Source organism: Bactrocera tryoni, chromosome 3 (assembly GCF_016617805.1).
Source record: "Bactrocera tryoni isolate S06 chromosome 3, CSIRO_BtryS06_freeze2, whole genome shotgun sequence".
Classification (NCBI taxonomy): Eukaryota; Metazoa; Arthropoda; class Insecta; order Diptera; family Tephritidae; genus Bactrocera; species Bactrocera tryoni.
In genome coordinates this window covers 27,647,697-27,707,382 of record NC_052501.1, presented here as the reverse complement: position 1 = coordinate 27,707,382, position 59,686 = coordinate 27,647,697, and the positions used below count along the sequence as shown (strand labels likewise).

The 59,686-nt window shown below is 37.9% G+C and overlaps 4 protein-coding genes across 4 annotated transcripts; 2 read left to right on the top strand and 2 right to left on the bottom strand.

The window, feature by feature from the left end:
• Nucleotides 1–2,788: 2,788 nt before the first annotated feature.
• On the top strand, nt 2,789–9,743 carry LOC120772030 (protein PTHB1). The gene is made up of 10 exons (XM_040100400.1): nt 2,789–3,280; nt 3,348–3,716; nt 3,788–3,895; nt 3,965–4,098; nt 6,133–6,800; nt 6,864–7,129; nt 7,197–7,422; nt 7,531–7,697; nt 8,915–9,044; nt 9,125–9,743. Exons 1-10 carry the CDS (start codon nt 3,000–3,002, stop codon nt 9,635–9,637), a joined length of 2,862 nt encoding a protein of 953 aa, XP_039956334.1. The 5' UTR covers nt 2,789–2,999; the 3' UTR covers nt 9,638–9,743.
• Nucleotides 9,744–15,246: 5,503 nt separating this feature from the next.
• LOC120770035 (antigen 5 like allergen Cul n 1-like) lies at nt 15,247–18,770 on the top strand. The gene is made up of 3 exons (XM_040097150.1): nt 15,247–15,396; nt 17,978–18,372; nt 18,437–18,770. The coding sequence occupies exons 1-3, from the start codon at nt 15,247–15,249 to the stop codon at nt 18,690–18,692; spliced, it is 801 nt and encodes a 266-aa protein (XP_039953084.1). The 3' UTR covers nt 18,693–18,770.
• Nucleotides 18,771–25,181: 6,411 nt separating this feature from the next.
• LOC120772426 (antigen 5 like allergen Cul n 1-like) lies at nt 25,182–27,993 on the bottom strand. Its single transcript, XM_040101037.1, has 3 exons — nt 27,847–27,993; nt 25,521–25,912; nt 25,182–25,459 (listed from the first exon to the last, which is right to left on the bottom strand). Exons 1-3 carry the CDS (start codon nt 27,988–27,990, stop codon nt 25,201–25,203), a joined length of 795 nt encoding a protein of 264 aa, XP_039956971.1. The 5' UTR covers nt 27,991–27,993; the 3' UTR covers nt 25,182–25,200.
• A 9,883-nt stretch (nt 27,994–37,876) lies between these two features.
• Nucleotides 37,877–44,923, bottom strand: LOC120772252 (antigen 5 like allergen Cul n 1-like). The gene is made up of 4 exons (XM_040100755.1): nt 44,732–44,923; nt 41,039–41,188; nt 39,452–39,696; nt 37,877–38,152 (listed from the first exon to the last, which is right to left on the bottom strand). The coding sequence occupies exons 1-4, from the start codon at nt 44,906–44,908 to the stop codon at nt 37,900–37,902; spliced, it is 825 nt and encodes a 274-aa protein (XP_039956689.1). The 5' UTR covers nt 44,909–44,923; the 3' UTR covers nt 37,877–37,899.
• Nucleotides 44,924–59,686: the final 14,763 nt, after the last annotated feature.

The window sequence follows — 59,686 nt, the reverse complement described above, 5'->3', positions numbered from 1 at the left end:
TTGGTGCAGTTGCCTTGCCATTTTTATACGCTGAACAAGACATATAAACTTTGACACGAAGGTAGTTACACACAAAAGGAAATGTCGGCGATCCTTTAAAGTATATATTGTATATAAAGGGTGAAGCATTTCGAGATTCCCTACTTTTTTAAAGAAAAAACAAAGAAACTTCATAATTAATGAGGAAAGAGCATTCTTTGGCATTTATCTTTAAAATGCCCCAAGTCGTTCCATACGTCAGTCCGAGTTGCTGCGAACGTTTCTCCACTGCGTGCTGGACGTGGTCTATTCGGTCAAATATTATCCATTAATGAATGCTGAGTCTCAAGATAAGTGATGGTGTTGCGAATAGTACGCTAAGTAGGTCGATTTTGTTGACCATAAAATAAATGAATCCCACGAAAAAATTCTTTACAGAATGTGAATTTTCGTGATAAGGTAAATATATACATACTTGTTTTTAAACAGAAAAAATTGTAACTTTGGCGCCACCGACGCCAAAATATTAGTCTTGTAAAATAAGAAAATTTTCCATACAAGGACTTTATTCCGTTTGTATGCCAGCTCTATGCTTTAGTCGGCCGGTTCTGATAAATGATCATCGATCAAACGGAATGGACACGGATTTTTATCCGGCCAAGGACTGTCAACTCGGCAGAATTCTGCCGCTACAACAACAACAACATAAATGATCATCTTATTTGCAGTCTGGAAGTTTACAGATCGATATCGCAAAAACTGAGAGACTTGTTATATAGGCGATCTAATCCTGTTTCGATCGGTGAGTTTTAGGTTAACTTGTCATCAATCGCATCCTCTTGAGCTGTGCTGGTATTGTCTCCGGCTCGGAGGTATTTTTCTGCTGCGTTTGTTAGAAGGGTCTTTCCAAACTCCACCTCGGTTAAGTGTAATAAATGCAATAGATGGAGTCATGTTGAGACCTGTTCAGGGGTCCTATTCTGTATCTCGATTCGCAAATGTGTTCTATTCGAAATTTGTGTCCATTTTATCATTATGCGAAAGTTGTACCACCCTGTGCCAGAATAAATACGTACAATTTTCGTTTTTGCTTTCTACAACTCAAAAGCTAACGAATATTTTATTCGAAAATTGGCTTGAAAATCCGAAAATCGAGTTGCAGAATATAAAAAATCCGAATTCGAGTAAATTTTTTTTCGAATCGAGTTACAGAATAGGCCCCCAGGCCTTCAGACACACATGGAGTGGACCACAAGTTACGTGGCCGTTTGCTGTCAACGCACTACTGCGACACTAGCTTTTACGCCTCCAGCCGAGTGGCTTCTACGGCCCACCAGAGCTCAAACAGGCAGCATGACTCCCGATCACCGTACGCCGCACGGATATGGTCGCTAGTATGCAGTGAAATGTAGATGAGGAAGCTTCAGGTGTGTCAGAATACTGCACTCCGGGCGTTAACAAGAGCCGTTAGCTATGTAACGCCCTAAATGCTGGTACGACGGAGCTAGTATTGTTCACTCATAGAACTCCACTCAAACAAATAACGCTTTTCGCACTGCTAAACTTCAACAGAGCAACAGGGGACAACGAGTGAGGGTATTTTAGTAGCGGTGGTTTCACAATGCCTCTACCTACCTACTTACCTGGCATAGATTATAGCCCAAGGCACTCCTACAATCTCGAAAGTATCGGATCACTATCTACCACATCTTTTATAACTTCTAAAAAATATAAAAGAGCGTCGCGCTAAAATATAACAGATTCTTTCTGATCCTTGTAATTTGGCAGGTAAGAATTAGTTTGAATACCTCCAACTGCTGAAAGCAGAAATCCAAGCTTTGTTTTCAATCGCTAGATTTCGTCCAAATCGGAACTGGAGCACACAAAGCATCGCTTGATAGAGTATAACGGGTTTTTTCAATAGGAACGCTACAAAAGAAGACCGATATTTTATGATATTCTTTTCAAGATATTCGACCCAACAACTAGTCGAAATTATAAAAATTTACTACCGAAATTCGGAGTCAGTGGAATCAACTTTAAAAGCGCTACGTCCAATTTGTGGTCGTTACAATCATCCATAACCGTCAGATCAAGAATTGAGCATTTAGTAGAAAAGTTTTAATCCACAGGCACAGTACAAAATGTTCCCATGACAGTGAGGCAAAGAAGTGCCCGTAGTGTCGAGAATATTGCTGCCGCCAACGCATCAATTGAAAAAGACCCAAATCAGTCAAGCGTTGGTCATCTCTGTGTCGTCGTTGTGGGAAATTACAAGACCAAATTGACGCCAGAGCTGAAGCCACTTGACCACCAGAACCTTCGAATGATCGTGAATTTGGCTGAGCAACAACTTGAAAATGATCCGGATTTTCATCGAAAAATCATTTTCAACGATGAGGCTCATTACTGGCTGCATGGCTTCGTCAATAAGCAAAATATGCATTATTGGTCAGGCAGCAATCCATAAGTACTCCAAGAGTCACGATGGCATCCCTAAAAACTACGGTTTAGTTTATGGGCCAGCGGCGTCATTGGGCCTTACTTCTTCCGTGATGATATGGATCAGGACAATATGTGTTTCCAACAGGACGGCGCCACAAGAAACACAGCGAACGTGTTATCTATCTTAAGCCATCAAGACTATGGTCATACTTCTGCATACCTTTCGCCGAGGGACGCTTCTGAGAAGATATCTGATTCTAAGAGGCTTATTTACAAACTTTCTTCGTAATTTATTTAAAGAGCATTTCGACAAAGAAATTAAAAATGAACTACATACGTATATTCATGAAATGTTTCTTCTTATATTGCATACGACACATCACCCCCTAAACCAGACCAGCACATAAATGCCGGTCGCTGTTAACTCCAACAGCTGACGTCAGTTTGCCATAGCAACACACCTACGACGACGTAAACAAATCAACAAATGCCAGGCAATTTTCACAAGCTCAGCACATCCACTCGGACAGCTGTGACAGTTCACAACGCGTTATGCAAAACCAGTCAAGAACATCATGTCGCTCTTCAACGTTTGCAACTGGTGGCACACACAGTGCTCCGATCTGGAGGAGAACTACGACGTGGCCAGTTTGCTGTGCGCCCGCTTCGGACTCGATGACAGTGAAAAGGATTATGTGGTGGTCGGTTCGCATAGCGGCAATTTGAGCATTTTCAATCCGCGTCTGGAACAAAATCGACGCATCGAAGATGGCAATGCCTTTCGGCCGACCGATTTGTTGTTGGAGGTGAACTTAAAGCAGCCCATATTGGGCATATATGCGGGACGTTTCAGTGGGTGAGTGTCGTCACATTGAACAGATGCTTGAATTTTTGAATCTTTATGCGTTCTCTTATCTAAACAGTGGTCAAATGGCCGATGAGAAGCAGAATCAACTGGCCGTGCTGCATCCACGTTCGGTAGTCATATACAAGCTAAACGCGATTGGTGGCGTTGCTGAACATGGCGCGCAATTGCGTCTACAATCCTTAGCCGACTATAAGCTGAAGCGTGGCGCTTTAGCTTTAACGAAAGGCTCGTTTGGACGTGTCAAAGGACGTGAGTTCTTCTGCATTACACACTTGGATGGCACATTGACCTTTCACGAACAGGATGGCATTTTGTATGAGTGTCAATTGCCGGGCAATCGTGCGTTGCCAGTACCGGTGGTCTATTGTGAACGCACCGACAGTTTCTTTCGTTTTACAGCCGGTTGGAATTTAGAGTGCTTTACGTTAGTATAACTGTATATAGTGTTTGAGATAAGTTTTTGCATTTATTTTTTTTTCAAATCTCATTCCACAGCTATCAAGATCTTTCCCACTCCTCGCTCAATCGTGCCGAGTTCAAGCCGTCGTGGTCGGTGTGTATTGGTGAGGGTATTGTGGATATGTGTGTGGTACAGGCGAAGTCGTAAGTAATTGTAACGGCGCTCTATTACTAAGTATATAATATTGTAATTTTATTTTTCTAATTTAAAAGCAACTCCGCTTCGATTATGGTTTTGGGCGAGCGCAATTTTATTTCTCTAACTGATGATGGTCTTGTAGACTTCATACTGAAGTTGGATTATACACCAAGTTGCTTTTACTCGTTTGTCGTCGGCTATTACTGGGGTAATATATTATTTTGAAAATGATTTTACTTTTGCAGGGACAATCGTAAATATGTAGGGGTTGAAATAGTGGAGAAAATTGTAGCTGATTTGCGTGGTAGTCTATCTACCTTAGAATAATTTAGTATGTATAAAACTTCAGTAGATGATTCTTAGCTCAGGAATGCACTCCCAGTTCAGAGTATACATATGTATACATGAGGTAACAGGTTGCTGGTTTTAGCGCTCAGCCAAATATACTCAACTGCCTGGACAAGAGAATATGTGCTTAAGAGTTCTGTCGGACATTTTAAAAGTTATATGGTACTCTGACCTAAACTACAACTCAAAGTGTACAAAGAAAGAAGTTGTTATAGACTTTTTGTTGCTAAGAAAATATATCAATAATAGAGCTGGACAGTATAAATAATTATGAGAAAGCTCTCTGCTGCTGAGAGAGATTTTAAGACTCTAATGAAGTGTATCATCTATAGAGTCATAGTTTTCTCTTATGTCACCTGTCAAATAGCAGATATTGTCGTTAAATTGTTAACATATTACGGATTTATTCGTGGGAATATATTTAGCTAGAGCTTGTGCCTTCCTTGCTCATGTAGTGACCGAAACATTCTCCAGAAGATCTTCAGAAAGAGTTGGCTGTCAGTGGACTTTCAATACGGCAAGGGCCAGAGAAGAAGTTTCATTGTACCACCTCTTCGTCCAATTCTGAAAAGTGTGATCTCGTTAAATACTTATATCTATATACAGATGAGAACACAAAACAGCCACAAGAGAATTTTGGAAGTTCGTAAAATGAAGTTGTTCGAGATAGCAATCACTCCAAAGATATCAACTGAACATGTCATCTTATCATTCATCAATATTTGGCTATCAGAAAGCTCTGTGTAAAGTGGGTGCCGCACGAGCTCACTTTTCACCAAAAACAACGACGAGTTGATTCGGAGCACTGTCTGGAGTTGTTGAAGCGTAATAAACCCGAGTTTTGCGTTGATATGTGGCAGCGGAATCTAGTACTACAAATAACAAATAACCATATTTCGGGCCCCCGCGAAGTCGATCAATCTCAACCCATTTGGGCATGTTTCATCATGGATGCTGAATTTACCGACCGTTGTGCCAAATATACTTTCTGGTCAAGCACGATTTTGCCATCATTGATCTGCTCGTTTCATTCCTTATCTCGTCCATCGCACTTCTTGGACAGATGGGCAGCGACTCCTTCCCAATTGAGCGACCGAGCGTTCCAGGTGCATGAACTGAAATCGTAATCCTTAATACATTTGCAGTGGACTTTATCAAAAGGGGAGTCTGTCATCCGAAGCTGTTGTGTCCTTTTCATTGGAGGTTTTTTTTTTACACGGCAGTTCTCAAACGAATCGTGTTCACACTTTAGCTTGCCTTCAAACAGGGAGCTGCCAGTCATCTGTATTTACTGCACATGCTGAACCCACTCCAAAGCGTGAAAAGACGCAATAGTCGGCTGGCAAGGTTATGGCGTCTGTATTTTGAGATGTGGATGAAATAATTTTGATTGATTACCTTGAAAAAAGAAGGACCATCAATAGCGATAACGACATAACGTTATTGCACCGTTTGAAGAACGAAATCATTGAAAATGCTTTTGAAGAACAACTCAGTGAAAACGATGGTAAAAATCGATTAATTGGACTTCGAATTGGTTCCGCATCCACCGTATTCTGTAGATCGGACCCCCAGCGACTATGTTTTATACTATTTTCGTCGAAAGAAGAAGTGATCGGTGAAACTGGGTTCTAGACATATTGTACTGCAAAAATGGTATCGAAAATAATGAGAGGATCGCTATAATCAGTTTATCAACCTTGAAGGGAACCGGGGACTTTCCAATTGACCTGTTATGCATGTCTACATAGATAGGCTACAATTTTTATTAAAGTACCTTATTGACATTACGACCTTTTCGTAGGATTGAACTACTAACAATATCTAAACACTCAGTCCTAAAAAAATATTAATATTTATTTTATATATTATGTTAATTCCTTTCGCTTCAAAGAGCCCGGTGCACGTCTAATAACCGCTATCGCTTCCGACACGGGAAAACTCTTCATTTACGAGGGTGCTAACATCATTTGGGCTGCTCAATACAAAGACGACCCACCCGTCGCAATACAACGTTCCAATTTGTATGGATTACCTGGCGGTATTGTGGCACTCGGTGCCACAGGTCAATTGCGTATTGGCTATCTCGGCTCCGAACCATTTGTCTTCAAGGTGCCATCGGTCAATATGGAAGATCTGAGCTTTACCGAGGCGCATAAGGAGCTGCAACAGTTGGAGGAGGAAATCAAAGCGGCGGTCGATGTGACAGACCTGGAAGATATAGACAAACGTGCCGCTGAAGATGTGCGCGTACAGTTCACCATCAACACGGAGACTAGTGAAGATGCAGACGTACTGCTACTGGATGTACCAGCGCATGTAGCAGTTAAGGAGCTGCCCGCCTGTACGGGCATACTAAAGTTGAGATGCAAGATCGATTTGGCTGAGTTACAAGTTGTTTTCAACACAGCTGAGGGTGTACGTTGTAGCCAGGATACGCTTACATATGTGGACATGACGGCCGATCGGGTGGAGACATTGGAATTGGAGTTCTATGTGGACGATCTATTGCATGTGCATACGGCGCGTGTAGACGTGGTCGTTTCGTTCATTAGCGTCAAAGTGAGTAACAGTTTTGGTTGTAAGTGTATATTTAATTTTAAACTTTAACCCTCTCTACCTCAGGGTATACCACGCGTCTTGCAGCAGTCCGCCTATTTACCGTTGAGCATGTTCTATAAAACGCGCCAGCCACAGAAGTCCGCTGGCATAAAACTAACTTACAATATTATGTCGAATTCGTTGACACCCAAATTATCTACATTCTTTCCTGAATTCGTGACCTCGGAAAGCGATTCGCATGCGTTGGGTCTGCTTCTGCTCTGCCCTGGTGACGAGAAATGCGAGGAAATTGTGACTATTGTTCTAGCGAAGAACTCAAACCGTATAAGGTGAATATGCTCGCTGAATCTTTAAGGTCTACATATTTATTCCTTGCTTACTCTCTTTATCTAACAGAATACAATCAGATACTTTGGAAGCATTGCCAATGATATTGGAACGTATAATGCGAGTAGCTTTAGAGCATGCTCAAGACTCTATACCTTCGAAAGGAAAGCGCGTCAAAAATGCCATAAATTCCAAGGTGAAAACACTCATGGCCAATCCAGTGTTGCCCATTCATGCAATTTTAAGTAAAATTGATCTGCATCGTGAGACACAAGAGAATATACGCAAGCAAACGGTAAATCTCAACGAATAGTTTTAAGTGTCCGTAAAACGTACCTCAAGCTCTTCTAAAGTTTTCTTTATATGGCTTTGTGACTTTCCACCCTACTTTTCCTATTTACAGCTGGAGCTGGATAAACTTTTGCAGCAATTTAAGACTCTGCAACGTAAGCTGCAAGATCAGCCTGAAGATGAGTCGAAAGAAACCTTGGTCATGCAAATAGAGGAGAACTACGATCACTTGATTGCGGAAGGTGATAAGCTAATGGAAATACGAAAGTTGGAAAAGATGTGAGTACAGAAAGGATCTGTTTTACAGAAGATCGGAAAATTGGTGAATGTAGAGAATCTAAGTATCCTATTACTTCTATGGAAAACGGTCCCGTATTCCTCCTCTTGGTCATCTTTATTTCGTAGTTCTTTCTGCTGTTGTTGCAGTGTATTCATTTTATTCTAATTGGCCTCCGCTTCCAGCCGCTATCTCCGTACGTTATACGTTGTAACAGTTGCTCTTTATGAACCCTGTGGCTATTTATGCAAGCAGAAAGGCCACGCATGGGTTGACACAAGTCCATATGGGAGTTTATGTTCAGAGCCGGGTTCAATGCATGAATCCGGAGCTCGTCTCAACTGAACCTATACGACCAAAGAAATTATGGCGGCGTACATTGAACGTATTTGAAGATCTACCAGGACGGAAATGAGAACAATATTATGCTGCAAGCCATTTCGGTACGATGTCACTCTTACCTACTGAGGTGATAGAATATTGGAGTCACCAGCCCTTTGTCAAACTACTTCGTTTCGGGTTTCCAGTTCACCATAATCAGAATCTTACTGGCCTCGATTCTGATGGGCGCCTCGTCAGGGTATCTGTCGACTTCTGTGCACGTTTGGTGCTGACCGCTGTATTGTTCCCTCGTCGCTTTGTTGCCTCCGACTCGTGGGTAGGTTCTCCATCGGAGCAATCCCGTTGGGGGTTCTCGATGCTTATTTACACTACTTTCCTGCAGTTATTGGTCAGGCCTACGTATTACTATTCGCAGCTAACCTACTTAGCTTAGGTCGTCCACTATCCGCCAGCTGTGTCCCCGGTAGTAGCCCGAGCTAAGCAATACCTTATCTTTAGATTGGATCGCATTCAATGATATTTTAGTAGTGATATGAAACACGGAAAGCTGGCTCGGCTCCCATTTATTCATTCTGCCCACTCAATGAAGATAAGCTTTGTCTTTGTTTTATAAAAAAAGAGTACGCTTTTTTCCGGTATTGACCTAATTTCAGATTTAAATGGTAGACTACATTGGTACTCAGAGGTTTCAGAATAATTTTCAGAATTATGCTTGATTGGCAGGTTTCCTTTTACAATCTTTAGCGCCGTTCTCGGACTTACGAATCCAACCAATTTTATTCCAATGATCGCGATTGTAAATATATTTAGAACAATGGTCCGAAATCCTTCTTCGAAAGTCTTTTTTCTTTACATCCTTCGTTTCTCCTCTTTCCAGACAACGTTGTGATCTCACTTGCGCAATTTCCGTGGCCACCTCACTCATTGGCGCCCTACGCATGGAGGAGAAATTAGTGAATGTTATTTGCTCTGTACTTTGTACGCCGATCGAGGATTGGACGGAGCTGGTAAGTTAATCTGGATATACTATAATATCTTAACCTAAAAATCCTTTCGTACTTTCTTTGTCACCGTTTTTCTTTGTAAGAGTTGGGAGGAATCAATGTCACCCGGCATCGATATGCTCTATCATTATGGTCCCCTGAATCGTGTGAAGAATAGCGAGGGCATAAATGCTATCGAAACCAATGTGACGCATGAAAATTTCGATTATAATCGATTTAGACGCCATATACTCTCCATATTGGAACGCATACAACGCATTGCTAGTGCAGAAGAAGGGACTGCCGAGGAAACCGCGACAGCTGCCGCAGATGAGCGAACGCAGTCGAATGGAGTCGATATCAGTGGACTTAATGAATTGCTTGAAGTTCTGCCCAGTGAGCAGGGTTTAGCTAAAATCCGCATGGTAAGACGTAGTACATTGGAGGCGGTAGAGGATGATGAAGAAGAAGATGAGGATGATTTACGTAAAGTTGGCTATAAAAAGGAGTATGGTAATCAACAGAATAAGTCGGGTGAGAACTCGGATTGGGTGAATGAGGATTATGAGTTGCCGACGTCAGAAGAGTTATTCAGTGATTTGGGTATTTGGTGGTAGAGTTTACGACTATATTATTTTTGTTTTTACGTGGAGAGTTTGATGAGTCGTTGTAAATTAAAAAGATACATATAATAAAGAAATATTGCTGATATTGGTAGTCTTACGGGTAAGCAACAACTTATGTGTACCACGTAAGACAGGATAGTGGGTTCTACTCTCTTATTGAACAAGGTGACGAGCTGAGTCAATTTTGCCATGTTCGCCTATCTATAACTATGGGAGTGAAAGGAAAAAAACGAGCCGAAACCAAAGAAACCATGCCAAAGCCGCTCAAAAATCAGCGTGATGCTCATTGTTTTTTTGTTTTTGGAAATTCGTGGTTTGGTGTATCATGAGTTTGTTCCGGAAGGGCAGACGGTCAATAAGAAGTTCTAGTTGGCCATATTGTGGCTTTTGAGTGAGAACATCCGTCGAAAACGGCCGGAATTTTGGAAGGACAGTTCATGGATTATACACGATAATAATGCACCATCGCATCGAGCCACGATTGTGAACGAATTCGAAGCCAAAACCGCAATGAACGCCATCGATTAGCCACCGTATTCACTAGATTTGGCCGTGATTTTTTCTTGTTCTTAAAAATGAAATTGCCGCTGCGTGGAATCCGTTTTCAGTCGATCGTAGAGATGTGGTAAAACGAAATTCGCTGAAGAAACTGAGGGCCATCCCAAAAACTGTTTATGAAAAGTGAACTGAAGAGAAATGGAAAAGCCATTGGCATAAGTACAAGGGGCCTTCCAAAGTAAACAGGACTGGTGAGAATTTCATGACATTTCATGGAGTGGAAGTGAAGTTATTGCGTTTTAAGTGTTAGTATTTTTGTGTTATTGGTGCGACATAAATGACGATCAACATGTGGGCTAATCAAAATCCGTGATCACCGGAAATTCCATCGAAACTGTGCGTGGATTCAGCAAAAATCAGCGGAAATCATGATTGAAATTCATGGAAATGGAATTGCACATCTCCAAGATATCGATTTATCGCATTTTGACCGAATATTTGGGCTTAAGAAAGGTGTGTGCACGGTTTGCTCCGCACAAATTGACTGACGACCAAAAATTGCTCAGAATCCAACATTCGAAGGACATCAATAAAGAGGTCAAAGGTCAAAAAGAAATTGCTCAGAATCCAAAATTCGAAGGACATCATTAAAAAGGTCAAAAAGGACAAAATTGTTACACAATTTGGTTGAGTTTGCACCCGTTCACATTATTGATGGAAAAAGTTCGTTCTTTAAAAATATCACTGACCTATCACACTTCTCTCGTAATATATATAATATAATATCCCGCTTTCAATAAATAATATTTAATTATTTTGCGTTTCGTTTTCAAGTGTTTTGCAAAGTCGTTTGTACTCCAAAAAAGTAATTATTTATTTACATACATTCAAAGATACGTGTTTCTGATCTCGTACATCTACTTTTGTAATTAAATGTACATGAATTCTTTAATAAATCCTCATCTAATTGCTAATCAGTCGAATAGGTTTCAACCAAAAAAAAAGGCAAAAAATGCTACAAGCAAGGAGGTCTGAAGCGAGCGGCGTGCATCAACCCTGAAATCCGGTATTCACACAATAAGCAATAAACAATATTTATTAGATTCACAAATTAATAAATTTATATTTTGGATTTTAGCCCAAAATTATGACCATTTTCTAAACTCATAAAATTTAATTTTTGTTAAGCCAATTAAAATATTATTATTCACGAAACTGGTCTACTACCTTTTTTTGAAAACGATGCCAAGCTTTATTTAGAACACTTCTACTTCATTCTTTTAATAACGGGTGATTCAAGTAGAGCTACTTTTCCAATAGCCTCTTTTTGACACATTACGCGTGAGTCATGTCAAGCTGTCAAGTTATTTTTGTTCAGTATTGCTTGGCATTACATCATGGAAAAGACCGAATAGACCACGCAGCGAAGGAAATATAGCAGATGTAGCTCAGAGTGTTAACAAACGCCGTGGAGAATTGATTCGGCGTCGTTCGCAACAACTTGGACTGACGTATGGAACGACTTGACGTATTTTACGTCGAGATCTTAAATGGAATGCATATAAAATACGGCTTGTGCAAGAACTGAAGCCGCTCGACCTTCACAAGTGATATCGCTCCGCTCTATGAGCTCTTGAAAAGTTCAAAGAAGATTCTTCGTTTTTGAGCCAAATTTTGGTCATCGATGCGACCCATTTCTGGCTCAATGGGTATGTAAACAAGCAAAATTGCCGAATTTAGGGCGAAGGGTAATATGAAGAGATTCAAGAGCTGCCATTTCATCCAGAAAAAACAACGATTTGGTTTGTTTTGTGGGCCGGTGGCATCATCGGTCCATATATCTTCAAAAATGATGCCGGTGAGCACACAAGCGTCAATGGCGACCGTGATCACGACATCATAACCGACGATTTGATGCCTGAAATTGAAGCTTTTGATCTCGGTGACATTTGGTTTCAACATGACGCCACCACCACTTCTCACAAAACGCATCAATCAATGGATTTATTGAGATAACACTTTGATGAGCAGATTATTTCACGTTTTGGGCCGGTCGATTGGCCACCGAGATTGTTTGATATCACACCGTTAGACTTTTTTCTGTAGGGATATGTAAAGTCTAAAGTCTGCGCGAACTATCCTGCATCGATTTAGACCTTGGTGCAAAACCTCACGAGTGTCATTCGCCAATTACCAGTCGAAATTCTCGAACGAGTCATCGAAAATTGGACTAAACAGAAGGACCATCTGAGAGAAATCTGAATCTGAAAGAGATAATCTTCAAAAAATAAATGTCAAATAATGTTCTTTCGAATGATAATAAACATTACTCATTAAAGTTTCTATGTATATTCTTTAAAAAAGTTAGGAACCTCGAACCTCGAATTATATCTCTCTTTATTATTGTAGGTCAATAAGCCACGATTAGTTCGAGGTGTTCATGAAGCTTGAAATAAAGTTGATTCATTTGAGCTTAATTGCGAACATCAGGAGCCACTGAGGACAATTCTTAAATGTAAGAGCTTCACATGAAATTCATCAGCCTTTATGAAGTCCCAATAACAATATTTGTCAATAATGTGAGGACGGACACCACAAATTTGACGAGAAGCAAAAACTTGGCAATTCTTGTTATAGAAAGAAGAAGCTATTGAATATCATATAAAATATGTGTATAGCTTGTTTGTTTAAGAAAAATAATATATTTTTTTGAGAATCCTTAGCACCTAGAAATCTTCACTCTTTAAAAAAATAAATATTGATATGCGCATAATATTCATTTGTCACTCCAAAAACATGTTCCAACTGTTCTAAAAACCACAAGACAATTCTTATATTTTGTATTGAACTCAGATTTATATATAAGCCTTAAGGTTTGAAGAGCCTGAAACCGATTAAATTTTTGGTTATGCAGATTATTGTATCACCAAGTCAACCTTAAGTGTTTTTTCACAGCTTTCAAGAGTTGCGTGGCCTGGAAGGCGCTGAAGATTGGGTTCATTTTGGACACGACGGTGTAGATAGAAGTTGTATCATCCTCTCTTACTAAACATCTAAAGAGTATCCTAACTAAGTGCTTATTGAAATACATATAACCTTGGGAGAATATGGTTTGATTTACATACTTATGTTTAGTTAGCTCAGGATGGCGCATTGTCCATAATCGCTTCTGTTCCAACCAACTAATTCCTTTACTCTTATAGCAGAGCTTCCTGTTACTTTCCGTGTAAACACGTTTATGGGTAGCTGATGCAAGAGTATATCGATCGCATCAATCGGGCATGGCTTAAAAGCTCCATAACGCCTGCATTGGCTGCTCTTTGTATTAAGTTTAGTTTCCTGATATTATAGTGAGTCAGCAATCATGACCTCCAAACCAGTGCACCGAATGTCGGGATTGGGCTGAAGACTTCCGTATACATCCACATAACTATATTTGGTTTAAGGCTTCAGTTCCTGCTAAGTATTATTTTGCAGCTGTAATAAGCCATACACGTTTTATATATTAAATTTTCAATGTTAATTTTCCAATTCAGTTTGGTATCGATTTTAATCCGCTAGACGCCTCTCTCGACGAACAAAAGCTAAACTCTATAAGTCGCTCATAATTCCCGTCCTGCTATACGGCGCAGAGGCTTGGGCGATGACAGCAACCGATGAGTCGACGTTACGAGTTATGGTGCTTTGCGCATTGGCCACGGCGAATATCCCATTCGATGGAACGATGAGCTGTACGAGATATATAGTTCAGCGAATTAAAAGGCAGCGGCTACGCTGGCTAGGTCATGTTGTCCGGATGGATGAAAACACTCCAGCTCTGAAAGTATTCGACGCAGTACCCGCCGGGGGAGGCAGAGGAAGAGGAAGACCTCCACTCCGTTAGAAGGACCAAGTGGAGAAGGACCTGGCTTCGCTTGGAATATCCAACTGGCGCCACGTAGTGAAAAGAAGAAACGACTGGCGCGCTGTTATTAACTCGGCTATAATCGCGTAAGCGCTGTCTACGCCAATTAAGGAGAAGAAGAAGAATGCGGTTGATCGGATCTATTCGAACCTGTCACTGAGACCGCGGTTTCGAAGTTGATAGACCAATCATCTTCTTCTTCTTTTTTTACTAGCGTAGATACCGCTTACGCAGTTATAGGCGAGATAACAGCAGCGCCCCATTCGTTTCTTCTTTTCGCTAAAATCTTACATTGAATAAAAAAAATCGGGAATACTATTTGAATACTGGCCTTAAACTGCGTGAGGAAAACAAAATCTTGAATAATCGCCAATGAAATTCGACATTCTTACCCGTTTCTCACAGTGTATGTGTCAGCACATATGTACATAGTGCCATAAGGCGATTAAGAACATATGTGCTAATTTTAATAATCTGGTCAACAACGGTTAATTAACAAACACACATTTATATTGAGGAAATGCTGTCACATTTATCGAGTTGACTGATTGCGTTCGCGGAGCAATAAGAAAAACCGGTTTATTCGAACAAAAAAAAATAACAAAAACAATAACAATGCATATGACAATAAAAAGCGTGTTTAAAGGGTAACAACGTCAAATAAATAACATTTGATGAGATGAAGAAATCAAAAAATCTGTCAAACAGGGCTAAAGGTCTTTTTCGTTTACTCATAAAGCAAAGAAAAATCGACAAAAAATGGTGTAAAAAATTTTTACGATTATTGTAAAAAGTATATTTTGGGAAAAAATGCGCTCACCTGCCATAAAACACGTGAGAACACAGAGGAGCACTGAAAATGTAAGTGAGTAAGTGTGCGTGTGTGGATTTTCTGTTGCCAAGCCAAGCCAAGCGTTGCGTTTTGAGAAAGGATTTTTTGTCTTTCGCTTTTGTATGTGTTTGTCATGACGCAATGCCAAAAACTTACGGCAGGTTTTCGAAAGAAAATCACACACAAAAAAATTGTAACCACAGCTCAGAGTCGTAAATTCCATTAACGGTCCAAACGCACTCGCATTTTTCGTTATCACTTTACTTATTTGAGTATAAATGTCAAAGCAGCGCACGAATTTCATTCAATAAGTCACCGGACATCTTCTTCAGTATTACATTTGCACTTTCATCTTCATTTTCCACAATGTTTTCGGCATCCACAAATTTGCTTTACTTCGGCTCATTACTCCTGGCGATCTCTGCGGTTTCTTCGTATGGACAGCGAAAACTGGACTGGTGCGACCCGGCACTTTGTCCGAATGGCAAGTGGCATGTGGCGTGCGATCATAATGGCGTAAGTACAACAAGGACAGGTGTTAAAAAAGTGATTAAGAGAGTATTTTTGAAACTGTTGCGTTGGAAAACTGGACACTAGACATTCACGGAAATAGAAGGGACAAAAAATTTATAAATTTGCTAAAAAAAATTTGGTGTAACGAAAATGTCTTTAAAATCCAGTGGATTGGACTATAGTGGAAAATATTTTAAGGAAAGGACATTCTTTGGAATTTATTTTTTGAAGATTATCTCTTTAAAATGTTGGGCGCGGCTGCGTCTCAAATGGTCCATCAGTTTAGTCCAATTTTCGATGATTCGTTCAAGCATTTCGACTGGTAACTGGCGAATGATACATGTGATGTTTTACTCCAAAGCCTCAATAGGGATTGTCCGCATAGACTTTAACCTGACATATACAGGAAAAAGTGTTCTCTGAATAAATCTATTATTAATGAGATGTGTGGGAAGTGGTGTCGTCTTGTTGAAACGAAATGTCGCCGAGATCACGAGATTCAATTTCACCAGACCGTTGTTTTTTCTGTATGAAATTGCAGCTCTTGAATCTCTTCAGATTTCTTTTCGTCCCAAATGCGGCAATTTTGCTTGTTTGCATAACCATTGAGCCAGGAATGGGCTTTATCGCTGTACAAAATTTGGCTCGAAAACGTCGAATCTTCTTGGATAACTGAACTCTCAAACGAACTGATCAAATTAAGATTAATATCTTCATAAAATATATCTTTTCTTTACTAAGTTAATTCGACTTGAAGGTCAAACAACGTGGCAAGTAAGAATATTAGGCTAGGTGAGGCTGGTAGGTTGAAGCGCCACGCATAGACCATTTTTGGCCTTAGCAATGCCGGATGGAGTCTCATCAGAAGTAGTCAACCTTCAGGATGCTAACGCTTGACGCGAATTTCAATAGATTCTGCGGTCACACTTTTAATACCTCTTTCAGGATTTCATGCCGTGGGGGCTTCAATTGCTTGAAGCGTTGCTACAACGTTCTTAAAAGAAGATATCTCTACTTGAAATAAACTTCTGTGGTCCGGGAGCTTTAAGATTGTCTTATGCCTAGTTTCGGATAATATATTTCAGTACCAACTCCATCCTGAATTTTCGAGTCATCCTCTCGAATCATTTACCGAATCTTCTTGATTGATAAATGGTCTCACGTAGTTGGTGCCTGCCAAACTTACATTACCCACCGAGAACCTTCGGATATAGGTTTTAAACGCAAATTCTCCTGCAGCCAGTATTCGTCCTGCCGATTTTGATGCGCAGTTTTCTTGGAAGCGGTCTAAAGTTGGCAGCTTTAGTAAGAAGATGATGCGTATGACCGTCTACCACACTGCAGCACCCTACAGCAGAATTGGTGTTACTATTGCTGTGTAGCATCAGTGCTTGAGAGAGGGAGAAAGCTCTCAAGTTGTGCTGATCGTCTGACTACATGCATATAAGGCATTGCTCACCTTTCTTACTCTTTCTTCCCCATTGTGCATTCAGAACAGTTTGCTGTTCAAGACCACTCCAAGGTTTTTGGTGCGGTTCTTAAGAGAGAGTTCTGTCGCGCTTAGCGAAAAAGATTCTAATTTGTATTTTCATTAAGTTCTCCGATAATAAGGAGAACCAAATTAGTATCAGAAGTACCGTCGAATTTCTGCCCTGAACTACTTTGATAAGATTTCAGAGAGAGCTGTAAGCACTTCTTTGAAATAGTTATAGCAAAGAAACGTAATTAGGCCAGAAAGATTAAATTCGTTAGTATAAGCGGATCCGCCACGTAAACAATGCCACCACATAGGAGAGACGTCTCATTTCATGGTGACCATGGCAAACGCATCAAGGATTACGATTTAAGGGAATGCACCTGGAAAGTCCGGTTCCATAATTGGAAAGAAGACGCTGCCCAGCTGTTTGACGTCTTCGTAAAAATAAGGCTGGCATCACCGCCGTTCAAGAAGTGCGATTGATGGGACAAGAACTGAGATGACTTTAACGCCAAAGTGGCCAAACAAGGCATATTTGGCACAATAGTCGGTAAATTCAGCATCCATGATGAAACACTCCCAAATGAATTGAGGCTGATCGACTTTGCCGGGGCCCGAAATTTGGTCATCGGTAGTACTAGATTCCATCAGAGGAAATTCACCAAGCTACCTGGCTACTGTCCTGCTTTTTAGGCAAGCTCAGGAGGTCTATAAATGTCGGCTTTTTGTCTCATCTCTATTTACTTGAAGTCACATTGATATTTTGGAAAAAGTGTCCGAAAAATTTTCGATAAGGGAAGAATCTGTCTTCCTATAGCTGGAGACTTCTAGAACTCCTTTGGGTGATTTAAAGATCTAAAAGCTAGCATTTAATAGCAGATTTTTAAGCATAATTATGAGCACCTTATCTAAGAGTTAAAAGAGAGTATTCCATAAAAAAGAAGTTATCCCCAGCACCCAAAGCTTATCAAGCCGCTTACAACAAAGAGCCCGTTCATTCAACAAAATTAAGCCGTTAACTTTCAGTAAAAGAACAAAATAACAATATTTTCTCTCAAATGACTAACAATTACATTTATAAATTCTCTTCATTTTCACTCATTCCAGCGCTTCGGCGATAACTGCCCCGAAGATGCTTTACTCTACGATCTGCGTTCATATCGTGAGCACATACTGCACGAACACAATAAGCGACGCAATTTCGTAGCGCTCGGCCAACTGCCCGGCTATTATCCAGCTGCGCGTATGGCAACCATGGTGTGGGACGAAGAACTCGCCTATCTCGCGTCGTTGAATATAAAAATGTGTTATGTAGAGCATGACGACTGCAACAACTCCTATCGTTTTCCAACTGTGGGACAAAATCTCTCCGGCGTCGATCGGCGACGCGACTTGGACGCCAGTGTAACCGATATAATGGCAATGTCAATGGGTTTGTGGTTCGGTGAATACCCGCTCATCGATAGCAACTACATAAGGTCTTTCCGCGTATCATCGAATTTGTGAGTTGAAGAATTTAACAAATAATATGTATTTTTGTATAAACGAAATGCAATTTGATTGCAGTGAGAAGTATGGTCACTTTGCGGAAATGATGATCGATCGCAACACGCATGTCGGCTGCGCCATGTCGCGTTACACACACCCCACCTACCCGTTCCTCTACATCTACAATACGGCTTGCAATTATGCCAGCAAGTATGCGCTGGAAACGCCTGTTTATCGTGTGGGCGAACCCGCATCGGAATGCGAAACCGGCCCCAATCCCAATTATCCAGGCCTCTGCTCGAAGCGCGAGAAATTTAATCCCAATTATGATTAATTACCTCTGTATGGCCAGCAAAACTGAAAAAAACATAACAAAAACAATACAAAGTACAAATGAAATCTCTGATTAATTGATGAATTGCTTTTCTTCTTCTGCTTAGCGTAAAAAATAATCAGTTATTCATATTTCCGTAAATAAACGTAAGGTGATCGCTCGTTAAGCTCACTTACTACCCAAATATTGCGAAAAACACAAACAATGCACCGCTACGAGGAAACAAACGACGACAAATAAACAATTAATGAATACAGAAATACTATATAAAAGTAAATTAAAGCACATAATCAATGGCATTCGCGCTAATTGTTGCTTCCGCTGCGCTCAACAGCTCGCGAAGTGAACGCGCATAAATTATTGATGCAATTTGCATATGAAAAATTACTCATACGCCCGCGCGTCCAACTCATTACGTAGCAGCCCCCTAGGAAAACCGTTATTATATATTTTTCAATGTGTTTTGACAAACGATATTTAGGTCTAGAAAAAAGTTTAATAAGCAGACACTATTGTGAAGTTACTCAAAGTATGATTTGCTGCCCGTAAGTAAGTTGGTTAGGTTAGGTCAGTTTAGTCTGGTAGCCCAATGAGTCACGCACAGACCTGTTTTGATCCTTTGCGATACCAGAAAGAGTTCCGTTACGGAATCCATGAGGAGTAGTCATTCGTTAGGATGCCTGCTGTTCACGCGAATTTTACAGACTCTGTGGCCTCACCATCGATATCTCTTCCAGTGTATCAAACCGTGGGGACCCCAGATGCTTACAGTGTAGTCTTGCCAATGCCGGACAGGTACGCAAGAGATGTTCCATTGTTTCCCTGGTGCATTGCTCTATACGTTTCCTGCAGTCTTCTCGATCTGTTAGCTCGATTCTGCGGGCTTGTGTCGCCAACAGACTGTGATCAGTTATTATTCTGATCATGTTCCTACAATATCTTCTATCGAATGCCAATAGGAATTTTGTGTACTTCCGAGCTATCGTTTTGCACATGATTTTTGTAGTTTTGCACCCAGGAAGTTGGTTCCATCGGGTTTTGATTTTCTTTATTATGCTTCTGTCCAGATCGTCGTATAGACAAAGTATGGGTTTCTCAATGTTGATCACGTTTTCGGGTGTTAGTCGTGCATTGTTTTTGGCAATCTCGTTCACTTTTTCGTTGCCCTCGATGCCCTCGATGCCTTTGTGACCTGGCACCCCAGAAAAGTGACTTTGCTTGCTTTTGGCAATGCTTTCCACTACTGCCCTGCCTCCAAGACACTTCTGGCCGATATGCGATACGAGGTTACTGCCTTGATTGCTGCTTGGCTGCCTACGTAGATGTTGACTCTGGAATTGTCTGCAGGTGCATTAGAGTAAGTTAGTAGGTCAGTGTAAATTTAATTTCTATCAGCATCTTGCTCTCTGAATATTCGTAAGATAGGGTATTTATAGTTGACCGTAGCCTTGAATCCACTTTCGGTGCTTCTTCATCTTCTTTTGGAATTGAGTGAGAGGTGAGAGAATATCGTAAATCATTAAAATATCAATAATATGTGCGTACCTAATTATACCATAAACACGGTATTGAAGGGAACGTAGGACACCATAAAAAGTATGTATAATGTTCAGCGTGACTCACTGAGTCGATTAAACTTGAATCACAGCGTCGCAGAGGCTGCACAAGGCGGTTTTTTCTTTACTCATATACTGACGAGGGATATGTGGTTGAGAAAGAGTCGTTGGAGAAGAGAGACATTGAGCTCCTACAGTGATGAATCGAGCTAGGATTGAAGGTAAAAGCTAAGAGATTTTCTATATCGGACCACTATAGAAGTTTTCAGGCAAAAGGGGCTGCGAAGGTGGCAGTAGACATACTGATACGAAATTCAGCCGCTTTCAAGGATGTGAGCATTCACTCCGTCAGTAGAGCAACAATACTAATGCTGAGTTCATTAACTGTGGTCTCAAGGAACGCATTAAGCGACTTAATTATGAGACTTGTTCAGGTATCTGTTCATATTGGATTCGCGTGAAACTGCAAAAGGAATTCGGAATGGGACCGTGCTGGATTCCCTGATCTGATTTTTTTGCCGTCGAGTTGAAAGTAGGAGATCCTTTGAACTATATGCTCTTGAAAAGTTCATCTTGCCGCAATAGTAAGAGTTTTTAAGGCGCCAAGTTGTTAAAGATGTATAGAGCAAGGTGAGGTGGAAACATTCAGGCACTTTCTTCTACAATGTCCAGCCTTCCCAAGACTGAGGATGAAACATCTCGGCAGCCTTAAATTTAACGCACCAGAAGGCATAGTCAACACTTAGACGCAACATTAACCGTCTCACAAACTTGTACTAGACTGAGAGTTTTGACGACTCGTAAGGGTCGCATGATCTAATATATAGGAATTTTAAATAACACTATGGACCGGCATTCTAAACTGTCTAAGTGAGATCCCTGTTGGGATCGGCAGCGTTTTGGGCCAGGTACAAACAAGAATTTATTAAAAGTACTTATTGGTTGAGGCCTTTTGAGGCCACTTACAGGAGATATTTCGTCTTGGCCTCCTTCACTACCAGTCCTATTTGCTTCGCTTCCTTATCCAGGCTGGCGAAAGCAGAACTAACATCTGCGTACGCCATCAGCTGTTTACTCTTATACAAGATTAACATAATCAAGAACCACACCACAAATAGTTGAAGAATTTCTGAAAAATAATTTTTTTACACCCAAGTTTAGTTATTTATATAGCCATGAGCAACTCGGCGCTATAATTTTTCATTTTGCTATCGAAAGTTTTTCCCTACAGGGTTGTTGTGCTCTCGCGCATTCGCCACACAATGTGACTGACCATTTGCGGTGAATATTATATGTATTTCTTGGTATTAAAATAACGTAATAATAACGTTGCTCCAAAGTGCAGTTAAAAATAAACATCTGCATGCCTGTATGTATGTGTGTGTGTTAATGCACTTAAGCTTAAGTTCTGTAATTAATTGATAATGATTAATTCACCCCACACTTCAAAGACTTAAATGGAATAATTCCTCAGGATTTATAGCAAATGTGCAAATATGCGTTTACGGGATAAGTGTTGAGTTAGTCACAGCCTTGCTCATAAATATAAGTACAATGCATTTGTTTGCATGTGTGTAATAAAATATATAATTTCAATTTGATTCATTACGTGTGAGTTATGTATTTGTCACTTCGTATGCACAGTTAGCAGCAGCGAAGCGAATTCGTGCATTTGGTCGCACGTGCTCATTGGAGCCGTGGGGGCAGTTAATTTATTTATCATATCTACTTTATTCACATTTCATTGTATTGTAATCAACACTAAGTGCCGCAATTAATAATGTCGAGGCAAAATTTCATGTAAACAGAAGCTTTACAATTGTCCAAGAAATTGACATAAATTTATTGTGTTTTCTTAGGCGTGTGTTGTTTACACATGTTTAATCGTAAGTCGGGATTGTATTGATTCATATTTAAATCAAATCAAACCCTTTATCTCAACTTCAGTAATATTAAGGTTTAGATCTCTAGACTTCCTTTTAGTTATAGCACTACATCGAGTCTCAAATAAGCTGGCCAGAATAACTCAAGTCCCGACATAGCTTTTTTAAAATATTGCCACAAGTCAATTGAAAAGTTCTCGGCTTACTATAACTTACAGTTTAAATGAAAATTTCCTCCAAGCGAACATTAGTTTGAAATCTGAGAACAGAAAATAGCCGCAGGGGGTCAGATATAGAGAAAACGTGGATGCGGAAGCAATTCGAAGCCCAACTGATGGATTTTTGCCACCTTTTTCACTGATTAGTGACACGATGCATTATTTTGGTGAAATTGCGAAGTCGTCCTTCAAACTGTCCAATAAGGCAATGTAAATAGTCAATAAAAATTATTCCATGTGTATTCCAAAATACAGACGCCATAACTTTGTTAGGCGTCTCTTGCGTCTTTCCATGCTTTGGATGACTGTCGATTGGACTTCTTAGTGAAATCAAGGAATTATGTTTCATCCATCGTCACAAAGCGATGCAAAAACTCGGGTTTATTACGCTTGAATATCTCCAAATACTGTTCCGAATCATCAAATCGTCGTTGCGCGTCAGCTCGAGCGGCCTTCATCTCCAAATATTCATGAATATGATGTATATACTTGTAATCAGTTTATATCTTTAGAGCGCCTGCTATCTGGAACAACTTCTTTTTACAGTCATTCAAAATTATTTTGTGGAGTTTTTTTGTTGTTTTCGTCGGTAACAACCTCTTTTTCGCATTCACTGCGTTTACCGTCTTTGGTGTTCATTTCACCGCGCCTAAACTTAGCGTACCAATCTTATATGGTTGATTTTTCTGGGGCTGTGTCCGGAAACTCGTCATCAAGACGATTTCTTCAACTGAATTTTTCCTTTCAGAAAGCAATATTTTATAAACACGCGAATTTCTTTGTATCCATTTTTTCACAATAACCAAAGTTGCTTTACTTAAAATGATCCCATCGGACATGCTCTTCTCACACCATATTCTACAAAGAAACAATGGAACGGCCGCTTCATACTCATCGATTGGGGAATCGAGTTCATCATATCCTGATGCGTTCACTGCCATTCAGCAAGCTGGAGAAGTGTTGCCTCCACAATTTGAGTATGCTCTACGGATCAGTCACTAGATCACCTCTGCTCCGGTCTTAAAACCTTCTGTTAGTCGCCGTATCTTTTCGTAGAATTTTCGAGCCGACCCCTGTCGGACAGCTTGTCAAGCTCTTTCAGCGTACTCACGCTTTTCGGCCTCTCCCTCTTTTTGTCTGCAAATACGTCTCGCTTCCCTCTTCAAGTCTCGGTATCTATCCCATCCCGCACGGGTTGTGGTCGATTGTAACGTCGCGAGGTTGGCGAGACTGCGACACGGCAGTCCTCATTGTACCAGCTAGTTTTATTTTCAGCTGTAAAGCTTGAAATACCATTCCACAGTCGAGCAAAAAATCGTTCGGCTGTCTGCTGTCGAACATTCCATGTGAGTTAGTACTAGAACCTCGGAGCGTACGCGCGTCTAAAACACTGGAGACAGCCAGGTAGCATGATGATTTTTTCTATGCTGAAATCTAGTACTACAGATAACCATATTTCGGTCCCTGGCGAAGTCGATCAGCCTCAACCCATTTGGGAATGTTTCAGCATGGTAGCTGAATTTACCGACATTCATCCACCTGGGTTAATACCAGGACTCGGCGAAGGAGTTACTATTCCACCATGAACACCATAGCGAATTTGCGTTTCTTTATATGGCCACTGTAGTAAATGCCCCTACCACTGTAGTAAATTACCTATTCGTCTCAGTCCTTGTCCCGTTCATCACAGCTCTTGATAGGCGACGTCAGGCTTTATTTTCACGAGGACATCAACCAGATGGGCAGCGGCACTTTCTCAATTAATGGAACGGACATTCCAGGTAGATGCCCTTAAATCGTAATCCTCAAAAAGGGGGTCTCTAATCCGAGGCCGTTTTCTTCTGCTTATTTCTTTTTTCATTTTCCCAAAATCAGCACACAACCTTGGGGAGGGACAAGGTTGCCATTTAAGCCAGAAAGAATATATTTAGCTCAAAAACGTTACTTCCATGTTGATATCTTTGGCAGACTTCAATAAATGCATATAAACCCGATTACTTAAGATAATGCTATCTAATGCGGTTATCTTATTACGAAGACAGCCAATTCAAATATTCCAACCTAATCAAGACAGGCCAAAAAGTGGGCAACACCTAACATCAAAGCCATTTTCGTATATAGGAGACTAAAAGTTCAGGTAAGATAATGATCTAGAATGGAGTATGATTTGAAGAAAAATATCATGGAAAAGTGTTCTAGTATTCGAGGGTATTTACAAAACACCGGATTAAAATGATTAAACTCTTAAAATTTGGGCTTAAATAAAGTCAGTAATTGCAATGGAAGACGATTTAAAGAGAAAGTAATGCAGAAAAACTATCAAAAACCACTCAATCTTCCTTTATACCATATCCACACACAATATGCTTCAGTCTGCGCTCAACAAATCTCATATAGTTAGCTTTTTTAGACAGAATTACATCCAGAATCAGGTGATTCTTGTTTACTTGGTGAGACATTCATACTGGTTGATCAGATAAATGGCAATAACATAAATTGTTTTCAGAGTCGAAGTTCCATTACTTGGGCGAGGAACGTGGATTCTTCCTGCTAAAATTTTCGAAATGGCTTTAGACAGATTCTGAGCGAAGGCAAGGCTGGGTCTAAGATAACTTATAGAAAGACCTATGAGTTTTATATATTACTACTTTCAAGTATGCGAAATTTTCCAATCCGAACAGAAAGAAACATTTGCTGATTGGTTAATTCATAACCTAAATTGTATCCCTGAAATCAGTTGTGATTATTTATTTTTAACTTCAAAAGAAAAACTAAGAATTTTACAAAAAAAATAAATAATAACTAATAGTTCAGTCTTTATTTCGTGTTATACAACAAATGCTCTTACTGTCTAATATTGGTAGTTTGGATTGTATTTCTCCTTTGTCGAACATAAACCAGGATAATTGCGATTACTACCAGTTTCACATTCCGACGCCGACTCACCAACACTATAGACCGGAACACCGATGGCATATTTACTCGCATAATTGCAGGCCATATTGTAGATGTGGAAGAAGGGAAATGAAGGATTGGTATAACGGATAACAGCACAGCCAACGTGTGTATTACGATCAACCACGAACTCCGCAAAGTGACCATATTGTTCGCTGTAATGCAACACAAATTGACAATGTAATTAAATACTCAAAATAATTTCGAAATACTTACAATTTCGATGAGACGCGGAATTTCGTTATATAATTACTGTTGATCAGTGGATATTCGCCAAACCACAAACCCATCGAACGGCTTATCACTTCGCTGATGCTAACACCCTGTCGCTGGTAGGCCACGCCAGAGAGATTTTGTCCCACGTTCGCAAAGCGAGGGGTGTTGTTGCACTCATCGTGCTCTACATAACACATTTTCAAGTTGAGCGCCGCCAGAAAGGCGAGCTCTTCGTCCCACACCATGGTGGCCATGCGCGAAGCAGGATAATAGCCGGGCAACTCACCGAGCGCTACGAAGTTACGCCGTTTATTGTGCTCGTGTAAGATTTCCTTTTTGTAGGAGCGCAAATCTATCATGACAGCGTCCTCGGGGCAGGCAGCGGTGAATCTCTGTTGAAGTTAATTATGAAATAATATGAGTTGATGTGGTAAATTTAAGTGTGACACGATGTTTGTAAGACAGAGAAGGAAACGTCGGAGGCCCTATATGTAGATATAAAAAATGCCGCGCGAGCTCCCTTTTAAGCAAAAGAAAGGACGAGTTCACGATTCGTAGCAGTGTTTGGAGATGTTAAGGCGTAATAAAATCACTTTTTTGGGTTTATGTAACAATGGATGAAACATGGCTCCATGATTACACTCCAATCCGCCAATCGACAGTCATTCGAAAAGACTACCTACGATGAACCCGCTCCAAAGCGTGGAAAGCCGCAACAGTCGGCTGTCACAGCTATGGCGTCTGTATTTCCAGACACGCATGGAATAATTTCTATTGACTACCTTGAAAAAGGACCGACCATACCGATTTTACATAGTTATAGAATCGTTGGCATGTGCTCAAATGTAAACGACTATCTCTTCGACCATTCTCGCTTCCTCGCTGCACGGAACTTAACACTCTCCTCCACTACCACACTTCTAAATCCACAGCGACCATATTCACAAACTAGACGAAGCAGTACACGCTTGACCTTAATATTGCAGTCGATGGCGTTAAGATTCCGACTGGCAATAAACCTAAGATTTTAGATGCGACTTTTGAATGCCTGTTCTCCTTCATTCCGCACAAGACTGTGATTATTGCCAAAGTACACAGCCGCAACAAAATCCACAAGTCGCTAGCTGGAGAAGACAAAGATATGTTGTTGGCAACATACAAGACAATCGGCCAGTCGGTCTTTAACTACGCCGCCCTAAAATAGTTGCCTGGATGCTGTGATACTCAAACAAGGAAGCTACAATCATGTCAGAACACTGCACTCCGGACTACAACAAGATACCTCTTGATGTCTGCCATCGAACACCATCATAGTGAGGCCCAGAAATCATCCCTGCAAACACCTGCTTAGAGCGGAACCGCCTCCTAGGAGCGTAAAGAGGTCCTTCCTCAACTACATAGACGAAATAAGACAATACGCCGACCAGACTTCGGACGCAACTCACTTCAGACATGCACTGACCGCCATTCACCGACTCCCTCTCTGTGAATGGTGTACTTGGAGGAAAACCACCACTCACTGCAGACGAAAAGTTGCCGCTGAAAAAGAGAGTGGCCCTTTCACAGCTTCGTTTTGAATATTGTAGCAGCTTAAACTCCAACTTATCCAGAATAGACCCTGACATATCAAACATATGTTTTATACAGTCTAATTCTCCCTTTGGCCCAACCCTGTTGAAACAGCACCTTTCCTGGATCTACCGTTGGATGACCTCGATGACAACTTATCTAATCCTTACAATCCTAACGGCGATTTGGCAACCGTTACAACAACAACAACTTTTATATAGTGTTATTGGACCATTTGAAGGACGAATTCGCGGAAAAACGGTCGCATTTGTAAACAAAAACTGCGGTTTCACAAAGACAAAGCACTGGTCTGTGAAAACAATGGCTAAAATCCATAAATTGAGCTTTTTGAAGCAAAGTGCAAGTCGTACTACAAAAATGGTATCGTAAATGTTGAGGGTCGCCACCCTCGAAGAGAGCTATGTCGAACAAAAAAAAAACGAATTTTACCAAAAATAAAGTGTTCTAATATGGTAGGCCGGCGACTTTTCAATTGACCCGTTACAGCAGAAAAACTCCTACTTGTTAGTAAATCACTTCATACTATCACTTTCGGGTTTAGCAACCCAAAATTTGCAAGACGAGTGTAAGCTAGTGTCATTACCCAAAGCAATGCTATTATTTTCGAAAAAGCTGCTTAGATCGGTCCGATCTTTAGCAAACTCTTTTAAGCCCCTTTTATGCTTTAAGAAGTAGCGGTATTATATCCTTTGCTGCCGAAGTTAACGTTTTTTCTTGTTTTTATATATTCACTTACACCATCATGTCCGCATGCAATGTGCTGCTTGCCATTCGGGCACAACTCGGGATCACACCACGATAATCTGCTTGATTTCACCTCAATGACGGTCACGCAAGCAAAACAAAGCAAAAAATGTATGGAAGCAAATCTCGGAAACATTTTTGGCACAGAATTATGAATTTTCAAACCCGTAAACTGTTACCGCCCGTTACTTTACGAAATACGATTAAATGGCTTTGTTGCGTGCGCCGTTTATTTTATACTCGAAATCCAGAGCGGCGAAATTACATGAAAGTGAGATTCTAAGAGTCTTATTTTTTGCATTTTTTTGTCACAAAATAAATTCTTTCCGCACATAATAAGGCGCTGAGTTGCTTAAAATTGCAAGCTGTGACAAATCAAACAAACAAACCAAAACAAAAGCCAGTTAAGATAACGTAGTAATTAACGAGCCAAGGAATCTGGAAAGAAGAGAGATTTGATGAAGCGCACAGATCGCTCGGAGCGTTGTTGACAGCTGCACGTGAATTGTTGAAATATTTGAAGCGAGGAATGAGAGGGCAGAAGAAACACATCAAATGCAACACGCGCCGTTTTCAGTCTAATTCGAATATTTTTAATTAAAATTTACGTTTTGTTTGGGTGCATTCCTGTAATATTTAATACACTTTCACTTATTAAAAGTACAGGTTCATCACAATATTTGTATGAACATATGTACATATGTATGTATGTAAAAAACGAGAGCATATTGAAGTGCAATTAATTTGAAAGTAATGAGTTCGTATTTCCCTCGTTGTCTCATTCAATAAACTCAATTTCAATGAAGCCAAATGCTACGACAGCTTCGTATACATATAGTATACGAGTGCATTCCGATAAGAACCAGTTACGCGATTATAGCCGAGTTTACAACAGCGTTCTAGTCGTTCTTCTTTTTCGCTAATAGGCATCAATTCGAGATACCAAGTGCAGCCAGGTCCTAAAGTGAAGCTATAGTCTCTTATTTTGCTTATTTACAGCGGATTGTTCCATCGATTGCGGTATTCACCGATGCAAAAGACCATAAATCTTCTGCAGAACCTTTCTCACGAAAACTCGTAACGCCGACTATTCAGTTCACGTCGTTCTTAATGCCTTTGCAGCAAATAGATGGACGGTGCTGATGAGTGACTTGTGGAATTTGGTCTTTTTTCGTCGAGAGAGGACTTTACTTCTCAATTGCCTACTCAGTCCGAAGTCGCACCTGTTGGCAAGACTTGTTCTGCGTTAGATTTCGAGGCTGACGTTGTTGTTGGTGCTAAGGCGGTATTCTGGTCTAGAAGCATGAATTTCAGGTAATTTTCAAAGTGTCGTAAAAAAAGGCAATTAATATTTTTACTATCCATTTTTTTATTAGTTATTTGTTAATTTTAGAAGAGTACAGAAAAAAATTAAAAACTAAAAAAAGTAAAAAAATTCAAAAATTATGAGCTGACGAAGTGGGGGGTCTCTAAAAATTTCCACGTGACCATACCCATGATTTCAATCCTCCTAGTTATCTGAAACCAAAAAAAGAAAAAGATTATTAATCTAGAATAATGTCGCAATGACCCAAACTACGGAAAAGTGGGAAACATTTTTTTTCACAAAATGCCGACTGCCTGAAAAGAAAAGTTTTTTTGGATAAAAATTTGGGGATAGGCTAGTTGCAACCATAGAAAAGCCTATAAAAAAGACTCTATAAAAGTTTCAAGTAACTCGGTCCAGTAGAACCTGAGAAATCGTGGGTATCGTTCCGAAAAAGTCAGTTTTGAGAAAAACCCGTTTAAGTTTCGATGTAAAGTCTTTTGTTCGATTAGTTCCGGCTGAACTAGTTTGGATGCCGGGTCAGAAAAATGCCTATATCTCCGAAAATAATTTGAATTTTGAAAAATCCTCTTTTACACATATTCTTGAATAGTTAAACTTTGGAAATATAAAAAAAAATCCATTTTTTTAAATTTCTAGACCGTAATACCCCCTTAATACTGGTTTCAAGATAGACGTAATTATCTACGACTTCGAAGTTATGATTGCCAACAGTGACGTGGGAGCGAAGTCGCAAGTGTGACCACTGTTTGTTTCATGATAGGAGATATTTTGTCTTGACCGCGTTTACTGCCAGACTCATTAGCTTCCCTTTCCTTATCCAGTCTGAAGAAAACAGAACTAACGGCACGGTTGTTGAGGCCAATGATTTCAATATAAACGGCGTACGACAGCACCTGTAGACACTTAAAGAATATACCTTTTCTGTTCAGCTCTGCAGCTGGAATTATTTTCTCCAGCAGTAGATTGAAGAAGTCGCACGATAGGTAGTCGCCTTATCTGAATTGCGATTAATGTCTTTACTTAGTCTCCTTTGAGCTCTGTACATCTGATGCTCCAGTTTTTTCAACTCCTCTGAACAATACGATTTCTGTAGGTCTCTCATTCCATTAAATTTTTTAATCGGCAATTATTTTTCGATTTTATCCTGCTTTTTGCGATTATTTTGCCAGATAATAATCCAGATAATCGACAACAATTCATTTATTCCAGTAGACGGCAGTCATCTTCTTTCTTGCAGCTTTCCCATACTACGTTTCATCCCTGTTCTTTCCAGATTCCACTATTTCGATTATTCTTGGTCTTGGTCGACTGTTCTTAATCTCTGTATCCGATGAAACTGGGTCGGATTGCTCTAAAACAGTGTCGAAGATTACTGTGAAGTAGTGCTTTAATCGACGATCTGCTAATATGAGATCATGTTGTTTTTTCGTGTCCTCACATTGAAACTCGTTAAACCACTTTTTGACCACCTAAACATCGAACTACCAAGTCGATGGTATAGAACTAAAAAATATGGAACCTTTTTTTAGTATCATATCGGCAAATGGAGGGTCAAATGAAGACATATAGTCCTCAATGGGGCCTGGTGCCTTTTGACTAAAACGCGGCGTACCAAAATAATCGTCTTTAACTCCCAAGCCCACATTTCAATACGGTTGCGAAAGATGAAATCTCGTAGCTTCTGACATCCAAAAAAGAAAATTTTCCTTGTACCGGAGTAGAAATTTCGACATCAAAATATCTGAGGTACGGAAAAGTTGAAGTCAGATCAAGAGACCAGCACAAGATCGAATTAAATGGCAAAGTTTCAGTGTGACCCTTTGCTCACCCGCGAGACCATAGGATACAATATATAGTATATACCATATATCAAAGAAAAAGAATCACAGTATAACCCAACGCTTTTTGCATTCAGTGTACGATTTTCCTTTCCCCAAGAAACGAATCACCGGTGACATTACCCTTTTTTCATTCCAAAACTAGTGGCGTTGAACTTTGTTTATGCTTTGGCACTAAGTGCCGAATTTTGTTCGTATATCAAAATGACATTTTTCAAGGCCCCGGGAACTCAGCTAACAACTCTGAGACTATACCGGATGACGACGACCGCAGTTTGTTTTTACAACAAACTAAAAAGTATTATTTACATTTTTGGAAATTCTGAAATATTCCCAAGTTAGAATTTTAAATCATAGGAGGTTTCTAGCAAAAATATGAAGTCCAAAGGGTCTTATTGAACAATATAGTGAAAAATATGCCTTCCTGATATTTTCATTTCCATTACTAATCTTGAATATATATTATTTCCTAATGACAGTTTAGATAGTGTTCTCTGAAATGGAAAGGCCTCAAACAAATTCTCACACCGCAAATGTTAGACGCAGTATGTCCTCAACCCGTTGGGTCACAATATTTTTATACATTTTTTTCCAAGCTGTTAAAATGCTTTTATTTACGAGCACAAGTATTATACGAATTTTATTAATGAATGATTTTCGAGCATTTCAACTCGCGTGTGATTTGTTGGTTGCATGAGTTTATTACTCATTGTTGATGTTTTTGGAGAGAAGTTCATTAACACCACGTTTTCTTGATATGCGCCCACGCAGTGACTTCGACCCAGAACAACTAGGTGGTTTGATAAATTTTTAATGGAAAAACAACAAAAATAAAATCACTTATTCTCCGATGCTCCAAAGCATCAACAGAAACCGATACATTCAATATGAACTGACTGGTCGCAATGCTTTTAGTAAGGCAGCTACAAGTTTGATGTAGAGTTATTTACTTTGAATATCACTTAGTGATATGGTAAGCCTAAGAGAGAGTGTTCAGTGAAAGTACAAAAGATCTGAAGCTTCGAGTTACTGCATGTATATTCGGTTAACATATGTGATCGCCGAAGAAGAATATAAGAAAGTACGATCTTTCATATTTGATGGGACAATCGTAAGTAGTTACAAAGCCTACATAAATTATCTCATTTTCTTATATTAATATATGGAAAATGGAAAAGAAGTCCTCCTTTACTCAGAATAATAATAACCAATCAGTCTAACCTCATTCCTTTTGAGGATAATTGAAAAACTTTTAGGGACTTATGTAAGAGAAATTTTTATACTTTTATGAGCAGCATGTTGAAAGCACAGTACGCCTATACAAAGGGTAGATCTACAGAGACTGCACTTTACTCGCTAACTCTAAATATGGAAAGATCACTAGAGCATAAGAAATATGCTCTGGGTGTCTTCTTGATTTATGTGGATCATTCAAAATGTCTCCAATAACGTAATCGTCAATAGTCTGCTAGCAGTCCGGCTAAAGCCTGGCATTACATCATGCATAAAGGCTCTACTGAGGTGCAAAAGGGTTAATGAAGAATGGAATGAAGCTAGATTTCTCAGGTTAGCGCAAATGGGAATTCCTCGAAAGTGTATTGTCACCACAGAAAACCGATGGAACGGGTACAGCAACTCACTGCTCTTTGCATAACGGGAGTGCTAAGAAGAAGGCACTCAAATTACAACCAATCCACATTAGATTGAAAAGCTCTGCGGAAAAATTAGCTGCAAGATTGGTGATTTATCTTCAAGGACCTTCGGACATAGCTCAAGAAGCATGAGGATGGTTCCAAGTCACACTAAAAGAGGGTGAATGGCGCAGAATCCCCCCGGTCGAGATAGCTAACAATGCAGGAAACAACATAAAAAGAATAAAGATAAGTCACATGACATAAGGTCGGAGAATGTCCTTAGAAGCAGGGAAACTATAGATGTGGCGGCTGCCGGAAAGCGGATGCATATATACTGTATTCCAGGCTACAAGGGAGTTCCGAGAAACGAAACTGTTGTTGAAATTGCCAAAAGTGTCATCCGTCTGGCTACCGAACAAGTACATGAAATGAAAGTTAATAAAAACGATATACAACGAAGTTTCCCAAGGGTGGATAGGCGGATCAGGGAGAGATGGAATACTTTCGGAAAACTCGCTTGTTTCTAGCTCACAGCTTTGAAAGGACTGCCGGTCGGCTGTTGGCCTCTTGACAGGTCCCAACCTACTAGTGGTAGTCTCTAGCATCACTTGTGGAACTGATATCCAAAAAGCAGAAGAGTTGACATGACATGCATGCAGAAAGTTCTGAGAAGTTGACATGTAGGAGACGCTGGAAAACAGTCCTGTGTCTGTGTCCAGGATTATCTGGAACTTGACTTGAGTATCTATGAGCTTCGGAGTTCTAGACGAAATATCAAACTTAGATAACAAGTCGCTCTTAGAGTTCACAAAACGTGTTGACATCCTGTATGCCAAATACTTCACCTCAAACTACACTGAACCTCCATTTGGTGTTACCAAGGATCAGTAGGTCTATGTATGGCGTGGTAGTCAGCCAGTATAACCTAAATTAACCTATGAACCTTTTGTTTACATAGGATAGTATTTTAATCATAAACCTTGAAAGGCGAGTAGGAATCGGAGTTTCAAATTTACTGCCTGTGAGAACGATTCAAGGGAATTTTGATAACTTTGGAACTAAGATCTTTTATAACTATTTGATCAAGGTTCATAGGGAAAATAATATGGCGATGAAGGAAGGATGCAGTTGGACCTATTAAGAATACGATTTTGTCAAATCGCTTTAGATCCAATTATTTGGAGCTTAATCATCGACATACACCCTATCTCTCTATATACCTAACGAACTAAAATTAATAATTTTGATAGCTACAATACCTGGAAATAATATCTCAATTTCTTAATTTTTTTATTCATCTCATATAAAGTTATACCGATCTGATCTGGAAACTTGTGTAAAAACAATTCGTTAGAGTAATATAGGCGGCTAAAAACTTATCTGTTCTTATACTATCAATATTCTCATATCTGTTGAGGCAGTCTGGAGAACCCTGCTTTCTTATTAGTCGCCAGTATGATTGATGCATTGTTGAATTTGACAATAATATTTTTTACATTTCTTGAATTTAATTGAAGAATGTCGCTCTGGCAAAAAAGTGCAATAAACTCTATGACGTCAATATTAATTTGTGTGAATTGAATAAATCTTAAATAAATGGAGTGTTAAAAAGCAGTAATTTACAGAAATAATGCCTAAATATGGAATCAAACCAAATTAAATATTTCAAAAAACATTAATAAGTTTACTCTGGTTTTATTTTGGTACCCAATATTGATGATTCATAAATAAATTTTTAGAAGAAGAAGTCCGGAAAAAGTCGCAAGCATGTGACTAATGCAATTTTTAGTATTTTTAAATGCAAGAGTTTCCCATACAGAAATCTGAATTGTACCCTTTCGTACCTGAAAGCTTAATGGTAAATTCTTTTATATGTTAGCATTGACGTTAAATTTAAGCAAGGCATCAATAATATACTCCAAATATGCCCTAAAGATATATTTTCGAGATTCGCAGCGGGGAGAAAACAGACCGCCCACCTCGCAATGTTTCAATCGACCATAGCACGTGCGCGATGGGTTAGATACCGAGAGTTGAAGAAGAAAGCGAGACGTATTTGCAGACAAAAAAAAAAAGAGAGGCCGAAATGCGTGAGTATGAAGAGCTTGACAAACTGACTGACAGGGGTAATGCTGGAAATTTCTACAAAAAGATGCGCCGACAAACAGAAGGTTTCAAGACAGGACTCTTGTGTTGTCTTGTGTGCCTTACTCTTGTAGAACTCCTATAGGTGATCTAACGACTATTCCCCAAAACATATTGGAATTATGGAGGGAACAATTCTCCAGTCAGCTGAATGGCAGTGAAAACATAACACCTGGAGATGATGAGCCCCATTCCCCAATCGCTAACGATGGAAAAGATGTTCCATTGCACGACCATGATGAAGTTCGAATAGCAATTACTCGTCTGTGGAACTACAAAGCAGCGGTGCATTGGCCGGCTATTCAAATATGGCGGCGACGAACTGATAAGGATGTATCAGCTTTTTTTTTTAGAATATGTTCGGACGAAAGCATGCCCAACGATTGGAATTTAAGTGTGCTCTGCCCAATCCACAAAAAGGGAGACCCCACAATCTAGGCCAACTACAGTGGGATAAGCCTCTTCAAAATCGCATATAAGGTTATATCGAGCGTATTGTGTGAAAGATTAAAGCCCACTGTCAACAAACTGATTGGACTTTATCAGTCAGCTGTGTAAGCTGACATTGAGCAATACCAAAAACTCCGTCAGGATCGGGAAGCACCTCTCCCAGCCGTTCGATACCAAACGAGGTTTTAGACGAAGCGACTCCCTATCATGCGATTTCATCAATATGCTAACGGAGAATAAATTTCCCGTCGCAGATCTGAATAGAGTAAGTACAATCTTCTACAAGAGTGTACAATTATTGGCGTACGCCGATGAAATTGATCTCATTGCCCATAAAAACTGCCCCGTTAGTACTGCTTTCTCCAGGTTGGACAAAGAAGCGAAAAAAATGGGTTTGATAGTGGACGAAGGCAAGACGAAATATCTCCTTCATCGAACAAGCAGTCATCACACTCTCGACTTGGCTCCCATGTCACTGTTGACAGTCATAACTTCGAAATTGTTAATAATTTCATTTATCTAGGAACCAGCATTAACCCCAACAACAATGTCAGCATCGAAATCCAACACAGAATAACTCTTGCTAACGGGTGCTGATTCGGGCTAAGTAGAAATTTGAGAAGAACAGTCCTCCCTCCACGAACAAAGCTCAAATTCTATAAGTCACTCATCATCCCCGTCCTGTTATATGGTGCAGAGGCATGTACGATGACAAATCTAGTGAGTCGATGATACTAGCTTTCGAGAGAATGGTTCTGCAGAAAATTTATGGTCCTTTGCGCGTTGGCCACGGCGAATATCGCATTCGATGGAATGATGAGCTGTATGAGATATGCGACGACATTGACATAATTCAGAGAATTAAGAAACTATGGCTACACTGGCAGGGTCATCTTGTCCGAATGGACGAAAACACTTCAGCTTTGAAAGTATTCAACGCAGTACCCAACGGGGAATCAGAGGAAGAGGAAGACTTTTACTTCGTTGGAGAGACCAGGTGGAGAAGGACCTGGCTACACTTGGAATCTCAAATAGGCAGGAAAGCGATGTCTACGCCATTGATGATGAAGAAGAAGGACTCTCAACTCGGCAAACGAGTTTAAGGTTTCATTTAGAGTCACAGTCTAGTTCCGACCGAACCAATTTGGTAGGAAATTACCCGGGTCAGCAAAATACCTACATCTCAGAAAAAAATTTGAATTTTCAAAAATTCTCTTGCAGACATATTCTTAAATAGTTAAGCTTTAAAAATATATTAAAAAAATATTTTTAGAGCCTGAAATATTTTTTATGTATGGAACCCTACAATGCATATATATTAGGGTGGGTAAAAACAGCGAATATTTTCTTTTCGTTTGGGGGTCTGAAAAATTTTTAGATAAATATATATCTCTATTTAGAGCCCTCCAAGTATTAGCGGGTATTGGTACGGGAAGGTTCTCTTTTTTTCTTATCATCTTCAAAAATGTCCACAACAATTTTTTTGTAAAGAAATTCAAATTGCCAGTGAGAACGTAACCGTCAATGGCGACCATTATCACGCCATCATAACCGACTATGCCTGAAATTGTAGCTTGTGATCTCGGTGACATTTGGTTTTAACAAGACGGCGCCACTTCTCACGCATGGCATCAATCAATGGATTTAACGAGAGAACACTTTGGTGAACAGATAATTTCATCACGATCGTGTGATATCACACCGTTAGATAGGGATATCTAAAGTAAAGCCTATGCGGAAAATTCCGCTTCGATTCAGACCTTGAAGCGAAACATCCACCGATGGACCATCCTTACTTTTTTCAAAATTATCATCAATTACCGTAGATCCCAGCGAAATCAAATGAATCAATTGTGCGAATTTTGTAAAAGTTTTATGAATCCATAAAATATCTCTACACCCACAACAAACAATGTCTGCTTAATTAAAATGAAGATTAATTTTGCAATAACGAGAATATCTTTTCAGTTTATCTTCATCATTGGTTATGCAGCTATTTCTTATACGCAATCCTTGACATTGAATATTTAATAAGTTCGAAGACTATCAAGTTATTTCATTAACCTTTCTTTCTTATATGTTTTTTCGTTCTTTTTGTTTCTTTTGTTATTATTTCATTCCATTAGCCAATAGTTTCGCGAAACATGTTAATAAGCTTTGTCACTTAGTTAAACGAAGCAAATCTTTTCTTCCATAAATATGGCATTTTGGCAGTGATAACTTTCCTTAGAAACCGGCTTTTCGGTAGCAAGTTCCAAGAGGAAAAAAGCCATTCGAATACATTGTGACGTTGATAAGGTATTTATGCTTTGATTGTTTCTGAACATAAAAAGGTAATTAATAATTTGCTTTTATTTAAATTGAGATGACCAAAAATATAATTGCATAATTTGCCGCTTAATTAAATTAAAATTAAATCAATCGCAAAAAAAAACAAATAATTAAAAAAAATATTAATCAAAGCAGCATAGTTTAAATATAATCAAATTGAAGAAATAGTATAATAAAAAACTAAATAAATAATAATAAAAATAGTTTTTATTATAATTCATTTATTTATTATATTTTTTCTATTAACTATTTACAAGCATTTCTTTGTGTTAAACTTAGCATTATTCACTACTATAACTACATAAAATCACTGGCTCTCAATAATTTGGATTGATCGGCTCGTTTTCGGAGCACAAGCCGGGATAATAGGGGTTTTTGCCCGTCAGACAGCGCGAACCGGGTTGGCCCACTGTGTAGACGGGTGTGTCCAAGGCATAAATGGAGGCATAATTACAGACCATGTTGTAGATGTAGACGTAGGGCACATCGGGCCGGGTGAAGCGTATAATACCGCAGCCCACATGCGTGTTACGATCGACAGCGATCTCAGCGAAGTGACCATAGTCCTCACTATTTGCAAAAAATAAAAAAAAATATATATAAAGGCATTTAATTAATATTTTTTTGAATAATAATGTTTCTTTTATTTTATAGTAAATATTTTGATAAACCTAAAATAAAATAAAACCAAACAGATCAATTGAAAATAATTACGATAACAGTCAGAGAGCTTTAGTACATTGGAATATAGATAATATAATTTTTTTATATTTTTAATTTTAAAATTAGTTGAAAATATATTTTTTTTTATTTAATGATATTTTTTTTTATATTTTCTTTTGAACTTATTAACTTATTATAGAACATAAAATGTCTTATTTTTTATGCTGGATATCTCAAGAATTTTTGATGGTGTAAGATATAAAAATAGTAGGACTTTTTAATTTAAATTTTGCCCGAGAACCCATTCGTTCATGAAATATTGTTTTCATCACATCAAAATAATCATTAGTGTTTAGGAAGCGTTTGTCTTTCTGAAATTATTCAACAAAGAAGTTCCATTAAATTTTTTGTGTGAACATGTGTGTCACATTTCTGTTGCCGAAACGTTCAGAATATTCGAAAAGGACTGCGATGATAATTGTTTGTTGCGAGCAAGTGTTTTCGATTGGTACACATTATTCAAAGAGGGTCGAGGACGCGTTGACGACGAACCACGTCCAGGACGGCCTTCAACATCAACTGATGATCGGAACGTCAATAAAATAAAGGAATTGATGCTTGAGAATCGACGATTAACAGTCATAGATGTTACTGACATCGTTAGAATATCTGAAGGATCGGTGAAAGCCATTTTGAAAGATAAATTTTTTGGGCTTAAGAAGCGTGAAAACACGATTGGTTTAAAAATCACTCTATTTTATCGAAAACCATCCTCGGAGTAATGCCTGTGAAGGACTGCTTTTCGACTACCATGTCATGAAATTTATTATTGCTTTAGCACCGAAAACTTTGATTTAATGAGTCATCATACAGTTCTGATTTGGCATTGAATGATTTCTTTTTATTCTCGTTCGTAAAAAATAAACTTAGAATTTAACGTTTTCGACACCTTAGGCGGCGGTTGATGCGTTCAGAACGCATATTTTGAAGATAACTCAATCAGCGTGGCAAACGGGCTTCGAGAATTGGTTCAAACGTTTAAAGATCTTTATGGGGAACTTTATTTGACACAATGAAGCGCTTTTCGATGATTAATATCTCTAATCTCGAAATATAAAAGGCTACCCTGGTACATATAGGTCTTGATTTGTAAAAAGAATATCCTTATGTTATTTCAATTTATGTACATATATGGTTAATACTCACAAGTACTTGGTCACACGGAATTTCCTTATATAACTGCTGTCGATCAATGGATACTCATTGAACCACAAGCCCATCACTTCCTCGATAATTCCGCTCACATTCACATTTGGATTGCGATCACGCACAACGCCGCAGAGATTTTGGCCGGAATACTGAAAACGGTAAGTGGTATGGCAGGAATCATGGTCCAGTATGCAAGTGCGTAAGTTGAGTGATGCCAAATACTGAAGCTCATCATCCCAGATCTGAAATGAAAATGTGTGAAATTGGAAAAAATTGTTTATACAAGAACTTTAGCTCATTTTTTGAGATTTTTTGGGAAGAGATTTTGAAAATTACTCTAGAGTTAAAAGTTCTATTTTAAAGCTGAGGAAAATGAATATAAGTTACTTAAGGGGGGAGCTTCAAAAATTCCATTTTTTTTTTGCTTAAATCTCTTAAAAATAATCTAAGTCCCCAAAGTTATATATGGGAACTCGAAATATTTTCGAAGCTAGAAGGGAAATAGTGACCGAGCGTCTAGCAGACATATTAGCGCTTCTCGGTTTTTCATTTTTACGATTTTTCTTAATTGGCGGGCAGGATAGAACAAAAACTAAACGTCGTATGGAATTGGGGCAAGGTTTATTATTTTTGGCATTCAATTATCTTCTATTTGAACTAAAAAAACTAAGATAAGTCAAGTTTGAACATATATTTAAACAACATAAAGTAAAATTGTTTTGGTCAAAAATTTTTTTTTTTTAATAAAAAAAAAATTGTAAAATTTTACACTTTTTTTTGAAATTTTTTTTGTTTAACTAGAAGATAAATTATTAAAAACTATGAATTTCTTTGAATTTTTTGTTTCTGATAGAAATGGCGACCTACACCTAAAATGTGAAGTTTTCGAACTTTCTAATAGTGCATTATGCCAGCACGTTTTTATGATAAATTTTTAAATATATTAATTTTTTTTTAAACGAAAATCAATCATTTTCTAAAATAAGAAAAAAATGAAATTCATATAAAAATATGGGCAGTAAAATAAACACTCATTTACGAGCACTTCCTTTAAGACTTCGAGCGCGAGATTTGTTAACGTTTAAACAGTGTTGTTTATTTTACTATTTTTTGTTGTTTTTCTTTGCTCAAAAGGCGCGGCATTCGTTATAAAATAATCACTTGTTCACTTGCAACAACCGAGCGCTAGTTGAGAAAACAGGTGCGAGGGCAATTCTGGATTTTTATGGTTTTCCTGTTTTATACACACCTACCAAGATTTGTATGTATATATATATACAAATATATATAAATATTAACACACATACATAGATGTTCAGTATTTAACACTCCCGGCCGGCGTGTTAAGCGCCGAGCGCAATATGCTTGCGCGAAATGCAAATGAAAGTGAAACGAGTTTGTTGCTTAAGTCTTTTGTTCTAACCTTTGCTGCTGCTTATATGGCTTATTATAGATTATAGATTTTATGCAGATTATCGGCTTTTTAGCACTTTCAACCAAATTTAATTATCGAGATTTATGTAGCTATTGACTTTGGCACAAAAAACGGGTCAGCCGCATGCTAAAGACGCTGCAAATACTCACCATAGTGGCCATGCGCGCAGCGGGATAGTAGCCGGGCAGCAAGCCGAGCGCCAGGAAATTTCGTCGCTTATTGTGTTCGTGCACAAATTGTTCCTTATAAGCGGAAATGTCCAACTCAGTGGCATCAGATGCGCAGCGCTTGGCAAAATCCTATTGTTGGGGGAGAGTAAAAAACATTTTTTTTACATAAAAAAATTATATAAATTTGTTGAGTTATTTCTAAATACTTAGCTTATATTAGTTTAGGTTTTATATTAAGCATATTTTTATATAATATTGTATTTCAAATATTTTAATTGTTTTGGTAAAAATGTAGACTTTGAGCTAATATTTCATTTGGGTGTAAATTACAAAATAATTCTATTAAAATATAATATATTATTGTAAAGGCTATAGAATTGTTATAAATAATAAATGGTGTTTAAAATTTTTTTTTAATATTGTGGTAAGACATTTAATTTAAGGAAGTTTTATTTTGTTGATGGTTAATGTACATACTATATCGTTATAAACAAAATAATTCTTAAATCATACCAACTTTTTTAATTTTTTTTTTAATAAAATGTATTATAACATATATAACTAAAAAATGATGTACTTTATTCAATTAAAAAAATGTATTAAACTAAATTTTTAAAAATATTAATATAAAAAATAAAAGCTTTAAATAAAAAAAACTCTTTTTATTTGTTGGTGTTAGAGAAATCGTAAATTTCCGAAAACTTAAATTCGAAACTTTTATTCCCTTTTTTTAAGTTTTCTAAATAAAATTTTAAAATAATAATCATACGAGTATATTTTATTATTTATGTTATAATCATCTTCCAACAAAACTTATTTTAAATACATTTCCTTAAATGAAATAAATAATAATAAAAACATATATTTTAATTAAAATACAAAAAAGTTCAGAAAGGAAAAAATGTTAAAGAAATATCATGATAAATGAAAAAAATTAATAAAAATAAATATAAAAATATAAAAAATATATATTAAAAAAATATTAAAAATTTCAGTGCAATAAAAATATTTATATATATATATGTTTTTAATTATGTTTTTAATAAATTTGTTAAAATTAAAATTAAAAAAATTATTTTAAAAGTAAATATTATACGAATAAATTTTATTATTTATTTTATATTTATCTTCCAGTCAAATATACTTTGAATACATATTCTTAGATACAAAAAAAATTATTAAAAATTAAAAATATGTATATGAAAAAAATTAAAAACGATTTCAGGAAGAAAAAATGTAATAAGACATCGTTATAAACAAACAAAAAATAAATTATAAATAGAAATATGATAAATAAACAAATATATAATAAATTAAATAATTTTATATAAATTGAGTAAAATTAGAATTGGAATTTTTAATAAAAAATATTAAATTAATAATGTCCGAGCTTCTTTCATTCTTTCAAAATTATAAAAAGTATATACATACATATGTATGCATAAATATTTATGACATTTCTTTATAGCATGCATTTGCTTTCAAATCACATTGTTTATTTAGACTTATTTTATTTTTATATTTTATTTCAGAATTTTGAGTTTCCATTTTTATGAGGGCTGCTCTTTTTATTTTCGGGTTTAAAATTAATTTCATTTTATAATTAATTGGTCAAAAGCATGTGTGCAGTTATTTTTTATTAGTTGGTATTGGTAATATTTCAATATTTTTCCAAAAAATGCCTCGCCATTCAGTTGTATATTTTTAATCACAAATAGTTTTATAACTTTTCAATATTTGTTTGTCAAATATTTTTTTTTGTATTCGTTCTATTTTACAGAAAATTAAAAAAAAAATGTTTTTATTATTTTCGTTTTTTCTACACAAAATTAAAAAAAAAATTATTTTCGTTCTATTCTGCATAAAATTAAAAAAAATATTATTTTGAAATTAAATTTGCATTTGTTATTTTTAAATTCAAATACTTCAAATTTACAAAATATTCTTTCCGTACACGCTTTTTGATAAACAGTATAACATATTTTCATATGTACTGATATTTTAAAATTTACTTATTTAATTATATAAACAAAATTTTCTAAATTAAAATTTAATTTTTTACTCAAAAATAATTTCAAAACCTTTTAATATTTGTTTATCAAATAATTTTGAGAATATCTAGAAAAAAAATTAATTACTGTACTTTTTTAATTAATTCTTTTAAATTAAAATTTAATTTTGTACTCAAAAATATTATCACAATTTTTTTAAATTTTTTGTCAAATCATATTTTGCTTTTTTTTTAGTTTGGATGAAATTTAGCAAACAATAATTTTTTAAAGTAATTGGCATTGTTTTTTTTAATTTAAGCACTTCGAATTAGCAAAATATTCTTTCGTATATATTTTTTTCTGAAATATTATATATAATTTTCATATTTACTGAACATTTTTCTATTATCAGTATAATTATAATATAATATATATAAGTTATATATTTTATTTAAAAATTTTCTAAATTTAAATATAATTTTTACTCAGAAATATTTTCAAAAATTTTTAATTTTTTTCGTCACACAATTTTTTGATTTTTGTTCTGTTTTGAAAATATTTTAAAAACAATTTATTAAAAAAATATATTATTTTTTAATTCAAACACTTTAAATAGCCAACTATTTTTACGTGCTTACACTTTTTGAAAAAATATTAATGTTGTAATATATTATTATATTTTATGAAAATGTGTTTTTCTATACTTATTTAATTAGTTTTTTTTAACCAAATTTTTTAAACAATTTTTACTCAAAAATATTGTCACGACTTTTAAAAATTTTTTTGTCACATAAATTTTTTATTTTTATAAAATTTTCTATTTTTATATGTTTTTATTATTCTTAAGAATTTTTGAAAACAAATTTTTAGTGTACTTATTTAATAAATTTTGTTAAACAAAATTTTCTAAATTTAAATGTAATTTTTTAAACAGAAATATTTTCATAAATTTTTAAAATTTTTTGACAAATAACTTTTTTTAATTTGTTTTATTTTTGGAAATATTTGAAAAACCCCTTATTAAAATATAAATAATAAATATAAAATTTTTAATTGAAAAAAAAAAAAAAATAAAAAAATTAAAAACAGTTATTTGTCAAAAAATTTTAAAAATTTATGAAAATATTTCTGAGAATTTTTTTTAAATTTTTTTTCTTTTTTTTGGAAATATTTGGAAAACCATTAATTAAAAAAAATAAATTTTTAAAATAATTGAAATATTTTTTTGACAAATAACTTTTTTTTAAATTTTTTTCTGTTCTTGGAAATATTTGGAAAACCATTAATTAAAAAAAAATTAACTTTAAAAAAGAATTCCAAATATTTCCAAAAATAGAAAAAAATGAAAAAAAAGTTACTTCTCAAATAAAATATTAAAGAAATTTGAGAATATTTTTGTGTAAAAAATTGTATTTTAAATTTTAAATTAAATTTTTTTTTTTTTTAATTCAAACATTTTAAATAGCCAACAATTGTTTTCGTGCATACTTTTTTGGAAAAAGTTTAATATTATAATATATCATCATATTTTATGAAAATGTGTTTTTGTCTACTTGAAGTTTTAATATTTTAATTTATTTAATACACATTTTTTTTTAATTTCTAAATTAAAATAGTTTTGTTTATTTTATTTTTAATAATATTCCCCACATTTATAACACCCTTAACACTTGTCACTTACGCCATTATTGCGACAGGCCAAATGTCGCACGCCGCGCTCGCACAAGTTCGGATCGCACCAGGAGTACAGCGCGCTGCCGCAACTCACAAGCAGCAGCAGTGAAAGTGGCAGTGTTGCCACACGCAGGCACTTTGCTGTTGCACTCACGCAAACGCGTAAATTATATTTCGTTGACATGCTGCTAATTGCCAATGCCAAAGCGTTAATAATAGCTTTTAAAATAATAAATATTTTATTTTGAGCTTGCAGAATGAGCGCTGCAATTTTGTTTCAAATTTGTTTGTTAACTGCCGCTAAGTGGTAGGTACAAAGTAGCTGCTTGACTCGAAGGCAATAAAAAGTGGCAATAAAAGCGCGAGTGCCACTTAAAAAACGCAATAAATAGAAATTTAAATTCAAATGCACAAGTTTTCGAAAGAAAAAGTTTCAATTTGCCAATTTAAGCGCTTAGAATGTCACTTAACTCACAGCACGCTTTCAAGCACCGCATTCGCTAAACTCGCTCGCACTGCACCGCTCGCGCTCATACGCCAATATCTAACTGTACTTATTGATTTGCAACGCGTTTTTAGTGATTTTAGAAATTTTCGAAATCACTTTTTGCGAATTACTGCTTGCGCGCCGCCAAGCGAAATGTGAAATTCGAAATGCGTCTTTATCGAGCGGCGAAATCAAAATGAATCTGTGTTGAAGACACCTTGTCTGAAGTGTCTGCGGCGCAGGAATCGACGGCAGCGCGCTGCGTCGCGTAACAAAGCGCTTAAGTGTGTTTAGAACTAGCCGAAGAGTTTGCTTTTGTGCTTTGTTTGTCTTTCTTCAATTCTAATCAAATGTGAGGAACGAGTTTAACTGTTTAATAAATTCAATCGTTAATGAGTGTTCGTTTTTTTGCTTCGCTTGCGTGTTTGTATGTTGTTTTGCTTTGTTGCATAAAGTTGAGGGGAAGCACAGTGATCAACCCATCGCCGGATTTCTGCCCCCAAGCATGGGCGCTCCAGCAGACCACTTTGCTTGTCAATCTGCTAAACGCAACCATCCATCTTTTTATTATCTCGCGATTTCTTTGTAATTCGAAGTGATTGTGTGGCCATTGGACTAATCAAGCGATGAATAAACAACGGAAATGTAAAAGCAGCAGGTTCTTGGTTTTTATGGTGGTAAATATAGTGCTAGTAATGTTAAAGATAAAAGGTTAATAAATTACCAAGAAAACCAAAAATGGAAAACAAAGTAAACCAAATAAATCAATAAAGTAAACACACGTGTGGCATCTTTGTTGCTTTTTAATACCTATAATTCACCATAAATCACAATATTGACTCAGCAAAGAGGTGACGAAGTCTTGCGAGTCGGCTTTGTTCAACAAAGTGCGTTTTATTCGTTTATTGGCGTACCATATTTCGAAGTTCACTCCTTCTTCACTGGCGGATGTCTTTCTCTTCCTCTGCTTCCCCCGGCGGGTACTGCGTCGAATACTTACAGATCCGTAGTGTTTCTATACATACGGACGACATGACCTAACCAGCGTAGCCACTGTCTCTTAATTCGGTGAACTATGCCAATGCCGTCGTATAACTCGTACAGCTCATCGTTCTATCTACGGCGGTAATCGACGTTACCAATGCACGAAGGACCATAAATTTTCAGCAGAACCTTTTTCCTGTAAACTCGTAACGTCGACTCATTAGTTGTTGTCATCGTCCAATAATGAGTGACTTATAGAGTTTGGTTTTTGTTCGTCGAGAGAGGACTTTACATCTCAATTGCCTACTCAGTCCGAAGAAGAAGCTGTTTGCAAGAGTTATTGTGCGTTGGATTTCAAGGCTAGTATTGTGTTTTGTGTTGATGCTGGTTCCAAGATTGACGAAATTATCTACGACATCGAAGTTATGACTGTTAACAGTGGCGTGGGAGCCAAGTAGCTAGTCCGATGACTGTTTGTTTAATAACAGGAAATATTTTAAATATTAGGCATCGAAAATTGCTTTATTGTTTTTTAAAATATTCTTTCTTAAGATCTATGCACTTTTGCAAACTTTCGAACCAATTCTCAAAGCACTTTTGCCACGCTGATTGAGGTATCTCCAAAACATGCATTCTGAACGCATCAACCGCCTCTTCAGATGTCGAAAAACGTTAAAATCTTAGTTTATTTTTTACGTATGAGAATAAAATGAAGTCATCGTCAAGCCAAGTCATTACAATACGGAGGATTGTTCATCAAATCGATATTTTGATTGCTCAAAAATGCAGTTGCCTCAGTCGATGTGTGAGAGCTCGCACTGACGTGGTGAAGAGTGATTCGTCTTCGGCAGTTGGTTTTCCTGATTTCTCGAAAGACATTTGGCAAACAAATGGTTGTGTATAACTCAGAATTAACTTTTTTTCCAAAAAAAGAACAGCAGGCGACTGCTATTTCCTTTGGGGCTCATACGCGTAAATCCACGGTTCATCACGATGTCGTAGACGTGTTTCGAAGCACTGCTATCATATTTTTTTAACATTTCTCGAAAACGGGCTGGTTTGTGGGATCCTACCTGAATAATTTTTACCGTCAAATGTTCATGCAATATGGAATGTATGCTGGTCTCACTACTGTTGTCTCAATCTTACGATAGGTCACGTGACCATCTTGCAATATCAGTTGGTACACAACATCAATAGTTTCTGGAACAACAACTGATTTTGGACGACCTCCACGAAATTCGTATTGAAGCGTTCTACGTCACCGATTAAATTCAATACGCCCTTTATGAACATTGGTCCTTGATGGAGCTTTATCGCCAAAAATTGAATTGAGTTCAGTGATGCCCCTTTTCTGAGTTAATCCACTTCAAAAGTTGTAAAAAGGTAATCGCCCGAAAATGTTTGCGATTTAATTCCATGTTTTGAAGCGAAAAGAACATTTTAGGTTACTGTAAATAACCCAAATTGCGTACTTATTGCCTGTGCCCATACACCAAACTGATACTCTAGTGCTCTAAGTTAATAAATCTTAAAACCAGACTCGCAAACTTTGAATAACTGTTCCAAATTCAGCCGAATAATTATGTATAGCCTTACCAGGGTAAGAAGTGATCATGTTAAACAGTCAGTGCCACTTTGAGAATCCTGAATAATAGTTTGGTGATGCGCACGTTAACGCTAACCCCATTTTGTAATCTACGTAGGCAAGCGACTCCAAAAAAATAGTCCAGTGCTGTTAAGTAGCAAAATGTTAGAGGCCACACTATAGGCCCACGACACGAGATAATGAGCTCACCAAAAGATAATGTCCTTTATATTGACATCCTCCGATTCAGGTACGAAAAAATCATTAATCATGATTCTATAGTGCTAAAAAAACTCCGTATTTTTGTGCAGTGTACTTAATAAGGGAACCGCCCTACTCTTACACATATACAACATTAAGGCTGTACAACACCTGTCTCGACTTTAGACGCTCGAAACGCCTTCAACGGCGCAAGATAGGCGGACTTGATATCGACGCTTTAGAAACACATATTCGAATCTCCGATTACGTCAATTCTGTGGTGCGAAGCTACGTATCTTATATCGACCTAACATTAATCACAGTCTGAGACACAGAGGAAGTACGAAGAACGGACGCAAACATGGCTTGACTCACATAACCTACAGCTCGCTACAGAAAAAACAGAGCTGGTACTGCCGACGAACAAGCTGGGAGAATGTGTGTCGCGGCAGATGGATGGCCAGAGTTATAAGAGATTTAAACTTATGGACACGCGGATTTGGTGAAGTCCACATCTACACAACACAGCTGCTATCCGATCGCGGTTATATCAGAAAGTACCTTCATAGAATGGGAAAAATTGAAGATCGTCAAGCCTATATAACGAGGCGACAAAAGAGGATGGCAACGGAAATGCATCGCTATAGAAGACTTGGTTGGTCTAATAAGCGTGGAAAATTTAATTGGCACAACAATTTAATTTGCATCGAAAAAAATTCGAGCATTATCCAAAAATATAGTATACAGCAATTTTGCTACGCCGGTAAAACCGGGATCTGGGAGCAGGTGCGCAGACGTAAATCTTTCAATGAGAAAAATATAATGCCACCATAAAATAAAGCAAACATGGTTCCAGGCTGGGCGACGGTTCCTTAGAGGTGGGGTTTTTAGTGACCTGCAAACAAGGCACTTGCCTTTGCTGTGACGGTAGTTCTGAAGATACCGAAGGGATTTTTCAACCCCTCATCCGAAAAAAAAAATTATTGCGTTATGCTTTGTTGTGTTATGTAAGATTTATACAATAACTTTACAATACTTTTAAGTTGCCGGACCACTGCTGAATATTTCAAGCTGAGTCTTTGCTATTGCAAAAGCAGCGGAGCTTGCACCTGCAAGCAATACCAGGCACAACATCTACTTAGACACCTAAGCAGCAATCAAGGCAGTAACCTCGTATCGCATATCGGCCAGAAGTGTCTTGTGAAGCAGGGCTGCAGTAGAAAGTGATGCCAGAAGAAGCAACTCCACTTCTACTGGGTGCCTGGCCACAAAAGCATCGAGTTCAATGAAAGAGTGGAAGAGTTTGTTAAAGAATGGTATACGGCTTGGTAAAGAAAATCAAAACTCGATGGAACGAGCGAGCTACCTGGGTGTAGAACTAAAAAAAAGTCATTTGCAAAACGGTAGATCGGAAGTTCACAAAATTCCTATTGACACTCAGTAGAAGAGACTGTAGGAATACTAGCTGGTCACTGTCTGGTAGCGATACACCCCGCAAAATCATGCTTACAAATCGAGAAGACTGCAAGAAATGTCTGGAGACGGTATCGATAGTGAGACCACAGAGTGTGTTAAAATTTACGTCAAACTCAAGCATGCCTAAAGAATGATTACTCCTTATGGACCTGGTAAGTTTGGTTTTTATCCAACTGGTTACTCAAAGGCCCAAAACTGGTCTTTGCCTGGCTCATTGGATTAACAGACTAACCTAATCTATACTTTAAAAATTTCCGTTACGTAAGTCTCATTTCTCCAATCCTACTTTACTAACAAAATAAAGCGATTAAACAAATAACAACAAACATATGTATATACATAAAAATATATGCACAACGCGTCGTATGCATTTAACTACTCAATCGTATAAGTACAATTGATGGCATTTTCAACACCCAACAACATAAACGATTATGAAATGACGGAACTGTGTAATCTGTGTAATTCTCGTCGAGCAAATGTAATCCAGTACATCAAAATGAAGTGTCATCATCATTTGCATAGTTGCTTTCGCATAACACTAAGGCCAATAATAGTCTTACAAGCATATGGCTAAGTACTTAGTTTGAGTGAATGAATGGGAAAAGTATTAAGCAATCTTTATGTGCATACAATTAATTAATTAATATGCTCATAAATATTCATATGTGTATGTATGTATGTATGTTTTTATCTATGAGATGTAAGCAAATGTTATGAATGGCGGTTTGAGTTGGAGTGGATTGTGGGAGGAATAGGATGTTTATGATGCGCTAGTGACTCATCAATGATATGACCGGTTTGATATTACTTGTTGATGTATGGGTAATGTTTCAAAAAACTCGGACAATTAAAATGAGAAGACGACACTTATTACATAATTAACTGTGTAGATATTAAGACTGCACTTTACGGAAGAATTAATATCAAATGGATTGATAATTATTTGAATAAATATTATTATTTAATATTAATTAATGCCACACCAAACTATAGGGCGGGGAGTCAGTGTTTACATGTGTAATATGGTATGATCAGGTTTTAGAAGAGAGATGACCAACACAACGATCTTGCATATAAATATTAACTTTGACTCGAGTACTAATGTTACTTCCCATTTCCCATGCTTTGCTCAGCTGGAGATTTTAAACTATAACCATAGTGAAATCGAATGCTAACGGGTGATCCAAGTAGAGGTACTTTTTTCAATAGCCATTTTTTTTGCAGACCACGCGTGAGTCGTATCAAGCTGTCATGTTATTTTTGTTCAGTATTGTTTGGTTTTTCATCATGGCAAGACTGATGCTTAAAAACTTTAACAAATCATTCAACTTTATTTATTACGAAAATTCACGTTCTGAAAAGAATGTGTTTCGCTGAGCTTATGGTCAACATAATAGGCCTACTGAGCGTTTTATTCGCAACACTACCCATCTTGTGACCCAACATTCATTATTGGATAATATTCGGCCGAATAGACCGCGTCCAGCACGCACTGAAGAACCGTGGTGCGTCAATTCGACGCCGTTACCAGCACCTCGGACTGACATATGGAACGACTTGACCTTGAATTTAAAGCCAAAAACATACATCTTGTACAAGAACTGAAGCTGCTCTACCTTTCCAAGCAACATAGCTTCGCTCTATGGGCTGTTGTAAAGTTCCAAGAAGATCCGACGTTTTCGGGCCAAATTTTGTTCAGCGATCAAGCCCATTTCTAGCTCAATGGTTATGCGAACAAGCAGCATTGCCGCATTTGGGACGAAGAGCAACCTGAAGAGATTCAGAATCTGTCATTTGATCCAGAAGAACAACGGTTTGGTGTGGTTTGTAGGCCTGTGGAATCATCGGTACATATTTCTTCCAAAATGATGCCGGTGTGAACGTAACTGTCGAAAATGAGACTAAACGGCTAGACCATCTGAGACGTAGCCGCAGATGAAATGAAAAATGTTGGGAAGATGGCAAAGTGCCAAAGAATGGTTTATAAAACTTTCTTAAGCACGATAATAAGACCGAAATTATGGGATAAAGGGATTTCATCACGCTCGGTTATGTACAGAGGACCATTGTTATAAAGATGTAAAAATAGTTGGAAGGCTGCCACTTGCAGTCAGATCAGGATCAAGACCTTGTAGGCTTCGCAATAACCGGTCTGGCTATGCGTGTAGTTGCTCCATCTTACTTTGACCAAACGCTATTGAAAGGGATATGTCATCGGCGCAGTTTTGGGCAAAAACAAACACATTCAACATCTATAAATAACGGTGCCCATTGACAGTTAATGTTACACTGTTTTCCTGAAAGAATTATGGCCTGACATTACCTCTAGATGGAAATGCGCACCACGCAGTTATATGTTCTGGGTAAAGTTCCATCTCGTGGATTATTTTTGGATTCAATTCACTCCATATACCGCAAAATTGTTTTTACATTTCCTTTTAGATCAAAATTGGCCTCATCAGACATAAATAAGCAATTTATCAAGTTATTGCCTTCTTCGGCCATTTCAATCATTTTTTGGTAAAATTCTAGGCAAATAGGCAAATCTAGATGGTTAACCGGCTTGTTATTGTTTAAACAGGTTTAAGTCATCATAAATTATTCATTGTAATGAGCATCTGTCTCGGATTTGCCTGAATTGACGTTGCAACTGCCACGATTGTTTCTTGAACACGAACATACGGATCTCGATAGTATAGGCTTCCTGAGATACTTTTAGATTCGGCAAGTATGTTCACCAACTACTAGTTGCCTGGACTTCGCGAGAACTGGGCCAATGTTGGGCTGTCATCGGTTTATGCGCTGTCGCAAGGTTCTTTCGGCCCAATGTCGATTGTAATGAATCTAGTGAGCTCTTTGCCTTCAGTACGGTTAGCCTCTTCCTAGTTTTGTGGCTTCTAACAGGCCATTGCCTTATCGGCGTTCATGCTGTAAGGTTGGAAATTTTACCGGACCCCAGCTGCGGAAGCTCTATGGAAGAAAACGAAGTGGAAATATCTCAACACTGCCTTTTTGATTATCTGGCGTTTTTGAAATCAAGGCTTAAAAGCTTGGGAGCTCATAATTTCAGATATCCCACCGAATTGGTGGGAATAGAAATTAAACGCCATTGAAAATTTATATTGGTCACAATTATTGGGCTCTTCATAAGTGCTAAGAAGATCTGATGTTTTCGAGCCAAATTTTGTTCAGTGGTCAGGCCAATTTCTGACTCAATGATTTTGTAAACAAGCAAAATCGGCGCATTTGTGATGAAAAGCAACATGAAGAGATTCAAGAGTTGCCATTTCACCCAGAAAAAACAACGGTTCGGTGTGTTTGTGGCCCGGTGGAATCGTCGGTCCATATTTCTTTAAAAAATATGCCGGTGAGAAGGTAACCGCCAATGACAGCCGTTATCTCGCCATGATAACCGACTAAAACCGACCTGTGCCATTCGTCGAATGAGCATTCGAGATGAGAACGAGTCATCGAAAATTGGATTCAACGGATGGACCAGCTGAGACGTAGCCCAGGCCAGCAAGTAAAAGAGATAATCTTCAAAAAATAAATGTGACCTGGTCTACGAAAAGGGGGCTTAGATGCGAAAACTAGTTTTCTGGGAAAAGCTGTTAAAAATAATCGTTAGTTTCTCGTTATCTCATTAATTGTTCTTCCTTTTTTTTGACACTTTCGTAGACCAGGTCACAAATGTAAAAGAATGTTATTTCGAATAATAATAAACATTCCCTATTAAATTTGCAGTTTTTGTGTTTTTTAAAAGTAAGGAACCTCGAAATGGATCACCATAGTAGTTTAAGTGCCTCATCTGGAGTTAACATCTAATCTAACCTCACTTATAGCATTGACAGACGGCAGCGTTAAACCAGATTAATTGCATTTTTCGGGATTAATTCAGGAGTTACCACAGCTAACTCCGTTGCTGAATCCAAAAATAACTCTCAAAATTTTAGGGAGTTTGTGAGATTTTCGTTGGCAACATTGTTAAAAATGGCCAATCTTTTCATCTATTGTGAATGAAATACAAGCAACCCTGACAGCTGTTTATCAAATTCACAATATAATATCAATAAAACTTCTATGTTATGATGCAGTTTTAAAAATAATGTGTTGATATGCTTTTGTAATAAAAAATGGTTTGGTAAAAATTGGTCGGCTAACAACCGTAATGTTTATCTTCTACCAATTTTCATTGAAAATATTATAAAAAGGACAATGAGCTGTTTATGAGAGTTTCAAACTCGCATAGCTGCCGTCTGTCACCTACAAATTTGGATCTGCTTAAGTGCGCAGTTAATCCGGATTAACGCTGCCGTCTGTCAAGGCTATTAGCCTCTTAAAAAAAAACAAATCGCTTCGTGATTTGTGAATATCGGTTAGACTAAGGACAATTACGTGTGAAAGCAATAGTTCTAAGTGATGGAAGTCTTTGAATTTATGCAAACTTTCTCCATGATATCTAAAAGTGCCCAATGTGCTTGGTCTATGATTCCCGGTATGTATATAAATACTGCAATATTAATTGCCTCTTTCTCCAAGCATGCACGTGCACTGAAGCGAACCGACAACCTATTCCATTAACAGTTACCTGCCAGTTCGATCAACTGATTAGCATGCAAATTCGCCCCATCCACATGGATAATTATTGGATTAGTCCAAAGCTCCGTGTATAAAATAAAATAAAACCGATTACTAATTTTAATTTGAAAACAAATCGCAGAGAGAATTGACATATTATTTTTTAATTCCATTTATATTTCAACTCTTTTATTAATTTTATTTCATAATCAATATTTCTTTCTTTCTTATGTTTGTTATTCTTTTCTTTTGGTCAATTTGTGATGTGACAATTTACTCGGATTTGCATATCAATAATGAAAATGACTTCGGGCAAATACTGACAGACATACAAATTGTACAGAATATAAACGAAGACATTCTGCGGGCGATTTGCTTGTAGCCAAGACGTCTGTTTGGCATGGTATGTAACATACAAGTATGTATGTATATGGTAAAGGGGTTTTCAGTATTGTCAGGGTGATGACTTCGACATTAAATGGGATTAAAGTAAGAAAATGCCAAAAGATTGCGAGGAATTAAAATATTTTCCTCGGTCGTGCTTTCAGGGTTTTAAAGCGGTCTTTAACTCAAAACTTGTGTCTGTGAAACATCTAAAATGGAGGAAGCTTAAGCTATCTTGGAGCTCTTTCGTTTGAAGAATGTACTTATTTAAAGTGTATGAATACGACGTTATGAGTTTTAGCCTCTTCGATCAAACAGCTCAACTCTAAAGTGAATGATAAGTACATAAATAAATTCTTCATACAAAAGAGCTCCGACTCTTCAAAGAACAATTAACTAACGATCATTAAAATAAAATATCGAACATCTGAAAAATTCATTTCATTCGACTCAGATCGCGCTCTACATAACAGAAAAAATCTTACGGAGTGGGAAGTATTGAACAATACAGCAGCAGAGTAGACAAATTCCGTCGATTGTGATGCTGTTTTTTGGGTTGGCACCTAAATCAGCTGTACATATATCATATCTAGCGAAAATTCTGAGTCTTAACAGATTCGTGGTAGGTTCCAAGCCTACCGTCGTCGATCTATAAAGGCGATAACCTCACCATATCTAGAAGGTTTGGGACTGTCAAACGACAAGCATTCACAGCTTTCCAAGTGGGATCATGCGTTACCATTAGCGCGAGGTTCAGCCCTCGCTAATCTCTAATCTAATCTATCTATTTAGAATTTTTATTGTAAAAGAACTAAATATGAATCTGCTTAATCCATGAAGAGACAATCAAAATCTGTAGAGTCGATCCACAACCAATGAAAACGCTGATGTCTCGTCTAACGCTAATACGATAAATATCCGATATACAGGGTTTATCCGGAAAGTAATAGGACTGAGTCGATGTAAAAAAATGTATTGAATCAATCGTTAAAATTTTTTAAAAACTTTCAAAATGGGCTCCTTCGGAGTCGATGCAGCCCTGCCAACCATTGAAGGCGTCACGGAAGCCATTCTCCGGAATAGCCTTTGCAGCCGAGGTGCATGCTGCTTCGATCCCCTCAGTTGTCTCAAAAGAAAAGAAAGATTGCCTCTTTGTCTCGGGATCATACTCAAAGATCTATAACTCATCACCTGAGATTACGCTATTAAAAAAATGAAGGCCACTTTCACATACGCGCACACCTTGCGCTTGTTCAAGTGCTCCGTCACAATGTCATGAACCACATTTTGATAAATTTAACAACTGGGTAATTAAACGAATACTTATTCGACGGTCTGAATTCAAAACTTTGCGCAAACGAGTCACATTGTCGGAGTTTGTCGAAGTCGCAGGTCTCCCAGCACGGTCTTCATCATCGACTTCTTCCCGGCCCTCCAAAAAGACCTGGTGCCACCGAAACTCACCACGACGCGACGACTGTTTGTTTGAGGAAAGTAGATATTTCGTCTTGCCCTGGTTCACTACGAGACCCATCGGCTTCGCTTCCTTATCCAGTTTGGACAAAAGCAGAACTAACAGCGCGGTTGTTGAGGCAAATTATCAATTCATCGGCGGACGCCAGCAGCTGTACAATCCTATGCTAAGTTTAGAAGTAGTGAAATGAACACAGAAGACAATGAACGCAGTGGACGCCCAAAAGATGTTGTCAACGAAGAAAATATATAAAAAGTCCACATAATAGTTGTTGATGACCGTAAAGTGAAGTTGTACGAGATAGCAAGCACTCTAAAGTTATTAGCTGAATGTGTACATCACATCATTCACGAATATTTGGGTGTGAGAAAACTCTGTGCCGCGGGTGCCACGCGAGCTTACTTTTGACCTAAAACCACAACGAAATGATGACTCAGAGCAATGTTTGGCTGTTCAAGCCTAATAAACACGCAATTTTTGCGTCGATATGTGACAATGGCTCCATCATTTCACTCCGCGGTCAATTCGACAGTCATCCGAGTGGACTTCACACAATGAACCCGCTTCAAAGCGTACAGCGTCCGCAACAGTCGGATAGCAAGGTTATGACGTCTGTATTTTGGGATGCGCATGGAATATTTTTTTTTGAATACCTTGAATAAGGTAGGATCATCAAAAGCGACTATTACTTAGCGTTATTGGACCGCCGTCGCTGAACAACGGCCGCATTTAAAGAAAAAGAAAACGTTGATTCGCCACGACAATATACCGTGTCAAAAGTCAGTGAAAGCGATGGCAAACATTTATGAATTGCGCTATGAATCGCTTCTGCATCCACTATATTCTCTAAATTTGGCCCCCAGCGACTATCTCCTGTTCTCAGAGTTCGAAAACAGTCTCGTTGGGAAGGAATTTTCGTCGAATGAAGAGGTGATCGCCGAAACTGAGACCTATTTAGAATCAAAGAACAAATCGTGCCACAAAAAAGGTATCGACAAGTTGGAAGGTCGCTATAGTCAATGTATTACCCTTGAAGGCAGTTATGTTGAATAAAAAGAAAAACGAATTTTTGCCAAAATGTCTTTTACTATGGCGGGATTAGGTAAGTTTCCCGTGTTTAGTTTAATAATAAATAGTGTTCGTACATATAAGTAACATTTAAGGCTTTGCTGTCTGTGGATCATCTTCAAATAATGCAGATACTAGTCGTCTATAATAAACGGGCAGTTTTGTAGTATACAGGGTTTGTCCGAAAATTAATAGGACTGAGTCGATTCAAAAAAAACTATTAAACCAATCGTTACAATTCTTTAAAAACTCACGGAAGACATTCTCCAGGAAAACCTTAAGAGTCGAGGTCTCCACTGTCAAATCAAAATGCTTGCCTTTCATCGGCCTTTTCAGGCAAAAAAACAAAAAAAGTCCGTGGCCACATCTGGGCTGTAGGGTGGCTGCGGAAGCGTTGGAATGGCGGCCTTGGTTAGGTAGCTGTTCACAAGAAAGGCGGTGTGAGCCGGGACGTTGTCGTGGTACAACTTCCGATCGGCTGCGATGTCTTGTCAGATCCGATTGACCGTTCGTTTGAATCTCCTGAGGACTTCCACGTAAAACTTGGCGTTGACGGTTGACGTTGGTAGGAGGAAAAAATTCATGGTTTACGATGCCTTTGATGTCAAAAAAGACAATGAACATCGTTTTCACTTTGGATTTGCTCATTTTTCCGGTCTTCATCAGCGACCTCTCCCAGCCCTCCAAAAAGGCCTGTTGCCACCGAAACACACCACTTCTTGCTAAAGCAACATCTGGGTTAGCCTTCTTGATCATATCAAACGTCTCTGTCGCAGATTTACTGAGTTTCACACAGAATTTAATCGTGCACCTCTGCTCTAACGAAGGCTGCATATTCGCTTTGCATCACTCACAGAAACACGTCGCGCGAAAATGTGTGTCCCGACTCTCCAGGTGCTCGGAGACAACTGACCAGCCGCTCGTTCGTTAGCTAGGAACGCCCCCTACCGATTCCAGTAGTGCGCGCACGCTCCGAAGTACAGTCGCGGCGGAAGAAAATCAGTCCTATTACTATCCGGACAAACCCTGTATGAAAGTATGTAGTTGGCCGGTTGTACATCCAGAAATCAATAGTAATCCCTGAGGTTGACTGTTTGTTCGGAACCTCAACACGAAGGATCTCCAATTATCTGTCAGCTTTTTTTGTGCACGATGTTAAGGATGCAAATGAGTTGAAGAGTATATCGTAACCTCATCGACTCATCCGCACTGAGGTACCCTGTATATGCAATTTTTATAATTGTATCGGTATAGATATCGATATCGATTCCACACTTTTTTGTTATACATGCTTATATGTATATGTATATGTAGGTATGTGGATTTAATAAATTTATGGCAAAAATTAAAAATGCACCGTCTGATGGGTGGATAATTGCCGACGATGAATCAATCGTTTGCAGGCACCTTTATGTTCAATACTTGTATTGAAGTCGTTGGGTGTGTGAAGCAGCTTGGCAGCTGGCTGGTTGTACCTTTTGCTTCTTTCATAATCTTTTATAGCAACTTTTATACCATTTTTTTAATTTTAATTTTATTTATTTTTTATTCTTTAATTCTTTTTTTTATTATTTTATTTTTTTAAATTGTTTTTTTATTTTGTATTTATTTTTTTCGCAATTGTATTGTGCATGCGAATATGCTAATTCGTTTGCTGAATCGTTAATTGCGCGTCGATACACAAATCGGGTTGTGTCTGCTTCCAGCTCCCCAGTCTACTATTTGTCTGGGAGCGATGACAGGCGTTCTTTTTGCGCTTCTTGTTGTTGTTTAACATTTGTCTGTTGACTGAGCGTGTCGATGGCGAGCTGTCAGCTCAGCACACGCACACCAACACATAGATAAAAGCGCACACCCACACATATACATAGCGTCCCGTAACACTACATGACATGGCTTTATAACCCTGAAGTGGCCGCACGTTGCTTCAGAAATGCTGGAGGGTAGGTTCCACGAAAGACAAGCACAAAAAAAGCAAATAAAAGAAAGCTTCCACGCGTCTCTCAACACGCCGATTGTTGCTCGTTTGAAAGATGGCCGGCAAGTGGTGAAAAGAACGTCGCGTGTGCCCTCGTTCAATCGCCGAGAAAGAAAGCAAAAACACAAAGCAACAATAGACAAAAAGAACCAAATAATGGTAATGGCAAAAGTTCTAAAAACTCAAAATCGAAAAAAGTTATAAAAAAAGTAAAAAAGTGAACTAATTAACATAAAGTTTACAAGTTTAACTAGTTGCCTGCTTCTGCGACTTTTTTTTTAAGTTTTTTTTTTCGCCACGCCGACTAACCAAATTTGCATTGATGAGATAAAGACAATGGACGAAAGGCAGCGCATAAAAAATATAATGAAGAATAGTGAGAAGAAGCATCGACTGCAAGTCAGTCACTCTTGTTGCTGACCAGCGGCGGGCTTGGCTTTGTCGCCGACTCTGCCGTGATAAGTTATGCGACAAGTTGGTGCTCTTTATGGCGTGAGGCGTCGTTGCGCGGTCAATAATTCGACTTAATTATTTTGCATTATTTTCACTTGTCTGCACAGATAAAAGGCAAATAAAACTGATAATGCATAATTCATTACGGAATTATGGGTTTTTAATTTTTCAAGCGGCTTGCTTTCTTGTTATAAGCATAACCAATATTTCTTATGGAGGGGCTCTGATGAAAATGAGTATTTAATAGTATTATTTCGCATGCTCTACGTTTTCCAACGTATCCCAAGT

What these genes read in the sequence shown, in the direction of transcription:
- LOC120770035 (XM_040097150.1), top strand. Translation starts at nt 15,247, where the DNA reads ATGTTTTCGGCATCCACAAATTTGCTTTACTTCGGCTCATTACTCCTG. An exon ending in TGGCGTGCGATCATAATGGC is followed by an intron (nt 15,397 to 17,977) that starts GTAAGTACAACA and finishes CACTCATTCCAG; the next exon opens with CGCTTCGGCGATAACTGCCC. An exon ending in TTCCGCGTATCATCGAATTT is followed by an intron (nt 18,373 to 18,436) that starts GTGAGTTGAAGA and finishes ATTTGATTGCAG; the next exon opens with TGAGAAGTATGGTCACTTTG.
- LOC120772426 (XM_040101037.1), bottom strand. Translation starts at nt 27,990, where the DNA reads ATGTTTCCGAGATTTGCTTCCATACATTTTTTGCTTTGTTTTGCTTGC. An exon ending in TTGCATGCGGACATGATGGT is followed by an intron (nt 25,913 to 27,846) that starts GTAAGTGAATAT and finishes TAACTTCAACAG; the next exon opens with AGATTCACCGCTGCCTGCCC. An exon ending in TTCCGCGTCTCATCGAAATT is followed by an intron (nt 25,460 to 25,520) that starts GTAAGTATTTCG and finishes GTTGCATTACAG; the next exon opens with CGAACAATATGGTCACTTTG.
- LOC120772252 (XM_040100755.1), bottom strand. Translation starts at nt 44,908, where the DNA reads ATGTCAACGAAATATAATTTACGCGTTTGCGTGAGTGCAACAGCAAAG. An exon ending in TGGCCTGTCGCAATAATGGC is followed by an intron (nt 41,189 to 44,731) that starts GTAAGTGACAAG and finishes CCCCAACAATAG; the next exon opens with GATTTTGCCAAGCGCTGCGC. An exon ending in TTCCGTGTGACCAAGTACTT is followed by an intron (nt 38,153 to 39,451) that starts GTGAGTATTAAC and finishes TTTTGCAAATAG; the next exon opens with TGAGGACTATGGTCACTTCG.
- LOC120772030 (XM_040100400.1), top strand. Translation starts at nt 3,000, where the DNA reads ATGTCGCTCTTCAACGTTTGCAACTGGTGGCACACACAGTGCTCCGAT. An exon ending in TGGAATTTAGAGTGCTTTAC is followed by an intron (nt 3,717 to 3,787) that starts GTTAGTATAACT and finishes CTCATTCCACAG; the next exon opens with CTATCAAGATCTTTCCCACT. An exon ending in TTTCGTTCATTAGCGTCAAA is followed by an intron (nt 6,801 to 6,863) that starts GTGAGTAACAGT and finishes TCTCTACCTCAG; the next exon opens with GGTATACCACGCGTCTTGCA.